The 54,822-nt window shown below is 39.1% G+C and overlaps 4 protein-coding genes across 6 annotated transcripts in view; 2 read left to right on the forward strand and 2 right to left on the reverse strand.

Annotated features, from left to right (window-relative positions):
* Positions 1-1,085, reverse strand: part of uckl1a (uridine-cytidine kinase 1-like 1a) — an 18,531-nt gene extending 17,446 nt beyond the window's left edge. The window contains exon 1 of one of the 2 annotated variants that reach the window (XM_023290520.3): positions 851-1,070. In XM_023290520.3, the coding sequence (XP_023146288.3) occupies positions 851-993 (143 nt within the window). In that variant the 5' untranslated portion in view covers positions 994-1,070. Of the gene's footprint in view, positions 1-850 lie in introns of both variants that reach the window. The other variant, XM_035957370.2, reaches the window with a different exon arrangement.
* Positions 1,086-1,947: 862 nt separating this feature from the next.
* On the reverse strand, positions 1,948-14,933 carry samd10a (sterile alpha motif domain containing 10a). Its single transcript, XM_023290532.3, has 5 exons — positions 14,483-14,933; positions 12,683-12,864; positions 3,832-4,000; positions 3,591-3,731; positions 1,948-2,304 (listed from the first exon to the last, which is right to left on the reverse strand). Exons 1-5 carry the CDS (start codon positions 14,493-14,495, stop codon positions 2,282-2,284), a joined length of 528 nt encoding a protein of 175 aa, XP_023146300.1. The 5' UTR covers positions 14,496-14,933; the 3' UTR covers positions 1,948-2,281.
* Positions 14,934-26,428: 11,495 nt separating this feature from the next.
* emilin3a (elastin microfibril interfacer 3a) lies at positions 26,429-32,805 on the forward strand. Of its 2 annotated transcripts, none has more exons than XM_035957373.2 (4): positions 26,429-27,017; positions 27,155-27,274; positions 27,392-27,903; positions 28,142-32,805. In XM_035957373.2, exons 1-4 carry the CDS (start codon positions 26,866-26,868, stop codon positions 30,085-30,087), a joined length of 2,730 nt encoding a protein of 909 aa, XP_035813266.2. In that variant the 5' UTR covers positions 26,429-26,865; the 3' UTR covers positions 30,088-32,805. The 2 variants fall into 2 exon arrangements, with proteins under 2 accessions (XP_035813266.2, XP_023146286.3); XM_023290518.3 differs by having other exon boundaries at positions 26,437-27,017; positions 27,392-27,915; positions 28,142-32,803.
* A 6,424-nt stretch (positions 32,806-39,229) lies between these two features.
* Positions 39,230-50,657, forward strand: opn7d (opsin 7, group member d). Its single transcript, XM_023290531.3, has 6 exons — positions 39,230-39,570; positions 45,353-45,443; positions 45,535-45,697; positions 45,909-46,036; positions 46,157-46,491; positions 46,760-50,657. The coding sequence occupies exons 2-6, from the start codon at positions 45,353-45,355 to the stop codon at positions 47,240-47,242; spliced, it is 1,200 nt and encodes a 399-aa protein (XP_023146299.1). The 5' UTR covers positions 39,230-39,570; the 3' UTR covers positions 47,243-50,657.
* Positions 50,658-54,822: the final 4,165 nt, after the last annotated feature.

Genomic DNA, 54,822 nt, shown 5'->3' on the forward strand with positions numbered 1-54,822 from the left:
GGACATGCAGTGTATTTTCCAATAGCATAATGAGGTGCAGTCAGACTATTCTGACTAGTCTGAGAGATCATCTGTGCATTTTCCTGTAATTGTTTACTATTTTAATAAGCAAAAAAAAAGTCTATTATGTTTGAGTAAACAAGCTTTCAATTTAAAACACACAAAAAAAATCCACCTTTAATTCTTAATTATTTTGGTGCTAGTGATTTTCTATTATGCAAAGAAAAATCCAGTATTTTTATATTGCAATGTGGCTATTTTCAAGTGATCTGAATACTCCATCCACTACTGTACTCAACTTATTTCCAGCTGCATACAGATTGTTTAGCAGGAAACTTGGAGGGTGAAAAATACTTTTTGCATTATTAAAAAAAATCTATAAAAAGACTTATTTAAGTAAAAAAAATCTACCTGGTACTGAAAAGCGTCTCCTTGGTCACTGTGAACACAACAGAGCTCACACTGAGCAGATCTATTAAAGGTAATTCAGGGGGTTTTCTAGTGGTTTCTCATCAGAGAGTCTGTGACGCACAACTGTGTCGACATGCAGCTCACCTACTTCTGAAGAGATCAACGCATCTCTGCCGTTACATCACCGCTGCCAGGATGCTGCTCACTTACTGAATGCACATCAACACGCACAGAGGTTAAACTGAACACCGGTGATAAATCTGCACACGTATCTTTACTCTGTTTGGAGGAGGAGGCGGACTGGGGGCGTCAGTGTGGTTATATTACAGGATCAGGACGCTGCTGCTGCTGCGGACTAGATTTAAATATCAAAACCTGCACGAATAATGTCGGAATAAGGAAGTCAAACACAGGTAAAAATACTGGTAGTGTCAGGTACCTGTCCGAGCGGGACGACATCATTTTCCCGCACTCCGCTTCGGTTGGGATCCTGCGACCTCGGAGCCGGCATCGGCTGGTTAAAGCCATGGATGGATTTCTTCTTAACCGCACGGGGGGATTGTGGGTAATGTAGTTTGTCATCACGTGCTCCCACACAGTCAGTCAAGGGCAAACGCTCACATGAAAACACACAATCCAGAGCAAGAGTGTCAAATTCATTCTAGTTCAGGGGCCACATTCAGTCCAATTTGATCTGAAGTGGGCCGTAACGGTGAAATCATAATGACCAATAAATAACAAAAACTCCGAATGTTTCCTTTGTTTTAGTGCGAAAAAGTACATTCTGAAAATGTTCACATATAAGGAATTATCTTTGTACAAAACATCATGAACAACCTGAAATTTCTGAAGAAAAATAAATTCAACTTTAACAACATTATGCCTCAGTTTATCATTTACACATTACAACTTCCAGATCACAGAGTGTCTACAAAGGAACAAAACATTCAGTCACAAGTATCTGGAACTGAATGATACAGTGTTTTACAATATGATCAAAACGACAAAAGACGGACAAAAAAAAACAACAAAAATGAGACACAGAATGACAAAAATGAGAAACAAAATGACAAAAAATGAGACAAAGGTCATGAAACAAAACAAAAAAAGAGACAAAAATTAGACAAAAATGTTTCAAAGCAACAAAAATAACAGACAACACAAGTGAGACAAAAAAAACATAAAATGACAAAAATAAGCCAAAAAGCACAAGCGAAACAAAAAAGGAAACAAAACAACAAAAACAATAGACAACCAACAAAAGTCAGACAAAAAAAAGACAAAATATTACAAAAATGAGACACAAAACAACAAAAGAACAATGAAAAATCTAGTATTTTACTTTATAATCAAAACAACTTGTCATGGTCTAGAAGTTATTTTAAATTTATAATTTTACAAATTTACATCTGCAGTTAATGTCTCTCTGTAATTTATACACTGGACCCTCTGGAGGGCAGGTTTTGGCCCATGGGCCGCATGTTTGACACCCCTGATCCAGAGCTTTCAATATACACACTCACAGAAAAACAGCACTGACATTTTCAGATTTTTATTTATTAATGATTTTTCGGACATTAAAAAAGTTTCAGACAGAGAAAGAGGAAGAAGACAGTCAGGGAGGAATAATAATTAATCACAGCACAGTGAGAATTTGACAAAACAGATTGTCATGATGCTTTTTCATCAGTTCAGAGTCAGTCTGAGAAGATGAAGTCAGTTTATCGTGCAGATAACGAATGAAAAGCTGCCACCTTTCACTTATCAGCATTATTCTGGAAATCGCTGTTCGCTGGATGCATTCATCCCACAGATGTGATTCACATTTCAGTTTCTATCATGACATATCCACAGTGTCCATGTGTTTCAGCTATGATATCTTTCCAAAGGAACCTGCAAAAGACAGAAAGATGATATTAAAATGTCCCATATTGAGCCCCTTTTCAGCAAATTAATGAAAGTTTCACATGTAACAATATGTTTCTTAATTTTTAGTTCAAAATCCTGCAAAGATGGTTAATTTCACAACGAATGTGTAACACCTGCTTTAAGCCATGTTCTAAATGACCCACTTCAGTGTCTGGAGCTTTAAATGCAGCTGCAGTTCTAAGGCAGCAGCTGCATTCTTCTTCAGGAAGAAGACTCTCTCTGCAGCTGTGATTTAACAGGGTGGAGAGAAACAGTTCACTACACGTCAGTCGACACAGATTTGAATCAGTGTGTGATACCAGGACTTTCCATCACTTTTAAGTTTCTCTGAGTGACTATTTTATATGATATATGTGGATATCATCGAATTCACAGCACAGCTGTTGTTTACAGCTCATGTGTTTGGTGAGTTTGTGAGACAACGTTGTGGTTATAAAATCAGCAGTTTAGCCATTAAGCTTGGAAAACTGCTCTGAAGTTTCAGTCTGTATTTCATACTCATTTCATTGTGTGACAACAGAAAGAGAAAATGTGTAAATGAGAAATTTAACTGGGAAATTAGTTAAATTTAAAGAAGTACACAGCAGCTGAGATTAGTTTTCACTAAAGTGCAATGGCTGACATGAAAACCTCACTGTCCCTCAGATATACACTGTCAATAGAGCTTTGCTAAGTGCACTAAAGCTTTATTTTCAATCACATTTTTTCTATTCTTTTTTTAAATTTCTATTTTATTTTTTATCAAATTTAAAAAAAGACCCAAGCAAAAAAAATTGACACAACACAAACATATGAGCGTTTCACATTGGTCACTGACTGCTTATGTCGAGTGAAAACAGACAACGGTTGAACATCAGTCAGACCAGACCATCCTATATATCACTATTTACACCCTCACACTCATATCAACCTCCAATGACCTCAACTGAGAAACAATGATAGTGAATTTAGTAAACATTCAACTTCTCAGTGAGTTAAACTTCTCAACTTTCTTTTTCTAATATATAACATTTAATTTTTTGAGCTTTATAGGTTCTGGTGGTGGATTTTGTTACGCCATTTGCAGTTGAAGCTGTATCTCTACTGAACTGATATAACAGCGGTGTTGATCCACTCATCTAACTCTGGCAGGAAGTGCAAGGAAAAAACATGGATGTTAAAAATCCAAACTCTTCCCTCAAAGTTTAGGTTTGAGAATGCAATGCTAAAAATTAAAAACATGCACACATGGAAATTAAAAACATGCACACCTCTGCTGAGCAGCTGCAGGTTGCGTCCCTCCTCCTGCACCTGCAGCTGCAGCACCTGTTGCAGCAGCTCCTGTCGAAGTGTCTCTTGCACCAAACCCATCCTCTCCAGCTTCTCCCCGTTCAGACGCAGCAACGCACGACCTGCAAAGTGAAAGCAGAAGGTTCAAACATCTGCGTCACTTGATGGACTGTAAGTCTTATATCTGTCCTCCAGTCAAACTTATGATCATAGCAGTGCGACCTGTGATGGCGTGGTGGGAAAACGCCTCCACATAGGTCAGGTAGTTGTGTGGACAATGTTTCTTGAGCCATTTACAAACATCTTGTTGTGACCAAAGCACGACAGGACGGATCAGGCTGGGCTGTGTCGGGCTCGTGTGATATATCCCATAACTGTCACTGGAACGGTACTGTGGACAGACAGACAGGAAGACACACATATAAATACAGAGATAGATTAAAGGAATACTTTCACATTCTGGGAGTCACGTTTATTCACTTCCTTAATACAAGCTGATACCACTGCGATTTAAAGCTCTGAACCAAAAGCAGTTTCCAGTCTTTATTTGCTCCCATCACATTTTTACTCACTGTGATCTCATTTTTTTACAGCAACATAAAGTCCTGCACCTCAACAGAAAAAAACACAACCGTGGCTAGAAAAGAGAGAACTTGTTTGTGTGGTATGACAGTAACAATGTGATAAATCATACTGAAAGAAAAGCAAAGTTACATTTCTCTGATTATTTTATTTACAAAACAAAACAACTGAAACAAGTAAGTAATATATAGAACTGGGTGCCTACAGATGTTACCAATACTGAAACACAAAAAATGGTGACTCTACATATTATTGATATTTTACTACTAACATTTGTTTATATACTTGTGTCCCATCTGTTCTATGTTGTGTTGTGTGATTCATTTGAGGACCAAATGACAGTTGAAAACAGATAATTCTTCCCGTTTCTGGCTCTAATAAATGATGCACTGTAACACTGCAAGCAGGTTTGGGATTTAAAAGGTTGAAGTATGAAGCTGGAGCAAGAAAACAGTTAGCTTAGCAGAATGGTAAAAACTGAGGAGGAACAGAATGTCAGCTTGTGTTTTTTTCAGGATATGTGAATGAATTTTTCTTAGATGGGTGCAGCAACTTTCTGAAGTCATCCTGAAATTGGCTCAGATAGTCTCATTTGCATAAGAAGGTTCTTAACAGGGTGACATGACCTGGAAGTGGCAGCCATAAGAGGATTCAAAGGTTTTATTAGCATATACAACACTACACAAGTTATCAGTGTAATGAAATAGTTTTGTTTTTTTTAAAAGGACAAAAATGATAAATAATGAACTAAAATACAGAGTTCAGGAGAAAGAGACAGAGAATCTGCCACGGTCTTGGACAACACATACATAACAGCTGGTGGAACGCTTTGGAAAAGTGCTTCAATGCTTCCTTTCTCATGTTTTTTAGCATAAGATGTGCTATTCCATCCTTCACAAAAATAAAGGAGATATTGTTATTGCGCAATTCCTTGCAAACGCAACATTCAAAGCAACGCACCATTTCAATTTTCATTAGCAACATCCGTCATCACATGATTATACTGAGACTGATGTGAGGGCAGAAACATTTCTTTGTCTTGTGCCCTTCTTTGACTTCATGACATTTGAATCATACATCCAAATGTTTTGACAATTTCACCAGAACCTTTGTTACCTTTAGAGGGATGGTAAGCTAAGCTGGCAGCTTGCCAGCAGTTGCTGCATAGTTTTCATACAGACCTGAGAGGTGTGTCTTCTAATTTAACTTTGACAAGAAGGACAAACCTAATGTACCTGAGCTCAGCAGCACACCAGTGAAACGGTAACATCCACTTGTTAAATAGTCACTTAATAATAGCATTTCTTAAGTCCCAACACTAACATGTTGACAAATGAAACATAAGGTGCATTCAAATATTCATGCTTCAAAACTACATAGTATGCCAGAAAAATATTCAGTATTTTCCAATACACAGTATATCAAAAATACCAAAAAGTCATTCTACATCAGGTTAGATTTTGCAGTATGCAACATGCTTTTCTGGCCTTTTTACCCACAATCCTCTGCGCAGCTACATCAGATACACTGATCAGCCACAACATTATGACCACTGACAGGTGAAGAGAATTACATTGATCATCTTGTTAGAATTTAATGTTCTGCTGGGAAACCTTGAGTCCTGACGTTCATGTGGATGCTTGACATGTACCACTCACCTAGACATTGCAGGTCAAGAAACCCCCGCAACCCCCCGCGTCCCATGGCAACAGCAGTCCTTGATGCCAGTTTCCACCCTCAGCAGGACAATGCATCCCAACACAGCAAAAACTGCTCAGGAGTGGCCTAGGGAACATGACAGAGCTAAGCTGTTCACTCGGGTTCCACACTCCCCAGATCCATATCTTATTTAGCATCTGTGGGATGTGCCAGGATCAGCCTGATGTAGGCACAGAATTCACTGCCACCATCCCACAGGACATTCCTAGAGGTCCCGAGTCCATGCCCCACTGGGTCAGAGGAGTTTTAGCAGCATAAAGGGGACCAACACAATATTAAGCAGGTGGTCATAATGTTGTGGCTGCTTGGTGTATGTCACAGTGTCTCATGTGAGTATAAACAAGCTTCACACTCCAGACTGTGGCAGCCAAAGTTTAAGGCACAATATTATGATGGAGCAATTTATCCTAATTGTATCATACTACATGAAACAGTACATACTTGTTGAGCAGCTGTAGTATGTACTGAAAGTAAAAATAAAAACTGCAGTTTGTAATTTGACAATCTACCTTTGGTGCACAGCAGCAATTCACAGCTATCAGTGGTATTAAACTCCTGAGAGAAGGCACTAATGAAACTCCTACTGAAAATATGTCCAGTAGAAACACACACTATACAGACCCTGTTACAAAAGTGAATAAGTCAAACTACTCCTTTAAAACTGTTACTGTCGCTGAAATTAGACACTAACATGATGTGATCAAATCCACAGACACAGGTGGCTTTCCTTAATTGTACATGACGTGTAATCTTTGTGAATACAGACAATTAGTCAAACATCTGCTGAACATCTCATATCAGTGGCACGTAGATAGGTCTACTACATAGTGAAAACCCACTAGTTCAGAACTCTGCAAGGACACATTTCAAACTCATTACAGCACACGGGGATGATCATGACCATATGTGATGCAGATCAAACGCTCTGAGGAGATGTGAGCTTCAAAGTTTCCTGGAAGATCAGCGAATTAGCAGCAGCATCTCCTGCATAAGTAGCAGCACAGAAAAAGAAGTGTAGACCAGCTTGATCTTCAGATCCAGCTCTATAATCTCATAGATGTACAGGATGTTCCTTTGATCAGCCAATCAGATTTAAAAAATGTAGCAAGTTCACCATTAAGTTCAGCATTTCTAGAACTCAATATTTTCTGATATGCTGGATTAAAAAAAACTTGGCTTACATTAAGAACATTAAGAGTCAGTCGGGCAAAGTTCCTGCTGGAGGTCTGTCAGAGCATCTTGATCTCTCTCTCTGGTAGAATAGCATCCAACTTTTTAATCAATTTAAACTTCCAGCTAAGAAGAGACATTCATTCTTAATACACAGCAGCTCAATGTTGTATAGTTCATATTGCAAAAAGATGTTTTATGTATGTTTGTAACACATGAAGTTGCACTCAAGAAAGTCTGTTATGCAGGTGCATTAAATCATATGTCTCATAAACTGTTGTTGATCACTTCATTCACAGTGCTTCAGTCCCTAGCAAATGTTTGTTGTGGTAAATTCTAGTAATAATAAAAATAATATCACAGTACACAATTCACACAGAGTCACAAACAATTGCTCTAAATTACCCTCAATATCCAATAACTAAAACAATAATAATTATCAGACATTTTTATTGGCCCCACATAGAACTTATTTAACTCTCTGAAACCCGAAAGTCATGTTACCTTTAAAGATTTTGCCAAAATTATAGCATTTATCTGAGTCTTACTTAACCAAATCTAACCCTCCTTTTCATGTCCCATTAAATTCTGACAAAAACAAATCTTCAGTGCTAACCAGATTTTTGACAAATTTGATAAATTGAAAATATAAGTAGTAAAATATCAGTATGTGGAGCCTCTGTTTTTTTCCAGCATATGCAGAATGTTGTAAAATTCTGTTCAGTTTTTGCTAAATAAATAATCAGAGAAATTCTGCTTTGTTTTAGACAATTAGTCAACTGTTGTGCTATTTCTATAGAGGTGCAGGACTTTGTATTTCAGTGAAAATGAGCCCAGAGGGAGTAAAAATGTGACAGAGCTAAAATACAAGGAAACCCTGTGGGGTAATGAGGGTTAAAGCTGCAGGATACAAAGAATTCCAAATGCGTTTTTTGCTTTATTTGTTAAAAATCTCTTCATATCCTGACAGCAATCAATAAATTAGGTGTTCTGATAATAAATGAAAAAATAATCTGCTATCTGTGGCTGCCACAGAGCTGTGAAGAGTCTGTCCAATCACTGCATTCAGCCCACATGAGTCCACACTGTTAACCTGACACATCGCTAATGTTGCAATTGCTAATAATCATGCTAATGCAGCAACAACACAAGATTGGATGTGCAGCCATATTTTACAGTTACACGGAAACCTGCCACATCTGACAATGTTCGACATCCCATTTGTGCATCTTTCAGTGCTTGTTGTGTTCCCATCCTCCTCTAGTTTCACCAGGACATCTGTGTATACATCATCATCACCATCTAGTTGTGAGCAAGTGTTGTTCCATGGTATTTATCTTCTGAGTCTATACTGGCTTTGAACTTTTGACAATTTGTGCATGTTCTGAACCCATTTGTATTTTTAGACATGAGGTAGTTTAAATGCACCACACTGCTTCCACTAACTTTTTGCTTTAAAATTCTGTTTACTTTTGCTGTTTCTACAGTCCTTTATGATCTACCTTTGACAAATTTACCAGTAAATCGCTTTTTATGGAAGGTTTAATTTGTATTTATCTACAGAAGAAACTGAGTAGCTAAACAGAGAACATTTATTTCTCTTAAATCACATGACGCTGATGGGGAGAGTGATCTATTCTGCTTTCTTTGAGGCTGTATGCTGATTTACTAATTACTGTTTTTTATCTTAGTGTTTGTTGTGTTGAGTCTAGTAGGGATGTCAGAAATGATGTGTCTTATTTTCAGTGAAGTCCTGCAGCTGCTGTTGTTGTGACACAACTTGCAGTTAATGAGGATCTAAATGAGGAAAGATGCACAAAGAGTACCAACAGAAAATCAAGCATTTTTTTGTCCCATCATGGACATTTTTAGTAAGCTTATGATTTAATTTTTAGACTTTCCTCTCTACACTCCCAATTTCCTTTATTTTTACTTGTAACAAACACAGTATTTCTCACTTCACACCCTCATTTATATAACATTTAACCACTGATTTAAGCCTCTGTATGGGTCAATGTATTCTGAGGGGTCACATAAAGGAGTGGACTTAAAATAGTGTGTTGATTCATTTTATGATTCATTGTTGGTGAGAAGTGAACATTTCCCTCAATTCATTCAAACAAAATGTGTGAGACTGCATTCATAATGCACTACAATCCCCCACTTTCCAAATGTCATCATTTCTGCCAGTTAGTTTATTCATTATTTTCATTCTGTGGATTACAGGTAGAGTCAGTGATTCTGATTCTAAATTGTTGAATTTAGGGAATATCTCTTCATGGTCTGCTAGCTGTCTGTTCTATGTGTGTGCTGAAAACAGATGTGGTGTTCACAGCCTCGGATCAATGCCCACAATAGTATTCCAGTGAGTCCTTTGCTCATTTGACAGGGAGAAAGAGAAACAAAAGAAGACATGGGGATGAAGAGGGTTTTGATATTTTTAAAATACCTATTATAATTTTATCCTGCTGAATATTATCTTTGACGTGTTGTAATTTGGGGTTTTTTTTGCCTTGGACTGTACAGCACTTTGAATATGCTCTGCGTGTGATAAGGTGTATATAAATGAACTTGTTTGCTTGCTTCAAATTGTATTTGTTGTTTGATCTAGCAATCCACAATCAAAAAATTGTATTTTTTTAACAAAAAATCAAAGACCTGCATGAAAAAAATATTAATTTATTTAAAGAAGCAGACCAAAACTGTATATAATGTCAAAAAATTAGTAATTTGCTCTTTTACTATGTGACCATAAAATGTCAGTTTTAACTATATTTAAATCAGCTAAAAATATGAGTTCATACAAATTTGTCATTATTTTCACAATTTTTCAAGTTTTTGAACATTAAAGTACTCTGTTTTTTTTAAAGGCACTCTTGTTTCCAGTTTTTTAAACATTTTCTCAAACCAACACGAAGGCTGTGGTACAGAGGAGACTGATACAGAGTGGAAAAGTGAAGAAGAGTGCAACATGTAAAAAAACAAAACAAAACAAAAACAAATACACCAATAAAATGAAGAAATGTGCTGAACTGTTAAAGAAGTAAAAATGCTGTAGACATGTGACAGTGTAGCATAAACACACAACACTGATTAAGTTCATGCTCCTCAAGACAAAAATAAATCGACCACCACATTATGTTCATCCAAGAGGATTGAAGCAAACAAACAATGCAGTGTATACAGCTCTGTTATCAGCCCGGCCCAGTTCTATGTTTGCAGCTTTAGCCTCAGCTCATAACAGTCTTTTAAAAAGCCTTTATGGGGTGAAGACAAAGGCATGGGCTCTCTGACTTGAACCAGGGGCTTTAAATGAGGCCAGCTTGCAGCATAAATGGATCGTCTCTGTTGACGAAACTGACTGCGGGCAGACAATGTTGTATCAGATAACGAGAAACTTTCATTCAGACTGGAGCAGAGCACTGGAAGTGGATATGACGATGTTTCACATCAAAACACCTGTAAAAATGGCTAACTGTTTGTTGTCCTGCAACAACAATCACAGAAAGAAACTATTAGGCTTTCGGTACCAAACTAAATTCTGTTTCTTTCCAGCTTTCAGTCAACAGACACAGTGGTGCTGCAGCGAGCATTGGAAGACCTGTGCTATTTAAAGCCAAGCTAAAAGGATGTTAGAGCCCACCAACCCGCTGGGGAGAGAGCGACTTCCATTCTCTGCTAACAAAGTGCCCATTTGCAACAATGGATGGTGACCGACTGCATTTGCCAGACTATGATTTTTGCTTTGAGACTTCTCTGCACAGAAATCTGAGAAAAGAGCTGCTGAACGCCATTGTGTGCCGTCTGAATGTTCTCTCCTATCAATAAGATGGGAAAATATTTTATTTAGTAATTTCTCAAGTAAGCATTAGAATTGTTTTGAGTCTACATGATGTTACCATAGGAATCCAGTGAAATGGATAAAAAGGTCAAGGCTAGGGGGCTGCAGTGGACTCCTATTACATATGATGCAGTTTATGTAAATTACAATAATTACAAATAGCAACTTTGAATTATTTCAAATAAGGATTCGTATGAACTGAATGACTGTACTTTGTATTTATTAGCTTAGATTTTCCTCGATTTTGTGCAAGGAAATAAATCCTCAAGCAATAGTGCAGCTTGTGCATATTTTTGCCATTTTTGGAAAATTGAAAACATCACTGGCTCTGTATATCAGCTGTCAAGTAAGAGGCTTTTTAAAACCTCTTTTAAACAAACCAATGGAGGCAGTATTTACCATTAGTGATTTAAAGATGGAGAGTGAGATGCTAATTCAATAGTTTACAGTTTCAGTAAGTATTTCCCTATGGTCTGCTAGCTGTCTGTTCTTTGTATGTGCCAAAAACAAGTGTGTTTGTACACAGCCCTGGTTCTGTAAATGGGAAACAAACAAAGTGGCTCAGACTGATCCACACAACACTATTACTTCATGTCCTGTGCACATTTATGCTCCGAGGGAAAGTAGGAAGTGGAAGCAAGAAGGATGGAGAATCTGGCACATGCCAAGAATCAACAGTCTTCTTCCAGAACTGTAGATTCTTCCATCACCATCTCTCACGCTATGAAGTAGGGATGTCCCGATCAAGTATTTTAGTATTTAGTATCTGCCAATCCAATCCAATAGCATTTTCCTAAACAATACACACTTCAAGTATTGTAGATTAGTTATAGTACCTGGTTGCTGTTTAGCACTGTAGCAACTAGGAAGGTGGTCACTCGGACTACAGGCACTTCTGTGTTGGCAAGCAGAGAACATTAGAGGGGTTTAACTAGTAAAGGGCCACCATGAGAAAGTCTTCTGTGCTGCTTAATGACCCTGGGCCAGCACTCAACATATTGGAGAGCGGTGGCAGTGTTCTCATATCCAAGTTACTGATTGATCAATTATTTATTGAGAATAGCTGCATTTATCCAGAAAATTATTCAAATCTAACATCCTGCACAAATTGTGTTTTTCCTTTAATACACCCGTGTGACAGCAGATGTTGACAGCTAGAAACTAGTTAGACTAAACTGCTAACACTTGGCACCGATTCCTGCTAGATGTTATGTTTCATCCATGTTGTTTCAACAACTACTGATAAAGTAAGATATCCGTCCCACAACATAGGAAGAAGGAGGCAGCCTGCCTACCTTAACATGTCACTTTGTTGGGTCCAGTTGTGTTAAAACTCACAGTAACTGATAGTTCCATGACCTCAACACATTGTATGTTAGATCATGATTTCACTTATGACACAGTGGGAGGGAGGGTCCAAATGACAGATGTTACTAAGCAACATCTAATAGCACTGCAGCTGGGTGACAGTCTGTGTGATTGTTGGAATTTAAGTTATGCTGAAATTGACTTGCAGTTCCTCCCACATAGTGACAACATTAGCAGTCTGTGATCACACTATTGTCAATACACAGAGGATATATAAAAGGATTCTAATTTCAGTTTGACTTTAAGCAATACCAATTACATTATGGTCAACATCGTGCTTAGCGAAGCAGAAACATACATATCTCTTTAAGAATGAAGAAAACCTGAGGGGGTTATCACAACATGAGCCAGGTGTGCTGCTTGAAGAGTTGAGGTCATTTAGGTGTTCAGTACCTGCAGGGCGTCGGTTCCCGGCTGCTGCAGCAGCTTCACTGTTCTGCCTCCAGCAGTTTTCTGTCCGCGGCCGTCATGCCAGGTTAGGTTCCCACCCGTCCGTCGACTCAGTTGCTGCTTAAAGTCCTCAGGCAGAGCCCTATACTCCACAGCTGGCCTGCAGAAACTGAAACTGGATGCAGCTGTGAAGATAAAGGCAAGAGGTATAATGATTATACAGCCAAACCTGCTGAGAACGTAAAAACAGCACGAGACAGGATTTGCAAAAAACTGCCTCACTTTGCGAGGGAGTAACAAAAGCCAGAGTAGAACCCATCTGGACACCCCATCATTTAGAGATGAGCTCATTATGAAATACCTGCTTGGACCTGCTCTACTGACACACACAGAGCAGCACGAGGCCCGGACAAGCTCCTGGGTGAGTCTCGGATATCAGTGTTCAGGTACCCCAATTACTTCGTGAATAGCTTGTAGGCGAATGTCAGAGATGGGAGGCAAGCCACTTTCTCATCATTACGAAGAGGCCTTCCGCCTGCAGGCAAACATCCAAGCCCACTCAACAGCAGGTGGCTTCCCAACATCCAGTAATTAAAGAGAGTTTGGAACTACAGTAAACACGCCGTTACTGGCACAGATTCTGGCAGAAAGCCACGGGTCATTATGGATTCATGTGCCAGATTGGAAGGATTTTCTTAGCGTGTTTGAAGCTATGTGCACATCTGTGTTTGTATGTGTGTTAATGTGCATTTTCAATATGGTACGCTGACTAAGAGAATCTGAAAAGAGGACAGAATGAGAGACTGTCAGGGGAGAACGAGGTTTGGAGGAGATGAAAGCTTGTCTTCATTTTTTCCAGCTTTGTGCCTCTCCTCTCCGTCATTCAACGTCTCCCACTGAGAGCCGAGCCGAGTAGAGTCCCACCATCATCAAGGCAAAGCAGCAGCATCAGGTTATTATGAATAAAACTTGGTATACGATTTGTGTTTCCTTGAGGTTTTACTCCGCCGCTGTGCACGTACGAACCCTCCCTCACAGTGTTACTCGCCCACGCTTCTGCTGTAAACACAAATGTGCCCCTTTCATGGATTCAATATGCATAATTAAGACCACTTGTCAGAGCCTTTTTTCATTTCATTTCCTCTAGTGTTGCTCCTCTACGGGAGCCAAAAGTTCTCATTAACCAACACACATATACAGACTGCCAGCACTGGATAGAAAAACACTTTCATGGAGCCAAACCTTCCTAAACAAACTGTGGCAAGTGTCTAGTCTGCCTGCAATTATTAATGTGGCATTCAGGAGTCTCTGCTGTAGATTAAAGCTCTGCTTAGCAGGGGTTTTAAACATTCTGGCTTTAGCTGAAATAGCAGTATATATTCATCTCTCGAAAGTCTGTATAAGGATTTTAATGAGTTGCTGCTGGGATTAAATCCAATTAAGATGAACTTAAAATCAGTCCATGCACAAAAGTGACCACAGCAGCATGATTCTAGTGACGTCCTTCGCTGTCCGTTTCAGCACCATGACACTGACCATCAGCAGACCACCCTCCATCCTCCACTTTAGTGCCATAGCATTCTAATCAAATCTCTGTAGTAGGAGAAGTTTTTAGCTCTTTAAGTGATTTTTTTCGACCTCAGACACTGTTCGTCGGCTGCTCTATATGACAGCACGGCAGACTGGCAACATACCCGATGAACTGGTTTAGCAAGTACAGAGTTAAAGCAGCGAGCTCATGCGTGCTTTAAGTTTCCACACGATGGATTGATATCGAAATGTAACCCACAGAAAGCTTCCTACCGTCCACAGCCATGGTGTTCAGCGCTGGAGTGGATCTAGTGAAAGTCTCCCATCGTCCTGCGTCCTCCTTCTCTTTCTCCTCTTCTCTCTGTGTTCACCAACGAAACTTTCAGTGAGGTCTGGCAGCAGCGGAGACGCTCTACATCCTCTCTGGTGCTGCTGGTCCGACTGGGAAAGCGCAGTAAAAGCCGCTCCGGTGGCGCTGTGTTTGTGCTGGAGTGTGCGGGCTGAAGTTGCTGAAGACGGGCAGGAACGTCCTCGAGCAGCTGGCTGACTGGTTCCCCAGGCTCATGAGCGCGCAAGCGTGTGCGCGATGTGTGTACTTGTGTGCGGGTTTTTTTTTTTTGTTGTTTTTTTTTTTTATCCGTGTCGTGAGAATCAGATGCGCGGCTTTTTCTCAAGAGCCCGCATGAGCGCAGTGAGCTCAAAGTGCAGCCCCGGGCCCTGTAATTAACGCAGCCAGTGGAGACTCTACAAAACAGCCGGATGAAAAGGCTTCTCATCACTGCAGCATCCACCATAAGGAATTCCCCTTTGCCTCTTTCTTAAAGAAAGGGAGCTCTGTGCGCGCCTGTGGGCAGCGCGCCCTGCCTGAGATGGACCCTCTATGTGAGGTTTGTGCAGAGGAGCTGCAGGACAGATATGACCGAGGCTGCTGCTGCTCCACCTGCAGAAGACCCGCTTTATTGATCACATCTGGTCCCACAGTGGACGTAGCTGTGGAGGAGGTGATCTGGGATCTCCTGTTTATCAGCACAACAGCATCAAACATCACTACGATTCAATCAAAAATAAGAATAAAAAACAAATAAAACAACAACAAAAAAGTCCCATTATATTATTCCCTGAGGTTCTGTAATGAACATGGAAAACATATAAATGTACCACAAAACGGTAAACTGCGCTCTCTATATATAATAAAAATATCTCGAAAAGTGTAAGATTGCCGAATTTACACTGTAAAACAACAAATAATAAAAACACAACGCACGATATGATAATATTTGTACAATATGTACAGTTTGGGCCGGTTTTTCAAAGTCAACATGTGAATTACTTTTTTCTGCTTATCTGTAATTTAACAACATTGGAATTCTGTAAATTAACATGTATTTACTTATTTAACCATTTTTCAAACCTAAACATTGAAGGATTTTTAAAAAAAATTCAGGAATGACTGTAAAACAACATTTTATTTGTGTGTGCGTGGATTTAAATACCGTGAAAGAAAAAAAGAGGTAATTTTGCAGTCAAACGTAAAAGGACAACTTATCATTTCTAAAAGTACAGATTTTGTTGTGAACATTATTTACAGTTTAACTCTGTTTTTGTTGTTTTTTTTTACAGTTAGCATGTAAATTAATGCTTATTTTCTGTGATTTTACAAGTTGTTATCTGTAAGCTAGCAAAACAGGAAAAATATGTAAAATAACACTAAATTGTATATTACGGTTACATATTTCCAGTGTAGAGTTTCATCCTTGTCTTACAAGATAATAATCATTATTGTTTTTAATGTAACTGACATGTTTAAATGACAACGTTTCAGATTCTGCTATTTGTCCAACAAGAATCCATTCATTAACAGTAGGGACAGCAATAATTAATACTTACAATAGGTTGTACTGGGATCAAACCATAATATACTTTAAGCATGCTGCAGGGCAATATAGTTCAGATTTTTCTAACCAGGTTAGAGGACTGTAACTTCAACTTCAGAGTAAGATTGCAGTAATATGTAATTTTACCAAGAAAAATGAGTGCGATAATATACATACAGTTGAAGTTCATTAGGTGTCTTCATCCCTACAGGTCAGTGTCAGAATCCTTCTTTCCTTTTTTATAACAAACATTGGTTTGTATTTGCTATTTATGTGGTATCCACTTATAAGTACACAAAAAAGACTCCCAAAAGAGCTAAAAAAGGAGGACACATTTATTTATCCACTGCTACAAACCTTACTAGTGCTGCAGGGATTGTCCCCGAAGGCACTGGAAATACATTTTGTGATTCTCATCTGTATATTTATAAATATTTCATACCTTTATATCCGGCTGCTCTGGTTTTCAAATGGTTTGGCTAAAATCTACAAATTAGCAGCAAACAAAAGTCGGTCACAATTATGACACTGCAGTTGTTTCAGTTATAAGACACAAACAAGCACAGAGAGAAATGTTTCTTCCTGTATAGCCTGAAGCCTGATTGTCCAAGTGTGGTGATAAAAAGCAGACTAGAAAGATCAATGTAGCACATAGAACTCAGAAATACTGAATAGGGCTGTGCATTATTCTTGACCAGTAAAAGAAGTGGATGTGTGCTAAGCATGGAATTGCTTGTGAGTGGGTTATCTGCATATTTTTTTTTACTACAACTTATGGGTAGAACTGTGGCTCCACAAGATGTACTGCCCCCTAGTGAAGCATAGACTGATCTTCACAGCAGTGAAGATGGTCCCTGTTGTGGGATAATAAATAAAACACAGCGTAAAGATGGAAGAAACATGCAAATATGCAACACACTACTGACATGTACAGTCTGACATTTTTGGGAATATTCGCTTTATCTTGAGAGTTAATCCCAAGTAGTGCCAAAATATGACAGGTCCTTCACTCTAAATATTTCTTAAGTAAATGTATCAGACAATCTAAAAAGCAAAAACACAATTATCATTCTGTATTAGTTACTATTGTAACCACCAATGTGTGAGAGATCTTAATGCCATTTCAAGAAGAGCAAATTATCTCTGCTAATTACACTGTTTGGTAGTTTGATCAGTAACAATGCATCATATTTTATAAAGTGATAATACATCCTGTATGTAAAACATCTCCTGCACATCATAACCCACCGACGCAGGAGTTTTCATTCATGTTACTTGATTAAACGTCTTTCCAGGACTGCACACGCTGAGCTTGACTGACATCTCCATCTCCTCACTAGTGTTTTTGTTTTGCCCATTAAAACGCCTACAGACTGCGAGATTTTAGCAATCTTATACGTTTACTGTAAGCCACAATGTGCAATATCTACCTGATAAATTTGGGTAATACGTCAAGTTAGATGTGTATGTAGAATATATAATGACAATACTTCACTCGGTTGAAGTGATAAACAATGAAGCTAAGCAAAGTATAGGCCCTTGCAATATTGGTGTTTATGCGGGGAATGCGGGCCCAGTCGTGGAAAAATAGGCTAATATAGGATGCTAATTTTGCAAAGATGAATTAAGTTCTTTTTTAGCATCAATGAACACATATATCTCTGTGTTGTAACAGCTACTGATATCATGAACGTCTCTCACAGTGTAACATGTGACTGTCACTATCAACTCCACAACTCTTTCACACTGATCATCTTTTGTCTCGGATATCTTAAGGCCACACAGTGTAGATCCAGCTATAAGGTGGGACAACTAAATCTATAATCATTCTTATTATTAGGAATTCCTAAAGAGCTCCACTCAGCCTGCAGAGGTCTAATAAATCAAAGTAATTGAAAACAGACTCTTTCATTACCAAACTATCTTGTAACTATAGCTACCAAACAACTGTAATGCAGTAAACAGCACAGCATGTACTCTGAAATGTACTGGCACAGGAGTATTAGATAGAAAACTGTAATCATTGTGTCTGTAATCAGTATCTAGATCATAAAACTGACTAATGAGAATCTCTAAAATTAGTCATTTAGATGTAATGTCTTGCTTGCTTAATCTGAAAGATTAATAGCAACAAACTAAACTTTAGTTGATGAGCTTTAGAGGTGTTGGTAGAAGAACTATGGAAAGAATCCAACGAAATGCTAAGCTAAGCTAAGCTAAGCTAAGCTAATCATCACCTGGTTCTTCTTATTCATTCTGCAGACATGTTGCAAAAAAAAGTATACACTGTTTGCTTCAGTGGTTTCATTACAGCAATGCAATATATATTAGACTCTATATATCAAAATGAAAAACTCAAATTTCTAAGTATCATATGTAGAGAATGGTATTAGAAGACCTTCAATGCTTAGGTCCCTTTAATAACACAGTTGCTCACAATAAAAACAGTGAGACAGTTTGTGACTCCTTCTGTCCTGATTAAACACTCTCTCAAGGTTCATCAGAATCAAAAGATGCCAAGAATGGATGTAAGGCGGAGCTCCCTGCTGTTTTTGATACAGCATCATGTGGTTGATGTTTAATTTAAATGTCTGCACTCAAGAAGAAAACTTCTGCCAGACATCCTCTTACCATCAGTGCCTCAATTACCCGCAGTGATCTTACAACTCACCATTGGTTATTGCTGCTTTATTGGCTCCAGCCCGATTTTTCAAAACAGTGGTCACAGAAGTGCATCGTAATTTCTGCCAGTTACACCACAGACTGCTCAGGAGACTCTAAACCCAGCTGACTGGCTTGAGTTTAGTCGGCAGGGTGTGGGTATGAGTAGTTTCTGCAGATGCTTCTGAAGAAACTGCAGCGTCGGAGCTCCTCTTAAACTTTAAGGACTGGCACATTTGGCCTGGTTAGAGCGCTACAAGATGAAAGGGACCGCTTGAATTAATAGTTTCCACAGGAGAGAACATCAAAGAGCCTCAAATATTAATAGTATACATTTGAGGTTTTCACTGAGCAGCTGCCTTTTGTTTTAACGTTTAACTATGAAGTTCTTTTTCATCAGTTGTTTTTACGGTCATTCCAAAGTGATGCGGAGAATCTGGCTCAGTCTGTTAAACATATTATACTGTAACACTGTGGCCACAAGGCTGAGTAAATAGTTTATTATTTTGCAATAATGTTACCTACTATTGTGGGCTGAGACAAAAAGCCAGCATTAGAAAAAGAGTGAAGTGGCAGTTAATGAGGTTTAGTTAACACAAGGGGGCAGTCTTATTCAGTGTAGAATGACACACTGCTGTGAGATTTGAGGAATGTGTGAATGTAAGAAATTCACACTGTATTAAAACAACATCCAGCTAAACACAATCAAAGTCAAAAGTCCGGTAATTATTAATAAACACATCACACAGTCCACATTTACATTAAAAAGGGCTCAACTTTGGCATGAAAATGATGTAAAAACTAGTGAAAATAGCAATGAACATAGGGAACATTTTGTAGATGAGTTATCTTTAATTTATCACATATTAACTGACATCTTTACAAACAGGAATGACACCTCTTGAACATCTTGTTCCCATTTTTGTTGGTCTCTCACACCATTGACTAGGACTGCAAGTCGCAATTATTGTTATTGTCGATCAATATGCTGATTTTCTTGATTGACTAATTGTGCTGTTTCCCAGAGTCCAATGTATCGTCGCATTGCTTGTTTTGTCCATATAACTAACCCAAATATATTTCATACTTAGAAGAGGCTGGAATGATCAGATGTTTGGAATTAAATCAATAATCAAAATAGTTTGTGATTTTGACTGTGTTGGCAAGGAAAAGCAATGGAAGACATGGTCTTCATGGTCTTCTTAAGTTTGAACAAATGAATGAGAAAAACTGCAATATGTTACAGAATCTCCACTATTGTACAACAACTGCTCATTTAGCCACACATCCAGCCATCTGCACAGCTGTCTATTAATATTACTGCAAATAACACTGTGGAAGGAAATTTAATCACAGAACAAAAATACCAGTGAGACTCAGTTCTATTGAATCTGCTTGCATTATACACAAGTTTTGAAACTGTAAGTATATTAGCTGTGGAAAGATGAGCTCTTTAAGTTTTCAAGAGCAATAAAATAATCATGAACTAAAATTCATTAACTGAAAAAGTCAAACCCAGTGCATGGTGTACCAAAATGACTTTAGTAGCAAACCACTAGGGTGGTGGCGGTACATACCACACAGGCGCAAATGCAGTCAGCGGTGTTCAAGTCCTGGCAGGCCACACCTTTTTTTAAATTTATCTATTTAACCTCTGCTAACCAAGTAGATTTCTAGAGACATCTTTCCTAGAAGGCACACCATTTTAAAGATACAAACATTGTTAAGTTGAGCGTGACAAAACTGACAAAGGGAAAAAGTAACACATTAGAACAACCAGGGGATTAAGATACACAAAACAAAATCCAGTTTAGGAACAGTAATTGCCATCTTCAGTTAATCGTCTTCTGACTAGAGCTTTGAAGTCTGCCAGTGAGACGAACTCATAAAGCTATAGTTTGTTCTGAAGGTTATACAAGGCCCAGGGTGCAAATAGGGGAAAGCTGTTCTACCAAATTAAAAGCAAATCCTGGACACACTGTAGGGCAGCCATTAAGATAAGTGAAAATTAAAATAGTTGTTGGCAAGTGATAGAAAACACAAATAAATCACAGTTCACCCAGAACTGTTGTAAATAAAAATAAACCAGTGCTGCTGTCTCCTTAGGCTTAACAAAGGTCAAGGAACCACACTATGACGTACGCATAATTTAATCTAAAACATGTAAGAATGCAGCTTTTACGGGTGTTTTCCTCACTGAAAATACAGCCTAACTTTTAGTTCCTTTCACTCCGTGCTCAATATGCTTCTTCACTACGTTTCCCCACATTTCATGTCACTCTTCACAGAATAAAGGCTAAAAGTAAGAAAAGCAACAAATGTGAGATTTAGCAAATGTAAAACAAATTTTAGCACTAAGTAGAGAAAGTCACTTTATCAGGAACAAAACAAAATGCACAAAGGACCATGGTAGAACACGTTTGTGGAAGTGTGTGTGTGTGTGTGTGTGTGTGTGAGACTGTCTCCAGATGTGTACACACTGCCATCAGTCTGGCAACAACAAACACACTGAACCTCTTAGCTCGCATGTGAAGTGTGCCGTGACCCCTGGCTCTTCATGTAGCCACCAAATTAGGTTTGTTCAGACCAACATTTGCTTTATTTAATGACTAAATTTGCTTAATGGTGATGCCTCAGAATAAATTTACCTTCACAAACACAACAAAAATGTTGACTGAAAAATGCCCTGACCTACAAACAAAACAATGTTACAGGAAGAGTTAGTATTTTCTTAAAAGGCACATAACTGAAGGTGCACTGGTACAGGAAACAAGCTTCAGGTTTGTGAAGCTTGTTTGTTCTTTTACATGGCTGTGAACATACAAGAGCGGATATAGGCCACTCGAAAACAAACAATGCTGTAAATGAGCCACAACTTAAAGCAGTTTCTAAACTTCCATTCCAATATACACTCTCCAACAGAGGCCCTGATGAATGAAAGCTGGACTATTTTCAAATGTATTGTTCATTTTCTGCCCATCCGGTTGGATCCACTGACTTACTAACATGTAGCATCTTCAAATTGTGCAAGTTTGCAGGATTTGGGTTTTCTAAAGCTCATACTATTGGCTAGTTTGCCTTCAGTGCAAAAACTAAAAATAAAAACAAGCATCCACTCTCTTTGAACCATGCTCCAACTCAATAACAAAATAATTTGCAAATATTTTATGAGTCAGTGCTGTTGGGAAAGTGCTTCCAAAGCTACACAGTTCAGTAATGCACCAGCTGTGTCGGAAGCTAAAGACACACATAAAGAGATTTACAGGCCAGCTCAGAATTTGGACCACTTGTGTTAAAATTAAATAGACACAAAAGGAACAGAGAAGGGATAAACAAAAACGCAGCTCCCAGATGTTGCACGGACTCACATACGGTGTTCACCCTCTCACAGGCAGGCAGGCAGACTGGGCCTCACCCTGTTATAATGTGACGATGTTGAGAAGCACACGTACAGCTTAAGTCTGACATAAGCACTCTGACGTGCAGGTGAGTGGAAGCTAAAACAGTTGTAACTGTGTGACGGCATTGAAGGAAAACACCGGGTGGAGCCGCCACCGGCCTGCAGAATAAAGCTGCACTTGTTTCAGAGCACCAGAGCTCTAGTATGAGCCTGGACACTGTGTGCTCTGCAACATGTTTCATATGATACAATGAGAGCTTGTTGACAAATCAGGAGTGCTAAAGAGTTCACAGAGAATATGGAGCTAAGGCACACACACACACACACACACACACACACACACACACTTTAGTGTTTCTGCACTGATCTGGGTGTTTCCAGGTAGAAGAGGCAGGACCTGGTACAAACAGGATGCAGGAAACAGGCCTGCTTCTATAACTGGTCAATCAAAAGATCCCAGCAGAATAATGGACACAGTGTTACTCTTGTTTAAAATGAGGTCGTGTTGCAATGGTCACAGCAAAACACTTTTTAAGAATGTCAGGCAGCAGTGGTGGTACCCACATACATACACTGAGTGGGGGAAGAATTGCTCAGATCCTTCACCCCAGTAAAACTACATCAGTGCATGTGAGCCAAGACCGAAGTACCAAAACCAAAGTTCTCATTCCACAGCCAACATATTATTAGATTGTTCATTGTGATATATCAAGTTTCATCTAATGTATATACAGTTATGGTAAATTTTCTCCATTTATATGGCCTTACTCCACTCACAGTGCATTATAATGCAAAGTGCTTGCCAACCATCAGGAGCAACTTGTGCTTCAGCTTCCGGTACAAGGACAATTCAGCACTGCAGAGGGGATAGAGATCAAACTACCAACCTTAATGGACAGCCCACTCTACTGTCTGAGTAACAGCCATCCTATTTGGAACAGATGGGTGGCAAATTAAAGCAAAAAACAACATTAGTCATCTTATGTGCCTGTAGGCACCAAGGTCCTGTTACCACACTTGAATTTGTTCTATGGCTCTTATCCAGGTTGTTTTCTCCTGACTAGATCCTTGCTTGTGTTGTATCCACTCTCAGATGTTTAGCAGACGCTTTGGATAAAAGCGTCTGCTAAATGAAATTGTAGAATTGTTGAACAGCTTCAATATTGCTTGCACTTTATTCTATAAGTCTCTGAACTCTACTGGAGAAATTAACACAATTCTTCCGAATGATATTCGCTCATTTGGTGTTTTGATGATGGTGATTGACAGCGTTTATCACTTCAGTTCAAGATCTCCCACAGGTGCTCAGTTGGGTTGGGAACCAGTGACTGCAAAAGCCACAGTATACACTACTGTTCAAAAGTTTGGAGCCACTTAAAAATGTCTTTATTTTTGAAAGAGAAGCATTTTTTTTCCAATGAAGATAACATTAAATTAATCAGAAATACAGTCTAGACATTGTTAATGTGGTAATTGACTATTCTAGCTGGAAACGGCTGATTTTTAATGGAATATCTCCATAGGGTTACAGAGGCCCATTTCCAGCAACCATCACTAATGTGTTCTAATGCTACATTGTGTTAGCTAATGGTGCTGGAAGACTAGTTGATGATTAGAAAACTCTTGTGCAATTATGCTAGCACATGAATAAAAGTGTGAGTTCTCATGGAAAACTTGAAATTGTCTAGGTGACCCCAAACAGTAGTGTATGATTCACACTATTTTCATCAAACCATTCAGTGACCCCTCACACTCTATAAATGGAAGGATCCTGTAATAGATCACTTCCATCAGGACAGAAATGTTTCATTCTAGATGAAGGTGATCACACACAACTTTGTATTGATTTGCAGTGTCTTCTTCCCTCTAGGAGACATCTAAACCCAAACCCTGACACCAGAATGTGCCCCACAGCATGAGAGAGCCAACAGCTCCCTTCAATGCAGAGGTCAAAAGGTTAAGCTTTTCCTTTAATTTGTCACCCGTCTGTAATTTAGTTCGGTCGTTCACATGAAGAGGTTGGTGCCCCTCTGAAGGGTCAAAAAATAAGGTTCAAGGGTTGTCTGGTGATGGATAGAGGAGAGAAAACTAATTTCAGCGGCACAAATAACTATGTTTTTTAGACTTTTCTGTATTCTTTACTTTTTAAAGCATTGGATAGTTTGACCTTTCGCGACCGAGAGTCACAAGGAAACATTTAAAAGCAGAACTTCCAACTGTTGTTGATGCATTAAACAGAAACTGATTTATTGTCTGCTCTACCTTTCACCCACTTTCCTGTAGAATGTCTGCATTATCATGGACATCTTTGTGAGCCATACAATAATAAGAAAGATGAATGTTTTCCTTTGAAATAACCTACATACTGATTCTAATGCTGCTCTGCATTCCCTAATGTAATAAAACAGAGGAACAGACTGTAAAGAAAAGAGAACAGTTCTCAAGGTCTAAAGGAAAACTATTGATTTTTATTTTGCCCTCCAAAAGCTCCATATTCCACACTACAAAATGCTGGAAAATTGCTACAGCAAACTGATAATGATGACTACATGCTGCTAAAATTGGCATGTGGCTCCATCTAACTGGCTAATATGAGTGAAGTGTCCCAACTGGTACAATGCTGCCAGGCGTGTTGCTATACTCGGGGCAGTGAACTTACTAAACCGCACAAAGACTCGTGTTGTGAATGAATGTGTGGGCTTGTAGGGCAAGGCACTCAGGCATGGGTGTGTACTGTCACAGCCTTTAACACAGGGTATTTGTTTTTGTTGGTCCCTGGAGGTTTGCCGTTAGGATGGGTTGAAGACTGTGCCAAGGTGCATGTGTGAAGTTAAAGAGCCCAAGGTGTTTCACAGACTTCACTTCAGAAGCTGCCAAGTGTTCACACAGCCTCAATAATATTATAACAGTGCAGCCATTCTGGCATGAATAATGTGTATATGATCTCCCATGCAGCCTTCATACAATATTAATACCACAATGGAAAATTCAAATGTGAGGAGTTTCTATCTTGTTTTATGCTGTGCTGTGTTTGATATTATAAATTTAATATAATTTAGGTTTGGACTGAATCTGAAATCAACCTTGACAGCGGTGCATTGAAATTTTGTAAATTTACTTTAGCATTTCCATTTTGTAACTTCGCTCCTCTACATTCTGGAGGCAAACATAGTACTTTTTACTGTACATATATCAAACAGCTTTTATTATGTTGTAGATTTAGCTAATCCCGTCTAAATGAAGATGCTTTATATATGGATCCACTATTATTACTAGTTATTAACCAATAATGAATATTATTCTGACATGGTCCATTCTGCATAGAGTACTTTTCGTACATTAAGGAAATATAATATAACTAAGGAAAAGACCTAAATAAAGTTCCATCGCTGTATCTGGGGTACAGAAAAACTGTAATGGGTACTTGTTTTTTTTCTTTCCTTAGTAAAAGAAATATATTTTCTTATATCAACTAAACTAATAATCCAAATAATGTTTTCAAAAATAATAGTTAGGTTATTATATATATATATATAATGTATGACATTAATTAAGAGTGACATATCCTTTGCTGTGTGTTATGCTGGGGATGATGAAATTGAGGTAATACAAGGACAACTTAGTGACAGTGGGAGCTGAACAGTGTTACAGACGATGATGTGGATAGTATATAGAGCCATCATTAAAAGCTACAAGCTTTCTCATCTACAACTGTTCACAATATTGGCCAGATATGGTGAGACAAGGGTCAATGTACTTTTAGACCTTTTTTCATGGCAGGCATTTTGGTTTATCAGCAAATAAAGCACAATTAACAACAACAGCTCTGTTCTGTTCAGGTTTTCCTGTAATATGTGACAGTGTGATAGTGAGTCAGCAGTAACAGTCTGAAGATGAAGCAGCTATATGGGATTCAACTGTGACGTAAAAAGTTCTTCTGTGGAAAACCTGCCTTTACATTTAAAGTTCACACGCAACACAAGATTTAATTTCTTCATACACCAAAGAGCAAATAAAAAACTCCATCCTGGACTCCCTATTACAGCACAAGGCGGTGTGTTATACTCCGTGGAGGTGATGCACTGTTTCCCCTCTGGTTTACCGTGATGTCACAGAGGGAAAATAGCTCACGGGGCTTCAGCCTCGGCCCTGATTGGTAGAGGCAGCCCTCAGACTAGATGTATCATAAAAACTGGGTTTTCTTTAGAGCTGAATATTACAGAACATAACAGGAATAATCCTGACTGTGACGATGAGGGCTCCCTCCTCTCCTCCAGTGTCACTCTGGTGTTACATTGAGGAGGCTGAGTGGGAGGAGATATGCAGATGGTACCAGTGGGACCCTATTAGTGGCGCCTGCAGTCCCCCAAACTCACAGTAGACTGTTGTCACTTGCACAGAGTCCACCACACCCACAGCCAGCATCAGGATCAACATTCACAGGGTGGCATTCTGCTTTACAGCACAGCCAAAAAAGGTTGTTTTGTGGAGACTGAACTGTTTTTTTTTTTTTGCAGTCTTTTTTTTAATTTACTTTGTGTTCTGTGATATTTTGTTTTGACTTTGGAATTAAGAAACCTCGCAAACGAATGGAGTGGAGTTTTTAGGGTGTTATTTACCCTTGATGGAGGAATACCTTATTCTTCTGTGATATCACCATCACCTCAGCTTGAAGACTTTTTTTTCACTACACTTTTGACAGAACAGGCGGATATTCAAGGATGCATTCTGCAACTGCTGTGAGTCATTTTGTGTTCATGGCTCTGTTTTTCTCAGCGGTCGAAACCAAGTTCTACAAGCCATTCCAGTTTCACCAGTATAAAACTGGGCTCAGTCAATACCATGACCAAGGAAAACCCACCAGCAGACACAAGTAAGCTCTGTCTCTTTCTGTCATCTCAATTTATTTTTTTAACTTGAGTTATCATATTCTGTATTTTTACAGCCAATAAGAAGTCATGTTAACTTGTCCTATTTCTCTGCTGTCATTTTTCCTCCCCACTCTGAAAGGAACCACTGCGCCTACGTCATTGAAAAGACAGTGTCCTTCACTGTGCAGGATGGGGCAGCTCCTTATGTAAAAGCTGAGTACAACAAATGCTCCTGGAGGCAAAAATGTCCAACTCTCTTGTGAGTAAATAACTCTTAAATAAAATTTTGATGCAAATCACTTCAAGATAAAAAAAGCAAACAAACAAAACGTAGTCATGTGTATGTTTCTGATTAATAACTGGATGTTCCCTAAAGGTATCGCCTGTTTTACAAGCCAATCTACAAGGTGGCACATAAAACTGTCACAGAGCTGGAGTGGCGTTGTTGTCCTGGGTATTCTGGTTATGGCTGTATGGAGGGTCATCCAGTTTACCACTACCATATGAAAATGATGCCACCATTCAAGGGCCCACCAATGAAAGGCCCACAATTCAAGGGCCCACAGTATAAAGGTCCCATGTTCAAGGGTCCAATGTTCAAAGGCCCACCTATGAACACTGCAGTGAAAGCCAATCCATGGAGTCAACCTAAAGGACCTCCCATCAGCAGCTTCAACTCTTATCCAATGCGTCATTTTGGGCCTCCGTCCTCTTTCCCAGACACCTCCTTTGAGCCTTATCCATCTGAACCAGAGCAAATGCCAGAACACCAGGGGCCACATGACACAGAGAACAACCAAGAACATGAACACGAGCATAGTCAAGGACCGGAGGACATCATACCAGAGGAAATTCCTCCTCCTCCCTCTGGCGGTGAACAGCTCGAGGGTGAGAACATAGGTGTGTCCTAATTCCATACTCTCTAATACCTGGGTTTAATAAGTGACAAAATTTTGCAGACTCACACTCTCTCCTCACGAAGTAATATAAAAAAATGGACTGTAAAAAACTGATCTAATTCTTCTGAGCTAAATTCGAACTTCAGTCACATCAAAGTGATATTAGTTCTTTGATTTGCGTTTACTAAGTTTGACACATTTTTAACAACTTTTCTTTCCCGCTTTAGGCCAGGCTGTTGACAGTGAGACAGAGGAGCGAATATTTCGAATGGAGGAGGATGTGCGGCATCTAAACCAGGGTCTGGAGACCCTGAGGGCAACTGTAAATGGACTGGAGGATAGTTTAAGAGCCTCGCTAAGAGAGGATGCGAACAGGATGCTGTCGGCTCTGCTCTCTGCTGCCCCTGGTCCTGTTCCTGCTCCAGCTGTAGCGTCTAGCCCATCCACTGTTGGGTTTGTAGAAATTCCCGGTGGAGGCCCTGACACAGAAGGTCTAGATGGCAGACATGTGTTTCCGGGAGTAACAGAACTGAATGAAAGGGTAGAGGACCTCAGGACAGAGCTGCAAGCCAAGACAGCAGAGCTGCAGGAGCTCAAAGCAACAGTGATGGGGCATGATGGAGCGCTGGAGAAGATTTCTAATAAAGCAGGAGGGGTATCAGATTCCACTGGCAATTTTGGCGAAGCTATGGAGAAGCTAATGGATGCCAAACTAAGTGCAGCCAGGACTGAAATTCTTGGTGGTTTTGAGAAGCGTGTGGAAAGCACAGAGAGCCGATGCGTGGAGAAAGCTGGGGATGTAAGCAGTCAGTGCCAGAGGGAACAAGGTGAACGGCAGCAGCAGATGGAAGATGCCCTGCAGGAAAGTACCACAAAGACGACAACAGAGCTGAGAAACCTGCAGGCACAGGTCCATGGTTTAAAAGCTACAGAAAGCTGCTGTGGTAGAATGACTGGACTGGATGAAAGGGTGCAGCTGTTGGAAACATCACTGGCCGGTCTCAACCAATCCCAGAGACACCTGAGAGTGGAGCTGGGTGGTCATAAGGACCACATAGAGGGAATGCTGGAGGGCCGTTTGGCATATGTGGAGGCCAAGCTAAACCTGACTGGTCAGATTAAAAGTGATGAGTCTGGAAGGAAGAGTGGTGTCCTAGACAGAACTGCGACAGGACAGGGCTTGGAGGCCAGAATGGAGGGTAAGTTGAGGGCTCTGGAGGGCCGTTTAATGACAGCTTTTGAAGAGCTGGGCAATGCCACAGCTCCCGCACTGCTGGAAGGTCATGCTGTTCCCACTCTGGAGACAGAGCTGGAGTCCCTCCGAGGGAGACTCGAGGTGGATGTAGACAGAGTGCAAAAGCAGCTCAACAATCTCGAGAGCCTTTGCACTTCTTCCTGTTCCTCACCTGAAAAATCTGTCATTCAGGGAGACTCTGCTGCACTGAGTGAAAAAATGGCAGAGGAGCAAAATGTGAAGGAGGCATTGGACCTGCAAGGGGACCGTCTAAATAGCTTCAATAATACACTGCAGAACATCCTAAAACGTCTGACCCTCAGGGACCAGCAGCAGCAAGCGGAGCAAGATTCTCCCATTCAGGGAGAGCTAACAATCCTCAAGTTCAATGTTCGTTCAGTCAACCACACCCTGAGAGGCCTTCAGGACTCCCTGGGGATGGTGGTCCATCAGGTGGGTCAAGCCAACAGCACCTGGCATGAGAGAGAGTCTCGCATGGCCCAGCAAATAAAGGGTGTGGTCCAGCTGGTTGGACATCAGGCTTCCATGCTTGGGGCAGGTGAGCGCAGACTGACCCGACTTAAGGGTGAGCTGCAGGAGATGAAGAGGCGGCTAGCCCAGGAGGTCCGAGGGTGTCAGAGCACTGCTATGGTGGTTCAGAAAGAGGTAACCGAGGTTGGAGGGCGTGTTGCTAGTGTAGAGGACCAGTGTAAGGGCCTGAATTACTTGGCCGAGGACCTGGAGAGAATCAGAGAGGAGCTGGAGAGACAATCGAATGGTCTTCTCCTGCAGGTCAATGGGACTCTCTCCAGTCATGCTCAGCAGCTGTCTGAGCTCAAAGGCGAACTGAGAAACTGCACCTCTAAGGTAGAGCCAACACAACAGAGTTTAGAGATGACGCCAGGGCTGAGACGAGGGGACACCTTCACTTTTAATTAGTTCACTTCATATGGACAATCATCTTCTAAAAATGAACAAAAAGAGGGTAAATATTCTGCAGGTATAGTAGGGTTCCACTAAAACCCCTTCTTCTTATTTGAACTGTAAAAATGCAAAGCTTTTGAACCTGCACTGAAATAGGGACTATTTCTGTTAGCTTACAACATGAAATGAAATTAAAAAAAGGCAGCTAATTCTGACTGCACTCATAACAGAACCTTGAAAGGTGCATTAAGGTGCTAAGATGAAGTGTTTATTGTCAATCACTATTTGTTAGAGCCCCAGTGATTGAGTGAGAGACAAAGTGACTGCATCTGTCATACTGTACTGTTTCTCTAAAGCTTTAAAAAAATCTTATATGAACAGTTGTTTAACAATGTTTACATTTTTAATCTTTTGTACTGATTTTTTTATTGTCTAGACTAGAAGAATGCAAGATGTCTTGTTTTTATATGGCTCCAGCTATTGGGCATTGTAACCCTGAATAAAATGTTAGAATTTCAAGCTATGCAGTTTATTTTTAAGGTTTTTTAGTACTGACAATTCAATAAACAAGTTTCTTAAGAGTTAATGTTTTCTTGGTCAACATATGCTTTAGACAAGAGATGTTAAACACATACGGTAAGAGCTTCTCTGGTTTGAATCAGAATCTAACAACACCAACCTGTATTTTAAAAACTAATCATATTTTACTGTGGAGGTGAAAAGTACTGATGCAGAAAGCATGGAAACCACAAGAGGGCAATAGAGAAGCATTAATACTGCAGGGGAGTAGGGAGGACTAAAATATCCTGAGCGTAAATGATAGTCTACCTTCCAATAAAAAAAAAATGAAGTTCATTGGGACAGCCCTTGCTTGCCAGAATGAAAATTACAAATCTGCATTAATGCCAAGGTGAAATAAAAAGACAGCAAAGGAGCAATTCAGCGCAGCAGCCTACATCTCATTCTCTCTCTCTCTAGACTACAAATCTACCAGTGCAGGTTTCTGAGAACAGTTCTTATTGGACATTGGACACTTTGTGAATTTCATTTCCGCGAAAAGTGCTATATAAATAAACTTTACTTACTTACTTACTTACATTACAATAGGGCGAAAGGTGACCTTGCTAATAACCGTCCCCTGTTAGTTCCTGTTCCCCTATCGGACAAACAACCATTAAAATGACAGCTATGTGGGAGATGAGCCCACTGCTGTGTGAAAACGTTTTAGGCTGAGACATGTGGTGAATAATAACTATGGAAATGCCAGAGAGGAAAGGAGGGCAGACAGGAGAGACAGATAGTAAATTTATGTTGGTTGAGGGGCTGAATGATGGAGCAGTCTTGAGACACAAATATAAACCCAGGTAATGATGCAGGTCCACACACACACATACAGAAAGTGTGAGGAAAAGAGAGATAGTCTACTGCTGGCAGAAGCAACATTTCAACACAACTACCGTTCTATTGCGTAAAGTAAAAAGATAATCATCAAAGTCCTAAAAGGGAAAATAACTGTCTTTAAACCCATACAAGAAACATTATGCTTTTCTCTCATCACGAGTCCCACATTATTTTGGGAATCTGTCACATTTCTGTCACTATTTGGGTTTGCTTATTTCTTTTCTGTATCCCTCCAGTACCTCCATTAAGTTCACACCTCACACAAGCCCAGACAACAACACATTAATCTTGTTTGTTTCCAACCAGACACTTGGACAGAAAGGGCAGTCAGGGCTCTGGTGAATCTGTCTCCTCTGACTCTTCACTGCTCACTCATGGATCCAATTCTGAGTTACAGTTCCTGCACAACTCGCAGACTGTCACTGACCAAAGCATGCACCCAAATCACAAAAGGCAAAGCTGGCACATAAACAGAGGACAAAGGATATCTGAGAGGAAAGCAGTGGTGAAAAATGTGAATCATCCTATAGAACGCCCTCTGTAGAAGTTTAAGGTGAAAGGAGAGCTTTTGTCCTCATTAGAGTGATGGCCAGACAACGGGCAGAGTTGATTACAGTTGGCTAAGACATGAGGAAGCCTGAGAGAGGGTTACCTTAAATCAAGGACCTCTTTGCAATAAGCTCAGGATTTGACAGTTCCCAGGAAGCAGAAACGTGTAAAGCTCTACTGGTGCTTTTGTCCTCTATACTGAACAAGCTATGTGTGAAAAGTTATAGCAAAAAATATAGTGAAATTTAGCACCATGAACATTTAAAACATAAATTTAACATGAACAGTGTATGATTACCATAGAAAATACTGAACTAAGCAAGATTTATACAACATGGATTATTGGAGTAAACTCAGTCCTCAGACTGGGCCCTTATTAAGACAAATGAGGAAAGTATAATGGAAATCAATCCATTCCTATGGAGTGAAGACCTTCCATAAACATGAAGATTTTATGAGCAGGAAGCACACAAAGGTCTTCCTCATACGAACTATAGATCTAGGGACTTAATAATTTATTAGTGCATTGGATGGGTGTTAATAGCATTAAGTGCACAAAGGTCTACTGCAGATACTGTAAACTTTTCGTTGTCAATTTCGTTTAAACTCATTCTGAAGGTTCTCACACATTAATGTCTTGCTTAGAATGGTACTTTTATTACTGATAATGTTTTGGCTTTCAATGCCTGTCCCTCAAAACTACTTACATTTCAGCTTAAACAGACTGTTTAGCAGTTGAGGTATCAAAACATACTGTACAATGGTATGCAATGAATGCTCAACTATGCTAATTAGCTACTGGCTCTAGCTCAAAACTTGACAGCATGACAGTTGCATTAAGCTTTGATCTATTAGTTTATTTCCCTTCATGTTTAAATATTATTTTATTCACTTTATTGTAATAGCTGAAGGAGGCTGCACTTGCTAGCTAAGTGTGGCACCTTAGCCAAAATAAGGCCAAAGATTGAGATCTGGTAACTTGTGATGTGCATTTTACTGTAATGGATGTTTTAACATGTCAAAGATTTAATTATTGAGTTGTCTTTTAAAACTCATTTCTTTGCATCAATGTTAAATATTTAGACGTTTTCACATGAAAATAACAGCTTCTGTATATAAATTGCTCAGATGTTACTCTGTACCATTGTGTCCTTTAGTCACAGTCTCTCTGTCTGCATGGCCCTCTGCTGCTTGCTGCAGCTCTAGCACACCGGCTCACCCACGACTCTGCTCAAACATTGTAAAGCTACTGTATACTACAAACTGACAGGTAATATTGGAGTAGTTAAGCAATACATGTTCGAATCGATTCTGAAGAAAAATACTAAGACGGAAAGCCCCACCCCGAAAGTTGGCTCCTTAGGTTTGTTACATATCAAACCCAGCAGTCCAATATCCCTTAGAGTGCAGTGAAATCCAACATTAGGAAATGGAAAGAATATGGCATATGTATAAATTACCATGAAGCAGGTTGTCCTCAAAAACTGTGTGACAATGCAAAAAAATGATTAGTAAGGGAGGTTACCAAGACATCTTTCACTCCTCTTAAGGTGTTACAAGCTTCAGTGGAAACTAGGGATGGACCGATTATCAGCCTCGCCACTTATCATGGCTGATATCTGGCATTTTCCTGATTGATTCCTATCCTACTTGCGGTCTGATGCAGCCACCTCTCTCTGTCTGTAGTCACACACAAGAAACGCAAGCTGCTGCCACAAACCAGGAAATCACTTTCATAGTGGCTAAGGCTACGTTAACGGCTAGCAGCTAAGTTAGAGGGCCGCCACAAATTACCTGTCTGGAAAACAATAATTAATATTGCTTTAAGATAAGGACCTTGGTGGACAATGAAAGTGACAGACCAGTGAAATAGAAAGAAATCAGAAGAAGACAAACTGATTAATCTCAGTCAATGTCATAAACAGAGGAGAATGTCGTAATTTTTTCCCTACTATTTCTGTTTTACATATTCAGTTAGTGTCACCCTTATTAATAAAGAAGCCTAGTTATGAACAACAGGTTCCTGCTATTACATAGTAGTAAACATTAGAGTTATTTTTATTGGTTCCAAATATGGAATATTGGCCTTTCTCGATTACCGATAATTGGCATCGGTGTCGGCCCTGGGAAATCTTTATCGGTCGATCCCAGGTGGAAACCCTGCAGTCTGTATAAATGCATTTGCGAATGTCATTGGTACACTGCTGTTTCAAGGTGGAAATGCTCAGCCGTGGCACTGACTGATGCATCCTCCATTCTATAGGAAACACCATATGAATATGCTGACAAGCTAAAACACGTATACTTTAGTATTTTATTAAGTAGTAATGAATGGTTAGATGATAATAAAAATAGTCATTCGCTCTATCTGTAACTGTACCGGGCCAAATCGCATGGCATGGCACATTTTAGGAGTTCTTGTAATTGCCATCAGTCCTAATCTTTTTCTCAGCTGAATTCAATTTAGTCCCCTTAAGTTTAAAAACAAAATTATTAAAGCAAGGACTTTCACATAATTGACATTTTGATCAGGTCCTCTTCTGTCCTAGTTTGTAAAGGGTCAGCTGAAAATGTTAATATTAAAAGAATGATGATTTACTTCAGTGAGCATAGAACCTTGCCATATTTATATGATTCACTGTTACCTGAAAATATTAGATATAGTCTCTTTTGGTTGATAAAAAGCAAAGTGCAACCAATTTCCACATCATTTCAGTTACCTCAAAAGTGGCACTATGCTCTTTTCTCCAATGAAACACATTAAACTCGATCACCCTACAAAAAAAAAGAAGCAATATCTGCTATTGAAAATATCTAGAGCTTTGGGACAAATTTAACTGGCTCAGCAAGTAGAAACATCATGTACTATTAGCAGGATAATGAGAAGAGCTATTAAATAATCTATGATCCCATTACATTGTCTCTGTGTTAAGATCACTTTACACTCAGCATAAATCTCTTCCATGTAGCATCAGAGAGCAACACTTCATTTAAATGAATATGCTCTTCTGAAGATATTTCACCATCAGCAGCACAATAGATTTTTAAGGGATGCAACAAAATTCCACAATCACTGATGTTTACAACATACTGGTTGGCCATACTCATTGAACTTATGTAAATAGCAGATATTTTAAATGTAGATTCACACTAATCATGCAACATGACTGTTGTTCAGTCATGTACAAAGCAAAGAAATAATAAGCCATGCTTTTTCTGGTAACCACTATAGAAGGGTTTAGATGATTTAGGACCTCATTTTTAACAGATATCTGTGAGGTTGCTATCAATACCACGAGTGTTTTGCATCCCTAAATAAACACCTATATCAAATATACCCCTGTGACTCAGGCTGCTGTGACCAGAACAATGTAGTCTCAGCATTATCTCTCTCACCGTCTCTCCTATCGACAGGGGCAACTATAAAAAACACATTTAATCCTCATTATAAAACATACATGTACTAAAAATCAATTAAAGCTCCAACTTTTGGTAATGACATTGTTAATTATACATCCAGGATACAACTACAAATGAATATGAAAAATGAGTATTTTTTTTGCTACTCAACCAACATTATGACCTAAGAAAAGAAAACTGGTCCTCTACATGTTATTGCTGAATCAACAACTGTTGTAGTTGAAAAAACACAGCTGAAGTTTTTAATTATTTAAAGATGATGACCTTGACACTGACATTGCTCATCATGTAATAGATATCCAATGCCTAGAAAAAGTATTTGCCCTTCTTGGAACTTTTCTCCTTTTATTATTTTTCACCATTCAGTTGTGGTTACTTCAATGTGGCTTTTGTGACAAAAAAATTACAGTGATGTTTTATTTTGACTCTGCATGTGAAAACACATTTCTGCAAAGCATCGTCAATTTATAAGAAACTACTAATTTAAAAAAATATCTGAGATCAATAAATGTGTCTCGAGGGATTGTAGTATAAAGAGACCTGTAACTGGGAGGTCCAGTCACTGATGAATCAGTACTCGTGGCTATAATAACATCATGATGACAAATGAACGCCCCAAGCACCTCCATGGAAAGATTATTGAAAAGCACAAGTAAGGTGATGGGAGAATGGCAAAAAGGAAGCCACTGCTAAAACCAACTGAAATTAAATTTAGATTAGAGTTTGCCAGAAGGCATGAAGGGGACTCAGAAGTCACCTGGAAGAAAGCTCTTTGGTCTAATGATCCCCAAATTGAACTTTATGGCCTTCAGAGTAGACACTATGTTTGGTGGACACTAAATGCTGCACATCATCAGAAACACACTATGCTTACTGTTAAGCATGATGGTGGCAGCATCATGATGTGGATAGGCTTCTCAGCAGCAGGTCCTGGAAGGCTTGTAAAGGCAGAAGGTGGAGGACAACCTGATGTAGTCTGCAAGAGAACTGTGACTTGGGAGAAATTTTTTCAGCAAGACAATAACCCAGGCTGATGGCGACCTATCTACAGGCTCAACGCTGTAGTTGCATCCAAAAGTGTATCGACTAAACACTGACTTGAAGCGGGTGAATACTTACAGAATCATATATTTTACCTTTACTATTTTTTGTGAATGAACATTACTTTAAAGAAATCTGTTTTCACTTTGACACAAAAGAGTCTTTTTTGTATATTATTGTCCAAAATGCCAAATTATATTGATCAGGATTTAATGTTGAAAAGCAATAAAGGATGGTGAATACTTTCGATAGGTAATGTAAGCTGTGCCTATAGTAAGATTTATTTCACATACAACATATTCTTCCCATTTTCCACCTCATGTTTGGGCAAAATGAAGGACTCACCAATTAAAGTGACAGTTTCTTCATTTCTTTTTAATGTCTTGCTCTGTAAAAGTGTTTACTGCTCTGCATTTGAATTATTTATTGGTAAGCGTCAGACCAAAATATCCAGCAGTGCCAATTAATCATATTGCAGCGGCTGATCTGATTAATTCTATGGCCCAAAGCTTCATAATCCTGTCTCAAATGGATGAAGGGTGGCCTCTGTTCTCAATTCACTGCCACTGCTAACCTAACCAAAGGCTGGAAGACAATTTGATCTCCCTATCTGGTAAGTATTATGGTAGGTACAGTTTCAGGTAAAAGGGTAAAAGTAACTTACAGATTGTTACTGTCTGGATCAGGCTCAGGTTACTTCTTCTGTCGACACAGTTTATATTTCAAGCTATTTCTCTGAACTACATGGAGAAGGCAGGTGGATTATCGCTCTTCTACACCATAGTGATGCATTAATTTCCGCGGTCAAGGTCATGTCAATATAATGTGCTTAATGCTTAGCATCCTGAGGCAACACTGATGTATCCCTTAGGAGGATAAATCACAGTAAACAAGGTTCTATCAGCCTCTATTATATTCTTGATTGTGTCACCAGTAAATCCCTCCAGCAAAGGTCTAGTTTTCACTATTTAGAAACATACTGTATGTATGAATGCCCTTAACTCTTACTGTTATTTGTCCCGTAGAGTCCCTCTGTAAAGGAGGCCAAATGAATTATATTAAATGTTGACAGCCTGTCATGCTATGAAAGAAAAACGCTGAACCATATTACATATTACATTGTGAGTACTACACCATGGTTCTCTGGGTGTCTTGCTTTTGCCCACACCCCGCAATCAATGGTTTCCATCAATGCAAAAAAACAAATGAAAAGTCATTGAAGTCAGTAGAACTTACTCTCTCGGCACCGCAAACACATATATAAAACTTGAAGGCAATCTGTCCAAGAGTTACTAATATTTATCTATTTCATCTTGTTAATATTTCAGTTTATTACAAAAGTGGTGAGCCACCCAACACTGCTTTATATTCTGTACTGTGTAAAATTAACTGATATGACAGCCATGCCCTCTTAATGTCCAGACTAAAAGTGACTGCAATCATGTTAAACATTATCTCCAATAATTTCCTTTTGTTCTGATCATTTCCCGCCTGCTGTCATCATTGTTTCCAGCAAGTCACTGACGCACTGACAGGTCTTCATGCTGCGGAGGATCACTGGCTATGGCACTAAGTTCATCTAAACGTGTCTGAGCGAACGGCCAGAGAAGGACCAGGACCCTGTGCTGAGGCATTAATATGACAGCACTGTTCTTTACAGCTCTGACAGGCCGGCAGCCTCGGCACAGCTCAGCCAGTGAGCCCACGCTCCCTTAAGCAGCTTTCTATGACTGTCAGTCTGGGAGCAGCGCTGCTCCAAGCAAACTGTGCATGGGTGGATATGATAAAGTAGGATGACACAGCGCTTCAGGTGCAGTTCAAATGCTTCCCACCAGCACTGGATTTACCATGTGACCGAGGGTGACACTTCACTTTCTAAAGTGGCTGTCACATTCATTTTGGACCCTTGAATTAAGCACAGTCAACTAAGAAGTCTCTTTTCAAGTCACAAATCATGCATGAAATAGTAAATTCTATACAGCAACAGGTATGCACTAATCAATATCACAAAGTGTTGGTGCAGCTTAATGTCTTTACTTTAAACTGTTAGATGATAACACAGTCAAAAGCTGTCTAATATCCTCGTCACACAGTAACAAATTACAGTCATTTCTTCTTGCCTAAATTGCAACACATCCTGAAATGTTAATATTCTATTTAAAGCTATCCTGTATTTTATATTAAAACAGGAAAGTTCTTCCAAAATCCCTCAAAGGTTAAATGGGATGACAATCCACGTCAAGGCTGTTGCTTTCACACTTATAAAATCAGTTCTCTCCTCCTCCTGGTTCTGCTTGGCAGCCTTACAGTTGTAGATAAAGTGTTTTGTAGGTGCAGCCAACACATACATAAACATTTACACACTGGTGTTCATACTGTAGGTTCCAAAATGAGCATCTGTGTACGAGTAGAAACTGTGGAAACCGTAAAAAGCCACCTTATACGCTTGATTCATATGCACGATTCATTCCCACTTATAATGGGAATGAATTGGAATAATCCAGAGTGTAAAAATGAATCAAAGGGTCAGGGGAGAAGCATAGCAGGAAAGTATTGGTAGTAAGAGTGGATAAAAGAAATGGGGTGGGGAGTGGTATTTTGAGTCATCAGTGACTCTCAGATCTTGCCAGTATTATGCTGATCCCTCTCTCTCTCTCGCTCTCTCTCCGTCTCCCTTTCCTCCCCGCCTCTCTCTCCCCGGCCTGCCGCCACTGTGGGCTTTTCGTTATACATCGGTGGAGCTCACTGCATGTCCACAGTGATGATGTGTGCACATGCTGCCTGATGGAGTGAGTGTGTGTCCACCTGGCCAGTTGCATGTAGGTGTGTGTCACTGAAGGGAAGGAGGATACCTTAACCGGACACTTCATTGTGAGCCTGAAACAGGTCCAGTGCTTCCCCCTTTCACTCTCTCTCCCTCTCTCTCTCTCTCTCTCTCTCTCTCTCCCCCTCGCACTCCTTCCCTCTGTCCTCCCTCTTTCTCTGTCTTCCTCTCAGTGGCTGGTCAAGCTCCTCTCCTCTGTGTCCTGCTCTCCACCTGGCCTCCATGAGTTTAACTGAGGACAAACTATCCTCCCTCCCTGGAAGGTAAGCAGCACGGCCGCGGGGTGTCTGTTTCCAGCGCAATACAAAGAGATTAGGTAATAATGAAAAGGGGGATAAGTGATGATGACGCATTTGTTTGACCTCACAAATTTTGTAAATGTTGCTTTCAATCAGAAGCAAGATATGGAAGCTCAAAAAAATATTATTTCTTTCTCTACTTTAATTTTCAGTGCAAAAGTGTAGTAGTTTTGCTGGAATTCTCCCTCTGATATGATTCCATCTGTTGGCATTAAATGGGTATTTACTGAAGGGCAATCAGTCAAGTTTTAAATACTATATCAAGGACGTGAAAATGGATAGTGCTCAGTTTGATGCTGATGAGATGAAGGCAGAGACCTCACAGCTGACTTGTGGGATCTCCGGCAGGATTAGTGATGAGATCCTCTGATTATCCGTCTCTGTAACAAACGAGTGCTTTTCTTTATCTTTTAGTCCAAGTTGAAGTTGCCGCAATGCTGATCATTTTCAAAGAAGCCCATCGTCTTCATCTCAGGCTGCTTTTCTGGACATTATTTTTCTGGACATGTTTGTGTGCATGCATGACTGTTGTGTTGCCACCTGCAGACATATGTGACTGACGATTCATTTGTTTGTGACTTCTCACTCACATCAGAAAATCAATGTGTTTAGACAAAGACCAGCTATGATGACAGATTATGGTGTCTTTCTGGTGGACAGAACAGGATTTAACAATGTGAATGACCTTCAACTGAAGACCAAAGGCAAATAACTAATGAAAACAGCTGTTTGGGGCATGGCCCATCACTTGCACAAAAATGTTTGCCTTCCAAAATCAGCCTGTGGTTATGTAACACGTTTTGTGTCATTCAGGGGAAGCAGTTGTGGCAGATTGATAGCATGGCTTACTCAGGTGGCAGAATTGTATTTTTTTCCATCGTTTGACAAAGCGTTTTAAAGCCTAAATAACATCAGATGTATTTAGTAGCATATTATATAAGCCATTCAGACTTTTTATTGAGCATTTAAGTATGAAAGATGATTCAGTTAAGCTTAATCTTTTCAAATGACAAATACTTGCATCGTTTGCATCAGACCATTAGAGATAAATTGTTTCTGTAACAATGGACTAAATGAGAATCAATCCTCTCCTTTAATCAGTTCTATGGCAACACTGAGCTACGATCAATCCTCCACCATCTCACCGTCTTTATTTTTTTTGCTCTCAACTCTCTGCCTTAAAAATACATCTGCAATCACAGTTTTCAAATCATCATCTCTCCTTTAAAGTAAATAGTGTAACATGTCAAATTGTTGTAGATTGTCAACAACTCTATTAAGTTCATATCACAATTTGCTGCAAGCTCATGTTAAAGAGCTGAAAAACAAAACAGCAAAGTCCTGAATGAGGATTAGGACGCTCTAATAGTCTGTTTTGTAGTGTGCATGACAAAAATACAAACCTAAACATAGCTGATAATGGATTCATGATTAGATTACTATACTACAGTGCTGGTCATCTTAAACACATCATGTGATTATTCTCCACAGTCATTATATAAGATGTGTGCCCTGTAATTTTTGAAGGAATTGCCTCCAACCACTCTGTCATGCTCCGAAAACACTGTGTAAATATTGTACTGTGATGGCATTTACTTGTCACTGCCAGTCACTCTCAGATGAGAAGGCAGTTCAACACAGTGCAGATGAACACAGTGGACTTAAGCCTCACGAAGGTCTTTCCAGGCCCTCTAGGGATGAGTTGCACAGCACACTGCCTGTCATACATGTTGTGTAAAGGGTAGCTTTAACATAGTGTACAATGCAGCAAACCACAAGCCTAACAAAACTACTAATGGCATTAATAAGGATAAAAAAATGTGACCTTGAGCTGCAATGATTAGTTGATCGCGAGGCAACTGTTTTCGTAATAACTTCAGTCATTTTTCAAGCAGAAATGCTCGACATTTACCGGTTTTGAGTAAACTTTAAGATTTACTATGAAGGAAATTAAACGTCACTTTTGGCTCTGGGAAATTCTGACAAGCATTTTCACAATTCATGGCATTTTACAGATTAAACAATGAATTGATTAATAGTGTAAATAAGTGGCATATTAACCGATAATGAAAACACTCATTAGAAAGAGCGTTAATGTGGACATCTTTATCTAACTGCAATAACACAAGCTACAAACTTGGATATTTTACAAAGCTTGGTCAAAAAAGCTACATCTTGCAGACTCTATATCCACTCTAATGAGCGACTGGACAACTTTTCTTTCTAGTATTCATTTGCCAGTATGACTTGAACACATTGGGGCAGAAATAATATATAACAGGCTTGAAATGCACAGATGAAATCAATGTAAACGCTCAAGGGACAGGGGAGGTCAATCAAGCCAAGCAAACAAGATACAATGTGACACGTTAAATTTAGAAACACAAATATTTTATGATTCATAATGTCAAAAGGCAGAAACACTGAAAGCTGGGTGCAAATGTAACATCACAATGACAATGCAATGGAGGATGTTTTTCCTAAGATGAAGTCATTGATACTGCTGCCAACATTATTTTGGCAATGAAAAATGATACAAGAGTTTTAACATAATGAATTATGTTCAAAGGTCGTATTTAAACTAAGTTCGATACTGGCTGCCAATCTCAGAGAATCATGTTCTCTGACATTGTCAGTGTCACTGTTTGTGAACATGTGGTCTCCTTGATGTTGCACTTGGACTCCCTGACATGCCTGTCAGTCTCTAAATGGCTGCTCATCTCCGCTGACGACAGATATTTAATGGCCTTGAGTGACAGTCCTCGTTCTGCCACCATCACAGATCTCATAGTACTGATGACATGCAGCAGTGCAACTTGTCGTAAACTTATAGCTTACTTGTCACACGGACAACAGCGGTTGACTGCAGATAGATAAATCTTTTCCTCACTAAATTACATGTTTCCACAGGGTCAGGGCAGGAACGAATATATGCAATTGTGCATCAAAAATGAAATAATGGAGTGCATCAGTCAGGTCAGCAGGCGCTACATGGTCTATTTCCCACATTACCATCATCTAGAGGTCAAAGTCCCCGTCCCTGTATCAAAGGCGTCCAATTAATCCCCGCTAAACAGAAGAGTTATTCAGACAGGCTCAAAGACATCATAACAGTGGTGCTATAGCGCAGTCATTCTCAAAATACTCAGTCTGTCACAGCAGACCAAAGGCAGAGTTCAGCTGCTTAAGCTTTTGCTGGTCCTGTCTGACGCCTCCCTCTAACTTTCACAGTCACATGGCCGAGGGTCATGTTGGTTTTGTTCCTCTGGTTAGATTAACATGCATTCACAAGCAGAGAAAGTGTTCATCTCTAGAGGCATGCTTGATATTAATGTCACAAAAACTCCATCTCTATGTTCTTGTTAATGAGAGACACTTCAGTATGTTCATTTGTTAAATTAAACAATACTGATTCAAACCGATGCCTGTTAACTACAGCGTGGACTATAAAAATCAAGGGACCTGCTGCTCGCTCAGGCTTGGTGGAGGTGCTGGAGCTTAAAGACCAGTACACCTGAGAGAGCAGCATCTGCACAAAAAAATCTGTGCAAGAGTTGTTTTGATTAATGCAAGCTTTAAATCTTCCAGGCGTGACAGTTTCTCTCCAAGGGCTTGCAAGCGATAAAACATCTTTTTTCACAGATCTGAGTGTGCAGATATTTGTCTCTTGAGTTTAGGACAATTATCCAGCAGGAGACATCCACCTACAGACTGCGTTGTGAGTCGGCATCATGAAATTACAACTAAAACAGAAATAAGAGGGCTAGAGATCAGATGCCGATACAAACACCAGAATTTAACAATATAAATATGTCACAACTACATACTGTACATTGGCAGATGGTTGTCCTTCACAGAACAATCTCTTAACAAATCAATCCATTATGACCTTTCTTTATTGAGAACAGAATGAGGAACAATAGTGTTCTTGGATCTGAGTGGCACTAAAACTGGTCATAACTATGTACTCTGCTGAGTCTCCTCCACTCAGACTGACTGGACATTTCGTCATTGACTGCTGTGCTGACTTGCATAGTAATGAAGCCTCATTCTTTATCCTGTGTGATTGCCTAAGTCCTTGAGAGTCAATGTTGCCTCTGTATCATCTCCAATAGCCCTCCAAGTAATGCTCCACATTCATCCCTGCAAGGAGCTTCCCTCCCAGATTTCCATTTTATTTTTCATTCTCCACATCAGGCAAAGTGATCCTCTGAATAGCAATCACCATCGTGCTTGCAAATAGGCAAGAACATACTGACTGAACAGAGTCTGGCTCACAACGAGGAGCATGAGTGCCTCTGACATGCTTCAACTGATGCTGAGAAGACACGATTAAGATTCTTCTAACAATGTATTAGGTTAATTTATTAGCTCTCAGAAATGTTTGAGCGCCTGTCAGCTCTGTCATGGCAGGATAACCACACTCTTACCTCTGCTCATTAGGTTATCTATTCTATCATTCCATGCATCTGGAATGCATTTGCATGTGTCGTCCTGGGGACAAAACTTTTAACAATCCAATTTCGTAATCATTTTCCCCAGTAAATTTGGACGCATCTTCCTTTAATCTAATTGTTTTGTTCTTTTGCTCTCAAGCTGCTGTTGTAAATCCTGAAAGGCACAGTTGTTCTGATTATGTCCATCTGTCAATCCTGCTTTGTATGTAATATGAACAGTCCTCTTCTTTTGCAAGGGATTATTGACTTTCTTTTTTAAGAGAGTTTTTTCACATAATTCTACATCTGATCCTGTAAGCTAGAGATACTGTGCAACAAAGACAGTAGGAAAGCAGATGTTGTGCTACAGCCAACAGGTGGCATTTTAAATGTATCAGAAACAAAACTGGAGAAGTATTGATCATGCAGTGACAGTATACAGACGGGTGACAAATCAAAGGAAAAAACAGCATTAAGTGTCTCAGTATGCGATTGTGCTACCATGTTCACTGTACCTTGGCATTAATTCTACAAGTCTGTAACTCTACTGAAGGGATACAACACCAACCTTCCAAAAGGTATTTCCCCAACTGATGTTTTGATGATAGCTGTTTGAGGAAAAATACCTAACTGATTTTTCTGACAGATTTCGTTTTTACAATTTTCAATATATTGTTCTTTTAAAGTTACATTTCAGTTCAACATTAACTGTGTAATAGCTTTTAAAACATGAGATGGACTATTTCCACGTGAGTTACGATCAAAAGTGTGACTGTCACACAAGGACGACAACATGTATTTGCAGGGATGAGAATGACAAATGGAAAAAAACTCGGAAAATGTCTGCTGAAGCATTGGTGCAGTTTGCTATTGAAACTATAAAATTGCCCGTGATGTTGACGCTCATAGAGACAAAAATCAATTGCGCGAAACAAAAATGAGATTTTGACTCCTGGAGTGAACATAAAATTCCTTTGATTGCAGTTTTTAACAAAGCTCAGAGTGTCTTTCATCACTGAAAACTTCATGTGGCTACCTCCTGTATTTATGATGTTATGAGGGATAAAAAAAATCTGTAAAAAATAATACTAATTAAAGTGCAAAATTTCAACCCATCCCTATAAACTTCAACAGCCTGTAACTCAGAAAATAGTACGTATAGTATGAAGGTGAAATCTTGCATGGCTTCACTGAATATACTAACGTTATTGCATTTTTTTTCTTTTTTTTAAAATCAACCGATTCAGAGGGGGTCAGGTGGGAGACACTGATTGATTTTTCATGGAATGACCCTTGTGTTAACATTTTAGATGGGAAATGCTTCAGACACATCTGCTGTGTTTACCTCCACCATCTCCAAGGAGCACGACATCCTCATGGGTTCACTCTACAGCATATTTTGTGAGTCCACACAACAAGCCAAGTCTCTCCTGGGTTGATGTATAGCTGACTTCATTTATCTCCAGCCTATCTCACTCCTTTTGTTTCACAGGTATAATGTCCCTCCTAGGAAACTGCATTCTGCTACTTGTTGCATATCACAAGCGATCAACCTTGAAGCCAGCAGAGTTCTTCATCATCAATCTCTCCATCAGTGACCTTGGGATGACGCTCTCTCTATTTCCACTGGCAATACCGTCAGCTTTTTCACACAGGTATCTTGGATGCCTTTTGTCTCTCTTTTTCGTTCTTATCATCAAATTCACGTAACAGTGCACAACTAACTGACTAACTGGCAGCTGCTGACAGTAATTGGCAACAAAATGCTAATTAATCAAGAAAATAATGAGCAGATTGATTGAGGATTAAACTGATCATTAGTTGTCATCTTCATTACATTCTTTTACTCCTTGTCTGTATGCACAGGTGGCTGTTTGGAGAAATTACCTGCCAGCTCTATGCTATGTGTGGAGTGCTGTTTGGTCTGTGCAGCTTGACAAACCTCACAGCCCTCTCTTTAGTGTGCTGCCTCAAAGTCTGCATCCCTAACCATGGTGAGGGGATTCAAAAATATGATGTCAACACTAGGCTTTATCAGACAGTTATCAGACAGCAGGAAGGAAAAAAGACCAAAATGACTGAAAAGCAACTATTTCTATCTTCTCTGCAATCAGGTAACAAGTTCTCCTCATCACATGCCCGCCTCCTGGTGGTTGGAGTGTGGTGTTACGCATCTGTTTTTGCTGTGGGGCCCTTGGCACAATGGGGACATTACAGTCCAGAACCTTATGGAACAGCCTGCTGCATTGACTGGCAGGCTCCCAACCACAAGCTTTCGGCTTTGTCTTACATCGTCTGCCTTTTCATCTTCTGCTACGCGCTGCCCTGCACCATCATCTTCCTCTCCTACACTTTCATTCTGCTGACGGTGCGGGGGTCACGTCAGGCCGTCCAGCAGCATGTGTCACTGCAGACCAAGACCACCAACGCACACGCTCTCATTGTCAAGGTCAGAGGATGTGGCTGTGTCGCTTCAGCACCACTGACTTCAGGTTTTGCAGTTGACAAGATATGAGCAGGATATAAAACAATAAATTATTCAAAGGTTATAAAAATGCTTTGCTGATTACTTCCTTATCTTCTCATGTGTATTTAACCATCTGTGGGGGTGCAATCATAAATAAGGAATTGGTGCTTTAGATATTTTTACCCACACCATTTGTGCTTGCTGCTAATATGAAATTCAATTAATTGTGTGCATTTCATGTTCTCCACAGCTGTCAGTGGCAGTATGTATAGGCTTCCTGGGTGCCTGGACCCCATACGCGGCCTTGGCCATGTGGGCTGCTTTTGGTGACGCCACACAGGTTCCTCCTGCTGGGTTCGCCTTGGCCGCCGTGTTCGCCAAGTCCTCCACCATTTACAACCCAATGGTCTACCTGCTGTGCAAGCCCAACTTTCGCGAGTGTTTATACAGAGACACGTCGATGTTGCGACAGATGATCTACAGGGGAAGTCCACAGTCGGAGCCGAAAGAACGCTTCGGATCCACCTTGCAGCGCAACAAGGACGTGAGCATCTCCACACGCTTCTCAAATGGACAGCAGGAGGGCTACGGATCGTGTCTGCAATGCACTGACGATGTGTCGCTGTGTCATGTGACCACGCCTCAAAGGACTGCCTGTATCCTGACTGGATCCACCTACACAGAGGTGACAGTTAGCCAGCTCTCAGCTAAGCCACAGGCTGATTTTCTCTAGGTGCTACAACGTCCTCCTTTCATGAACCAAACAAGACAGGAGAAATGCTCAGAATGACAGATTACTGGGCATTACTTGGATAATGAAGGGCCTGCACAAGTTATAATGTGTGTGTTTCACCTCTGATGACATCCCTCCTGAAAGACTTAAAAGACTCTTTCACTACGAATTACCTGAGACTTCATCTGAGAAGATTTACCAGGCAAATTTATACTTGTAATGTCTTGATGTCTGCATTTGTGCCAGCTTGTTTCCTGTTTTGTTTACATGTACAGCAATTTAACTGGATTCTGACAGAGCAGAAAATGAGACAGGAGAACCCCTGCTGGCTTCAAGGTTAATTATGCAAATGTGTACTTTTGTGTGCAGCGTGGGGACAAACCGTGTTTAATATTTGACCAGTGCAAATAAAACAAATTATACATTAAAGGTATTTAATTACTGCAAAGGACTACAAAGAAGATGAAGAGATTGTTTAGGTTTTGTCGCATGAGGGACGTGTTATATGTTAAGTGGTACTCGACTCAAAATCATCACGTATTCACCCCTTACAGGTCCAAACGTCTGTATTGATGTTTTGTCCTTGTCACCACTGGGATCCATTGTAACAGAGACACATAATCAAACTGACAGCTGCTGTTTTCTGGTAGGAGAAAAGCAGCCAACTTTTAGCAGCTACTTTATGCCTGTAGGAGCTAAGTATCTGATGCTCTAAAGGCAGATTTAAGTGGAATATCACTTTAATGAACATCTACTTGAAGAGGCTGTACTGTGCCACGTAACCTGCAGTCATTCTCCCACCATAGACTGCCAGATAAAATGTTTCGACGTTCGTTTTGACAGAAATAAAAATTTTTACTTGATGGAACCATTCCAAGTCACTTAGATCTGGGTAAATGAATATTTAGAGAGATTCCACTCAAAATTAAATTCTTACTAACAAGAGCGTCACCTGTAATTTCAGACCATTTCATGTTATTCTGTATTTTTTAAAATCATTGATGTAAAAATTTATAAATATGTATTTCCGTAGCCTATAGTAATAGTTGAAGGTTGTCAGTTTAAAAACTGACTTTTCTTATTGACATTTTAAATATTTTTAATGAATCCTTTTGATTAGCGTAAAATGACTCACACAAGCTCACACATAGTGCCGATGATTTCACATGCACATTATATTAAAGAAAATGTGTGTTTTTATTAAAAACACCCATTTTCTTGAATATAATGTGCAAGATTAATTTTCTTTTAATTTTGCACTTTATTTGCTGCTAAATAATGTTAATTTACAGCAAGTATCCATTTAACAACCCATGGGTAAAATACATTACTCCTTGGACATAAGTTGGCTATTTAACAATCACAGCTGATTCTACATCACAGCAACAACATTAGTTTTCTCTAAAAACACAAACTGCACTTTGCTGTATTTACTTCTACTTTCTAGGGGTTGACCGATTATCGTCCAAGCCAATTATCAGATCCAATACTGAGTCTTTCTGATTATCATCTCATTTTTTATATTAATAATGAAAAAAACTGATCTCTGGTCAAATAAATTAATATTAAATGATGCAGCTGCCTTTTTTGTATCTGTAGTCAACATCTCACAGCACTATCTGATTGGTTACATGTCATAAGTCATGGATATTAACACTGAACATATGTAAAACATAGGCTAAGGTGTTTGGAGTTTGTGTTTTTGTAAATTCTGACACCAGGATTTAAATTTTTACTGAAAATATAAATTATTTCCAAATATCAATTATTGGTCTCCTTTCATTACAAACAATCAGCATTGGCTCTGAAAAAACATATCGGTCGACCCCTATTTTTTGATGTGGTACTGTGCTGTGTGGCTTCATGTGCATATAAAGAAAAGTAATACTGTATGTATATAATTATTATATCAAAACTAATTTCTGTTCAGCCTTATTTACTAAAGACATAAAAAATGTCTGTAACTGTTTTAGTGTGTCTTATTCCTGGAATAGAAAGTTGCATTGTCATCCAGAGAGCCAGGGCTCAAACTGACTAAAATTCTTTTATTTAGTCTTAATCAAATTGTATAAATGAAAAGACTGCAAAATAGGAGCAAGACTGTAAATACAAAATTACTTGACACTATAGAATTATACTGCAACAGATTATAGCACAGGAAGTATTACTACGACTGAGGACTATGTCTTATTTCCTTTGAAAAGAAGCTCATATTTCATGTCTGACTTGATTTTTTTCCAACATTTTAATTACCTGTGAGGGACTAGTGCTGTGGAAATTGTTAATTAACTGGAGAGCACAGCAGGTTCAAATTGCTGGCAATCTAATTTTCTACAAAGAGTGTACTGACACTAGAGAAGGCACTTTGGTGTGGTTTCCATTTAAAATTCTGCAGTTGGTACGCACAATTTCTTGAGGCTGAAACTAATCTGCTCCCACTTGCTAAACATGAATGTTTGAGAAGATACTGGAAATGAAATATTAAGACCAAATACACAAATGTTTGGTTTGTCCTCCAACACACTACATGTTTGGAGCAAAATCTGGATTTCATACAGCTTCAGTTTGAGGAAATGGTTGGAAAATTGTCTCCTACTTTAAACTGAAAAACAAATATCAATCAATCAATCCATCCATCCATCCATCCATCCATCTAATTATTTGTCCACAACAACTGGTATATATTAATATACAAATACATGCATATATAGTGTATCTGCTGAAGTGATCTACTTTTATCAGAGCAGAAGTGAGATGGACCAATAAATGCACACCCCAATGCCAGCAGAGAGCACAAGCAAATATGCATGAAGGATCAACTTAGATGCAAAGTAATTTATTTTAACCCCAGGTTAAAAAAAAAAAAAAGTCTGGAGGATAAGCGTTTTAGTGGCAACCAATATAGGAAAGCAGTGCGATATAGCCAGAGGAGGAATTATAAGGGAAAAAAACTGATATGGCACATAACATTTAGAGGGACTGGCATCAAAATAATCCCGGATGGGTGCCCACAGCAGCTGCAACCCATAAACCGAATCTATCAACAACGATTTACCTTTTTGACTACTGTGACTGTTGCATGTGAGATTCTTACATTTTGATCAGTGTAATCTGTTTTTGTAGGACAGATGGCACTTCTTGGTAAACATAATTATAAGTCTTACTGACTCCACTGTTTTGTTGCCACAGATGGAATTTACACTGCAAAGCAACTAAATATTAAAAATGCTTCAATTCAAGAGTCACTCCAGAAATAATTACTGGGAAGTTTATACACTCTAATCCTCGTGTAATTTTTCTCTTTACAATCCCATTCTCCCTCACCAACTCTCTTCTCCTCAGTTTACCTTAAACTCTCTCTCAAATTGCTTCTTGCTCTTGAAATCCCCACCATGATTTGCCATACAGATTGTTGTAGTGAAACCACATCACCCCTGGCACCCAGTTAATGCAAAACGCAATTTTACCATGTTTACGTCTCTTGCCTCAAAGGTGTCATCAGGACATTTTTTCTCCATAAGTATGTGTTTATGTGAGAAAGACAGAGAAAGCATAAGATAGTAGAGAGAATAAGGGTTCTTTTCTGGGTTTTTCATCTTACCTCTGTTTTGAGAGGTCCAAAGTCTGGCAGGTTATGTTGACGTAGCCCCTGACGTCAGGCCTTCACCCTCCTGCATAAATCAAAGTGTCAAATTATTTACCAAACAACTCACAGCTCAAAGTTACACTAATGCAAACCTGAAACAATAATTCAGTTGATCAACCTATCAATGCAAATTAATCAGCAACTATTCTGTTAAATGTGTAAATTTCCTAAATTATTTAATGTTTCACTAAAAAGTCTGAGCTTCTTAAGTCTAAAGACTTTGTGGGTTTTTTGTTGTTTTTTACTGTTTTATATAGTCACAAACAGAAAATATTTTAAATTTAGAGTTTTGTTCAAACAAAAAAAATATTTAAAAAACATTTTTCACTGTTCACCATTTTCTGAAATCTTTAAGACCAAACAGTTCACAAATTCACTGATAAAAAATACTAGCCAAATATCCTATAATGATGGTAGTCTTTAGCTGCAGCCCTACAGTAATGATCTTACATTATTTTGAAAGCAGATTAAGAAGTGTCCTATTTGCACTGGTATATAGATTCCCAACATCACAGCATATAACAACAAGATGAATAAGAAGAAGAGGAAGAAGAAGATTTGTATAGCAACTTTCAAAAACTAATTTACACAGTACTTTACAATAAAACAAATGTCAAGGTGGTACATTTGGTAAATAATGAAAACAAATTCAAAATAATAAATTAGTTGTAGGAAAATAGTCAAGTCAACTCAAGGTAGCATTTTTTATAAGGAATGTCTATGATCACAGCAGCTGCAGCATAGTGTAAAGTGAACAGTCTGGGAGTGTTTAAGTCCTTTAGTGCTGCTTGTATTTATTTATTTTACACACACAACATATGATGCAGACAATATACATGTACTGTAGTGTATGTTATGTGCAATGATTACAGAAGTAAATTAAGGTTCAACAATGCACCTCATGCCAAGTCAAAAGCTAACAGAAAATCAAAGTCTTAAAGGATGCAGGATGTCACATTTCTGTTAAACTTTGAAAAATAGATGGCAAAAGGTACAAACTGAGAAAAGAATGTTAAGATGAATCAGTAGTAAAAACAAGTGTTAAGTGCAGTCTTACAACTCAGCAATACTTAAACACTGCAGCTTAATACATGCTGCTGCATTTTCAGACTGAATGTTCACTGTCCAACACTTACTCTTCTACATTTCATTTGTAACAGGGATAAGTAGTGGAACGGATTCATTCAGTGGCACAGGTTCTTTCTTCCTGGTGACTTGATGCCCTCTAGTGCTCACAAGTAGAAAAACATGGAACAACTATCAGCCTTCACTAAGGATATTTAGATTGACTGATTAAAAGATACAAAATCTTCCACGCTGGCCCTAAAAGCCATTTTAATAATTTTGTAAAAGGCATTGGACATGCACACACAGGTTTTCAGTTATTCTGGCTGATTAAACCTCAATTTATGTTAAAGTTGGAGAGTCAAAGCACCAACAACACTGATTAAACTATAATTTTACTCACCCTAATGAAGCTAACAGAGGAGATGTCAGTCAAGTATAGTCTCTCTACTTCCATACTGTCCTGAGCTGAGGTCTAATAACACCAAACAAATAACACCTTCAAAGTCCCTACATGCCAGTAGTCCATCTACATATAAAGTATGTTTTAACTAACCTGCCTTATTAAAGCTCTGTACTCGCAGAACATTACAAATCAACAATATTTACTTGTTTGTCTGGTGCTGTGATACTGTACTAAATATAGTGATAAAGCACATTAATTGCTTCTAAAAACAGGGGACATCACAGGGTATGCCATCATCGTCGGCGTGGTTTTCATGCAATTTCATACAGGAAAACTTTACTAGAATCCAGTTAAGTCTATTTAAATAAACTGCTCTGTGTGACAAACAACATACTACATATACCAACAGAACTGTAAACACTACACACTAACGAACACACATTTCACATAGCTGTCAATGGTAAAATAAAATATAGAAAGGTGCTGTGACATCTCTGGCAAAACTTAAAAATTGTGAAAAGATAAAACAGAATCCCACAGAATTTGTACCATCAGCTGCAGTTTGACTATCACATGATAAAGATTTAGCCTCATACCTGCCATCTCATAAGCCACTTACCCTTCCTTTAACAGGATTTCCCCATCCACCCAGCATGACTGTCTTCTGCTGCTCCCTCAGCCTTTTCCCTCTGGACTCCACTGCTCATTATGGCAAAAATGGCATTAAAATTAAATCATTTTCTGGAGATAAAAACTACAAACATGAGTGCTCACCAATTAAGATGCATTTATTATTTATTGCTTTAGGTTGGGTGAAAACAAATGTGTCATACTTTCTAGTGGCAAACTGTATCTTGCAAAAAATATTTTAAAAAATCTTCCTTCTTTTGCAAATCAGCAGCTGTTAGAAATAAAAATAGAGCAACTGTTCTCTCATACTATTCACATAGGTTTGTAAATATCTCACCTCTACATCTCCATCTCTACAGTTTCTCCTCTTATCCCCACAGCGTATAAATTAGTAAAGATTCCCTGAGAGGAAAAAAAATGCTTGAATCTGAGGTAAACTGCCCAGCTGAAGTAAAGCTGGTAGAAATGAAACTACGAGTGCATCAAACCACTGAAGACTACGTTAAACATCATGTATGTTGAGGCTTCTAACACTGAAATTAAGTCACTAAAAATCTGAGGATAAATAAACAGATCTTTCTTCTTTTAAACTATTACACGATTATGAATATGGTTTAGCTTTAACTTAGAAAACAGAATATTTATTTATTTATTTAAGGACAATGTATAGTACTGGATTATGATTACTGATATAAATATGTTCATTACTCCTGCAGAAAAGGTGAAGCTGATATTAATGACTTTTTAAACTACTGGGTAGTTTGTCAATGTCCAACAACAAAGTTTTTGTCATAATCTTATATTAATGTGTCCCTGTAGGTCTTTCCAAAAATAACACAACGTAATTTATTTGTTACATTTTGCATTATTAATATGAAACTTGGTAAAATAAATGTGGTAAAGTACAAAGTACAACATTTGCTGCTGATATGTAGTGTAGTAAAGGTGTAAAGTAGCAGAAAATAGAAATTCTCCAGTACAAATACCAAAATTGAGTATTTGACACTGTTGTCAGCCTCAAACTGAATCAGACAGGATCTGCTATATTTGACTGACAAACCTCCTTGGTGTGGTCAGAATCTACTCCATAAAAGCAAAGTAACACCTTTCAGACTGCAATGGTGCCCTGATAAATTTTAAATGGTATTCAGGTCAGGTAACACACCCTGCTTATTTTGTGAACAGTTATTTAAATACAGTGGTGACACATAAAGACACCATAGAGTCTGACAGGACTGCAGTTACACTGGATTGACCGCGATATTAATTATGGCTGGGCAAAAACAGAGACTGAATGACAATCACATTCAGAAAATGAAGGGAAATGAACATCTATCCTTCAATATACGAGGCTAAACCCTAGATGTGCCTAATAAACTGGAGACTGAACGTAACTACTGTTAAACAATAATGACAACCATCAGAGGGTAACATATCCAGCTTAGTTTGGGAATAAAGGCGCTTAGTGCAATAATGTTTTGTTGTGCATTTACTGTTTGTCTTGATACTTGATCACAATAAACTAAACAGTCCCACAGAACAGAGAGAGAATGCAGCAGATATTATTGGAGTCAAAAAGGCTTTAACACATTCACCAAGGAGGTTAAGAAGTTAGCATGTCTGAATTCATCATGTGAAGGATCCTGAACCTATAAAATAAATGCAGTGGAGTGAAAAGTGTAATATTTACCTCTGAAATGTAGTAGAGTAGAAATATAAAGCAGCAGAATATACAGTAAAAAATACTCAAGCACAAGTATCTCAAAATTGTACTGAATTACAGTACTTAAGCACTTCAAAATACTGTCTGCCTCAAATTGTGCAGTAGAGGTA

Source organism: Amphiprion ocellaris, chromosome 8, assembly GCF_022539595.1.
Source record: "Amphiprion ocellaris isolate individual 3 ecotype Okinawa chromosome 8, ASM2253959v1, whole genome shotgun sequence".
Taxonomy (NCBI): Eukaryota; Metazoa; Chordata; class Actinopteri; family Pomacentridae; genus Amphiprion; species Amphiprion ocellaris.

What these genes read in the sequence shown, in the direction of transcription:
- samd10a (XM_023290532.3), bottom strand. An exon ending in TTCCCACCACGCCATCACAG is followed by an intron (nt 3,732 to 3,831) that starts GTCGCACTGCTA and finishes TTCACTTTGCAG; the next exon opens with GTCGTGCGTTGCTGCGTCTG. An exon ending in CCTGCAGCTGCTCAGCAGAG is followed by an intron (nt 2,305 to 3,590) that starts GTGTGCATGTTT and finishes TGTCTTTTGCAG; the next exon opens with GTTCCTTTGGAAAGATATCA.
- emilin3a (XM_023290518.3), top strand. Translation starts at nt 26,866, where the DNA reads ATGCATTCTGCAACTGCTGTGAGTCATTTTGTGTTCATGGCTCTGTTT. An exon ending in AAACCCACCAGCAGACACAA is followed by an intron (nt 27,018 to 27,154) that starts GTAAGCTCTGTC and finishes CCACTCTGAAAG; the next exon opens with GAACCACTGCGCCTACGTCA. An exon ending in CAAAAATGTCCAACTCTCTT is followed by an intron (nt 27,275 to 27,391) that starts GTGAGTAAATAA and finishes TGTTCCCTAAAG; the next exon opens with GTATCGCCTGTTTTACAAGC.
- opn7d (XM_023290531.3), top strand. Translation starts at nt 45,353, where the DNA reads ATGGGAAATGCTTCAGACACATCTGCTGTGTTTACCTCCACCATCTCC. An exon ending in TTCACTCTACAGCATATTTT is followed by an intron (nt 45,444 to 45,534) that starts GTGAGTCCACAC and finishes TTTGTTTCACAG; the next exon opens with GTATAATGTCCCTCCTAGGA. An exon ending in AGTCTGCATCCCTAACCATG is followed by an intron (nt 46,037 to 46,156) that starts GTGAGGGGATTC and finishes CTCTGCAATCAG; the next exon opens with GTAACAAGTTCTCCTCATCA.